Here is a 72089-nt window from a genome sequence, read left to right as displayed (position 1 = left end):
CCAGGAGGCTAAGAAGAAGAAGAAAGGGAAGAAGAAGAAGAAGAAGAAGAAGCAAGATAAGAAAGAAGTCAACCAACCAACCACGGCTGTAAGTGTTAGTTGTGTTGAGGAAAACTCCGACATGCATCGTAAACCCAAATACCCTTGTAGGCTTTGTAAGGGTGACCACTTCCTTGTCAATTGTCCTGGTATTCCAAAGGTCTTGGAAGTATGGTCAGAAAATTCTCATCAACTTTCCATCGATCCATCAACCAGTGATAGTCAGGTTCCTGGGAAAAAAGGTAAAGTTAGGTTTCCTTGTAAGTTATGCAAAGGGAGTCATCAAACTCACATTTGCCCTCACATGGATGAAGCCTCAAAACTGTTGGAAAACCTTACTGTTCCACAGCAAGAATTTCCAACTGGCTACCGTAAACTTTCTCCCAACCTACCGTCAACTGACGGAGTGATTGATCAAATTTCAAGTACGGTCAATCACACTCGTGAAACTCATGTCACTCAGGTTGATGATCCATTAGTTGATCAAGTGGTCGATTCAACTTCACATTCGGTCGATCACACTCTCCCTTTCGAGAGTAAATTTCATACCGCTGATGTTCTTCTTGTTACATCAGATTCTTCTATGCCGGGGGGCATTTCACCTGTTTCTACAGAACCCCCTCCAAGTGCTGAGGTCTTTTCCTTTGATTGGAATAGACTGACAGAACCTCGTCTTCCTTCCTCCATCCCTTTCCAAATCATTGTCAAGGCTGGTGGTAGGGACATACATTGTACTCAGGTAGATGAAGGTGCTTCTGTTAGTATTTTATCCTCAACTGTTTGGAAAGCTTTGGGTTCCCCTCAGCTTGCGCCTATTACGCAAAATCTGAAAGCTTTTAACAGAACCATTAGTGAACCTTTAGGGATCCTTCCTAAGTTTTCTATTACCTTGGAAGGTAAAACTGTCTATATTGATCTTATGGTAGTTCGAGGTCCCTTGGATTTCAATTTACTCCTTGGACGAGACTATGTTTATGCAATGAAAGCTGTCGTATCGACACTCTTTCGCGTGATGTCTTTCACTCACAATGGCAGTATTGTGACTGTAGACCAGCTTTCCTTCCCTAGTCTTGTCTCAACTACCAATAATATGACACCCCTAAATGTTCCTGATTCTAAAGTGGTATCTACCCTGCCACGGGTTAATTATGTGGCAACTGGTCCCATGTTTTCAGTTACCGATGTAAGTGAGTCTCTCACTGGTTGCTCATCTTCCTTTGATTTAGATCCGGTAATTGACATGGAAAACTCTATGGGATTACTTGAACACGATGTTCTTATCCCTTTTGAGTCCCTTGACATGTGTTCCTTCCAGAGAACTATTCTTCCTTTTGATGAAGACCTCTTGGAAGCCATGATCAAGGTCTGTCCATTGACATGTCTTTCTTCCAGTTGGAAGCCATGATCAATGTTCCGAGGATAGTTCCTTTTCCTGTGCCAACCTCGTTAAAAAATGAAACAGGCTGCGTGAGGAAAGTTCCTTTTACTGTGTCAACCTCGTTAAAAAATGAATCAGTGTGTGTGAGGAAAGTTCCTTTTACTGTGTCAACCTCGTTAAAAAATGAATCAGTGTGTACGAGGATAGTTTTTTCCTGTATCAACCTCGTTAAAAAATGAATCAGGTATGAGGAAAGTTCCTTTTACTGTGTCGACCTCGTTAAAAAATGAATCAGTGAGTACGAGGAAAGTTCCTTTTACTGTGTCGACCTCGTTAAAAAATGAATCAGTGTGTACGAGGAAAGTTCCTTTTACTGTGTAGACCTCGTTAAAAAATGAATCAGTGAGTGTGAGGAAAGTTCCTTTTACTGTGTCAACCTCGTTAAAAAATGCATCAGTGTGTAACGAGGATAGTTTTTCCCTGTATCAACCTCGTTAAAAAATGAAACAGGCTAGTATGAGGATAGTTCTTTTACTGAGTCAACCTCATTAAAAAATGAATCAGGTAGATTTTAGGATATGTAGGTCGATTGTAGAAAGTAGAATTTTGAGGATAGTTCCTGTTACTGAGTCAACCTCGTTAAAAAATGAATCAGGTATGAGGATAGTTCTTTTCTTGTGTCAACCTCCTTAAAAATGAAACAACTCCCTTTTCAAGTTAAATATTGAAAGTAAACCTTCATTCCATCCATCTGGTTGAATGCAATGAAGCTTGGGGGGCATGTACCTCGCTTTGCATCATTATCCTGGGGGCATGCGAACTTTTTGAGCATAGTTCCTTGTCTTGTGTCAAGCTCGTTAAAAAATGAAACAAAGAGTCATGAGCATAGTTCCTTATCTTGTGTCAAGCTCATTAAAAAATGAATCAGGGATTTTAGAGCATAGTTCCTTGTCTTGTGTCAAGCTCGTTAAAAAATGAATCAAGGTTTTTAGAGTAAAGTTTTTGTTAGGTAGATTGTAGAGAGTAGTTATGAGCATAGTTCCTTATCTTGTGTCAAGCTCGTTTAAAAAATGAAACAAGGGTTTTGAGGATAGTTCTTTTCTTGTGTCAACCTCACTAAAAAATGAAACAACTCCCACAAGTCTTTCCAAGATCTTGAAAGTAAAGCTTCATTCCATCCACCTCATTGAATGCAATAAAGCTTGGGGGGCATGTACCTTGATTTGCGTCATTATGCTGGGGGCATGCGAACTTATAACAAGCATAGCTTTTCGTTTCAAGCTTGCGTAAACATGAAACCGAATCCGAGCATAGTTCTTTTCCTGTGTCAAGCTCGTTAAAAAATGAAACAAATCCTCCTCTTCTTGAGTCAAGAGTTTGACAAGATCTCGTAGATGTTAAGTTGTATATTTAGGTTAGTTATTTTAGTGATTTTAGTTTTAGGTCGAGTCTTTCAAATGATCTCGTAACTCAACCTTCATTTTATCCAACTGGTTGAATGAAATGAAGCTGGGGGGCATGCGCTCTAGCAGTTATGCTTAGGGGGCATCAAGCACAGTTTTCTCTCTGTTTCAAGCTTGTGAAAAAATGAAACTACTATGAAGCATAGTTTTACTCTGTTTCAAGCTTTTGTAAAAATGAAACCTAGCTCGAGTCAATTTCAGTTATTTTCAAGACTCGTTAAACTCATGAAAATCTCGAGATTATTTTGCTATCTTTCATTCTCGTAAAACAAATGAAAATGCCGAGTTCTTTCTGTCTTTTCCTGCTCGTAAATTAAATTGAAAGTCGGCCATATGAGTACATTTTTATCATTTTTTCGAACTCATTAAAACTTACGAAAAAGTGACACCTCAGAGTCATCTTTTAAGCTCTTTTCTGACTCCTAAAACATGAAAAGATTGCCGAGCATTTCTTTTACACTCGTTAAAACGGAATTAAAAGACGGTCCCCTTATAGCCCTTTTCTGACCATAAAAACAGGAAAAGATTGCCGGATTTTTGTCGTTTCAAATTCGATATTGGAAATAAAACGACGTGTCCTTGATCGCTTTTTACTTTTCAGGTCAAAGACACTAACTATGAAAGTACTCCTTGGTCGCAAGATCAAGCGGTTCTCCCAGGTATTATTTTATACTTTTTCGGGCTTGGGGGACACAAATTTACGAAAAAGTTCAACCTGGAGTCTTCTTAAGTTTTTCAGACTCTCTAAAATTGAAAAACGCCGAGTTTCTGTTTGTGTTTGTGTTTGTTTGTGTTTGTGTTTGTGTTTGTTTGTTTTTTTTTTTTTTTTTCGTTGCGCTTTATGGAACATAATTCTCTAGTGCACTACTTATAGAAACACATCGGGATCTATACATAATTAAAAGCACAAAGACGTTTAATTGAAAGAGACCAAAACCTGAATGTATACCACATTGGTGCTTAGAACAAAAAAATTCCCGGTGCGTTCAACTCAAAGAGAACCTCGATCCTTGAAATGTATACTGCGTTGATGCTTATATGAAAAAAGCATAAGTCTTTCTTTGATGAAGGAACAACTTTGGGGCATGAAAAAGATAATTGCAGTTCTGGTGCTTTCTCTTAAACATGCACACTAGAACGTCTTGTTTACATAAGCACACTAGTGTGTTTGTTATATAGATTGTCTGGTGTTGTTTATTTTAATAGTGCACAAGGAATGGAACTAATATTTTGTAGAACCGGGGGGGTTTTATTTTTATGAAGGCACTGGTGCATTAAGAGTTACAATGCATCGGGGCATTAATTAAAAATAATATTAGTGCTTGAATACTTGAAAACCCAGGTGTTTTCGTTTTCTGAAAAAGCAGCGGCTATGTTGAAAGATGACATCATGGTGCTTTTATTTAAAGTAAAGCATCGATGTGTTTTTATGTTATGGACGCACCGATGTTTGTATGAGAATTTTTTTTTTGAGACATCAACCTGTGATAGTGCAATTATTGTAATTTTAAAAATCTGTTATTCATTGAGAGATCGATATATATTTTATAACAATATTCATATAAATTACTATTTGATTAGTGCATTTGTATATGATGTTTGGATTAATTTGTTATATTATCAAAATTTTCATCTCTTCATTATAATATTTAATCATCCATATAATTAATCAATGGTGTAACATTTCAAAGCAACATTGGATAGCACAATAGAATAAATTAAAATGCATTTTATTATATATCAATAAGAGGCTCTTTGTTATAAAAAATGGGAGTGTTATTGGTAACCCTTTGTCTTTCAATTGGGATACTATGTCCATGTTTACATTAAACAAAGTGTCTGATTTGCACAGATAATTATTTCAAAAAATACAACAGGTTGCATTGATATTCAAATAGATCATCACCCTTCATTGGAACCAATGTTAGCGCTCGAGCTACTTCCATGACTTGGGTTATTTGGAGGATTTTTTGTTGATTACATCAATTGTTTTCATCTTCCTGATCTTGTTTCATCTGCAAACATAAAAATAAAGTGTAATGAGTGTATCTACATTGGTAAGAATAATGAAAATTGGAATAAATAATATACATGAATGTAAATTGAATAAAAATGTACCATAGTAAGAAGTGACTCATAAACTATGCACATGGTTTTAAAACCACATCTCATGCCTTGTTGCAACAATTTATCAGTTGGCATAGTTCCATACTTTATTTCCTGCATGTTTTAAACCCCATTATAAATCATAGATTTAATATAAAGGATTATTTTGTTCTATTAATTATAAAATCAGAGAAGTAAAACAACATAGATATTTACAAATTAAGCAATTAATTTTTGATATGCCAACATATACTCACAACCATTATTTAACCCAATGTCGATCAATTCTTCCGATGGCTCTTCTTTGTATGTTAGCACCTATTTGAGGACATTCATGGACAGTTGTTGTAAAATAACTTAAAATATTAAAAAATGAAATCTTGAGTTGTTACAAGGAAATACTAACAATTACTCACAAACTTTGAAATCAACCATTTTCTTCCTTGCCGTCCTATTTTATGTGCTAAATGAGTTCCATCTTGGTTTCTTTTTTGCAAGAAAATACTTGAAAATTAATATTTAATGCTAAAATATTTTTTTTATATGTACAAAGTCAATCATGATTACATACATTTGAAGCACATTGTTGTTGAGATGGCTCCTCTTGTGATGTAATTATGTCCATTTCTTTGACCATCTCCTTATATACTTTTTTGGACATTCCTACTGGCATGTTTCGTATATCAACGCATTCATCATTTGACATTTTCATAGTCTTCCTGAAAAAGGTAATAACCTATTTTTATAATGATATATAAAAACTAAATATAACAAAATCAATATCATTAAATTAGTGGTTTGTAGTAATATACACATAATTCTAGAAAATCATTTTATACAATTTAGGAATATTACATTTTGAATGATTTTTTTTGTTGTTGTATGTTTTTTTATATTGCAAGCCTGACATGTCTCATTGACTATTGTTCTTGTAGTTTAGATATAATTTCGTTCTTACAATCATTACGTTGATATTTGTATTGTAAGTAGAAAGTATGTCTATATGTTCGTTCCACTAGATCCCTCATATTTCTGTAAAAAGCTTCCCCCCTTTCATTAACCTCCAACACCACTCCAGATGAGCTAAGGACCAATTCATCATCATTTACATGTTGTTTTTTAATTTTCTTTTCTTAGAACGACATTGATATTTCCTACATTGTTTCTCCCTGTAGAAAATTAAACATGTATGAATTAATAGATTGTTTGAAACATGTTATCTAATATTCTTAAGTATATTATTGAACTTTCAAAAAAAAAATCATATTGAATAGTATATTTTCATTCACCTAATTCATCATTCTGCAATTTTTCTATCAAGACTTTACGCTCTTTTGCACTTAGATTAGAAATAATCTTATCGACCTTCTTAATTTTGTGGCTTTTCATGACACGCACTAACTAATGCATAGTAGTTAAACTTACATATAGTCCAAACATATTAATTTTGTAAATAATTTACAAAGAACTTTCTATTGAAAATGGCAACAAGAAATGCTAAAAATAGCACTGCTATAAATAGAAGTTCAGGTACCAGTGTTGGACATAGAAACAAGGAATGAAAAATGGAAGTGCTAAAAATAGCATTGCTATAAATAACATTTTGGGATACCTTCGTATTTTAGTTAGTCCCTCAACTAAAATAGAGAAGTAAAAATTCGAATTTGATCTTAGCAGTTGTTTGTAAAATAATTAATTAATTCATCTTGAGTTAATTAGTTGTAGAAAATCAAACATGAAGTCTATGTGGGGACATGCAACAATTATCCCATTGATTGGGGAATTTATCCATCAGTTAAAGAGATAAGGATGAGTTGTAATTAGTTGGCTCAGTTAACTGAGTCAAGTCCAGTTAGATTAATTCAAACAGTTTGTTGAATTAATTGTGAGTTCAGTTAGTTAATGCATGCATGCATGTAACTGTTGCTCTTCAGATAAATGAATATTCTCTCATAAATAACTCATGCATGTCAGTTCAAACAGAGACCCAGCTGAGATCAGATGATGGGACAGTGCACTATCAGTTGGAGGATTTTTCCTATATAGGAAACTCATCCATGCAGAAGGATCTTATCTCCTTCAGGATTGCGCAGTTAGATCAGAGGTTAGTGAGTGTGTGAAGAGGCGAATTCACATAGATGGAAGCACTGGACCCCAACGAAAACTGCGCAAGGAAATAGGAGGCTTGGAGGGCAGAGGAGAAGGTTGTGAGAGCCTTTATTTGTCTATGAGCAGTATTGTTTGACTGCAGAGAAAGCAAGATAGCTTAAGAGCTGATTCTTTTTATAACTTGAACAAGATTTCCACTTGTATGATAATACATAGATTAGGGTTTTAGGCTGAGGCTTTCCCCGAGTTATTTCTTCTGTATTATGTGTGATGATTTCTCATTCTTAGTTATATGTGTTCTCATTGATCATGCTCAAATTGATTAAGCTTCCGCAAAGTTTATTGTAGAAGTAGATATTGTATTTTTCTTTAGTCTATTGCATAATCTGTTGATATACAGTGGAAATTTCTACATGGTATGAGAGCAAAGGTGATTGAAGCAATGAACAATATACGAAGAAGAAAATTTGAAGTAAAAATAAAATAAAATTGGGCCACGAGTTTTTAGAGAAGATCTGAAAGCTTTTGTGCAAAATTTTCAGAAAAATAGCAGATCTAGATTCCTTACGGAAAAAGACCTAAATTAAAAAAAAGAATCAGCTGAATCAGAGTTCAGAGGAGGGAGATAACATTGATTTAAAATCAACACTTTTTCTAGAAAATTTCGTGACGACGGGAAAGATGAAACAGATTGGTGTGCTAGCCAAGAACCTGTATGCTCTTGAGGTTAAAGATGCATGTGAAGCCTTGAGGAGCAAGGCAAAGGTTAGATACTAGGTGGTTGGGAGGGAGAGTAAATTACCTCTCAACATGCAGCGCCAGAAGAAGTCTCAGACAATTGTGGAGGAGCCACAATTGGTGAAGCAGCTTCAGGAGGTTGTGGAGCAGCCACAATTAGAGAAGCCGAGAGGAGATCGAGTAGAGACATCTACTCATGCAGAGACCTCTGGTAGGGGGAAATTTCTAGCCAAGTGGGAAGAAGGAACACATGCATCCATACCTCCAGGTAGGAGGTGGGGCGATGTGGAGTGACAGTCCCAAGAAGGCTGGAATAGGGGCAGGATCATTGAAGTACCCAACCTCTTTGATTAGACCTTGATATGGGAGCCCCGACGAGTAGTAGCAAGACTGGCTGAGTGGGTAGAGATAGATGCGGATGGAGCCGCAGAGAGAGCTACAATGCAAGAGTCCCAAGACTGTGCAGAGCTAGCAAGCTGCAGCAATGCGAGAGGCATAGGAGGGTTGCACCAGTGCAGGATGGCACAGAGAGGTGTGCAATGGTGCGAGATGAATGGAGTGTTGTAGTAGCTCAGAGGTCAGAGAGGGAGCACTTGTCAGTGGCAGATGGAGCTTCAGCATCAGACGATGTTTCTAGCCAACAGGAAGTTCAGTTGTGAGTTTTTTGTTTCTAAAGTTGCTAGAGTAACAACACTTGGAAGAAGTGTTGCATGCAGAACATTCCAAAGGTTTAGGATCGGGTTCGAGTTGAATGCCTTTCTTGTTGAGAGGGAGTGTTGAAAATGGCAACAAGAAATGCTAAAAATAGAAGTGCTATAAATAGCAGTTCGGGTACCAATGTTGGACATAACAATAAGGAATGAAAAATGGAAGTGCTAAAAATAGCATTGCTATAAATAGCATTTCAGGATACCTTCCTATTTTAGTTAGTCCCTGGACTAAAATAGAGAAGTAAAAATTCGAATTTGATCTTAGCAGTTGTTTGTAAAATAATTAATTAATTCATCTTGAGTTAATTGGTTGTAGAAAATCAAACATGAAGTCTATGTGGGGACATGCAACAGTCCCATTGATTGAGGAATTTATCCATCAGTTAAAGAGATAAGGATGAGTTGTAATTAGTTGGCTCAGTTAACTGAGTCAAGTCCAGTTAGATTAATTCAAATAGTTTGTTGAATTAATTGTGAGTTCAGTTAGTTAATGCATGCATGCATGTAACTGCTGCACTTCAGATAACTGAATATTCTCTCATAAATAACTCATGCATGTCAGTTCATACAGAGACCCAGTTGATATCAGATGATGGGATAGTGTACTATCAGTTGGAGGATTTTTCCTATATAGGAAACTCATCCATGCAGAAGGATCTTATCTCCTTTAGGATTGCGCAGTTAGATCAGAGGTTAGCGAGTGTGTGAAGAGGCCAATTCACACAGATGGCAGCACTGGACCCCAAGGAAAACTGCGCAAGGAAATAGGATGCTTGGAGGGTAGAGGAGAAGGTTGTGAGAGCCTTTGACTGTCTATGAGAAGTATTGTTTGATTGTAAAGAGAGCAGGATAGCTTGAGAGCTGATTATTTTTGTAACTTGAACAAGATTTCCACTTGTACAATAATAAAGAGATTGGGGTTTTAGGCTGAAGCTTTCCCTGAGTTATTTCTTCTGTGTTATGTGTGATGATTTCTCATTCTCAGTTATATGTGTTCTCATTGATCATGCTCAAATTGATTAAGCTTCGGTAAAGTTTATTGTAGAAGTAGATCTTGTATTTTTCTTTAGTCTATTGCATAATTTGTTGATCTATAGTGGGAATTTTTACACTTTCCTTCTCTGATTTTTTTTATGTGTTGTCATTGTGTCGATTAATATTTTTGTTAGTTGCGACCTTCTAAGACATTTGTTATTAATTGTTAAAGACATACATGGCGGAGGCAATATGAAAGATAAACATTATATTTCTTTTCGTATTCACACTGATATAGATTTATAATACATAGAATGGCCCTTGGTTTCATATTCCAAGTGGTCCCTTGGACTCCCTTTGGTTGTTCAACTTCCACACCAACCCTTAGAGGATTAGGTGTCCAACATTCCCTCCCTTAATCCGAAGGGTTACGTATGAATCCAAGAAGAGAGATGTAATACAAAACGTGAAAAAATGCATGGAAGCACTAGGTTGAATGTTGTAGTGGTTCCAGCTAGGGTACTAGACTAGACTCTATATTTAATATCGACCGAGGTGTGTAAGATTAGAGGCGTGGTCTAAAATATATAGACATAAAGAATCTCTGGCCAAGTGATTATGATGTAGGTTACAAGGCTTCTTTACGGAAGACCGGAATATGTAGCCTATCATTCACACACCTAGATTACCCTACTGATATGCTTGATTACAGTGCTTGTTATGAGATGCATCTATCAAATCAAACCGTGAACCTAAGTACTGTGTATGACTGTAACAATGATTTTAACCTCCTTACAGAGATATCACCCAGAAAACCCTTGTTTGGTAAACACACACAGCATGCAAAGATATTTACACTATCAAACTATATAAAGAGAACATAAATGAACTGTGAAACAAAACAGAGTTTATGATAATGTCTCTATAAGTCACACAGGGATCGAATCCCTTACAAGACTCCCTTCCAGATCCTAGTGCTGACCATTCAACATAACCATAAACCATTCATAAGCGCACACCATATACATGCAATGAAAATCAAAGGCTATGGAAATCGAAAGCTATGTAACTGCTATGCAAACCATAGGCTGTGTAAATCGAAAGCTATGTAATCGTAACTGTGATGCAAACCATATGCTATATAAATCGAATCCAATATAAATACTGTGCGAACATGTGATAACCGAAATGTAACAAAACAAATGAACAGTATACCAATCGAAGAACGCAGGGCCCGTCCGCGTCCTAAGGGTACACTAGCTATAACCGATCAGCTATCAAATCAATGCAAGAGGTATACACACGTCGTGACTGTGAATAGGTCTTTGTATTAACTTAAAACTCTGTTCTGAGAAAACGATTCAACGATTAACCCTTCAAACATTAACCTGACTGTATTTACATATGCGTACGCACAGCCATGTCATCGATACAATGAATGTACATTCGGCTGTTGCCGCTTTTATTACATAAGCCTTTTCAAAATGTTTCCATGCTAAGTGTTTCAAAAAGAACAAAAACTAAAATGAAAATGGAACGATGCTGTTGCTGCTTTTATCTGCCAGAGTGCCCTGCTTTGACTTGAGTTGACCGCATACATAGGAGGTTCGATTTGGCTGGGAGATAGGTGTTTGTCCATGCTTGGACATTCTGCTTTTCGCCCATGCCTTTCGTTCTAGCTCATCTGCTACGCCACATGTCAAACGATAAGCTCATTACAGGATGTGGGTACTTCCTGTAACCATGTCATCAAAAACTTCCAATTCTTGAACATAAAACCCCTAAATTAATTTCTATGCAATTTAATAACTATAAAATGATTAATAATCAATATTCAAGGATTTTGAGGGATATATGATGAAAATGTATGGATAAATGATATGTTTTTGGGAAGGAAAAAGGGTCTTGGGATGATACCAACATCTCTCCCCGACTTAAGGACTTAGCATGTCCTCATGCTACCCCAGAAGTACTCCCCTTGAACTCTGTCCCTGCATGGATCTCTGCTGCCTTGAGCAAGGTATCTACATTCTTCTTCACCTGGTGATCTTTCTGTCCCTTGAGCTCCTGCTTTAACTTTTTATATTTTTCTTTAAGAGCCTTCTTCTGATTGTACCACTTAGTGGCCCAGTTGGAAATCTCAGTTTGCTCAGTCTCCAACTCACTGATTCTTTCCTTTAGCTTTTCATTTGTTTTCTGTGTTTCTTTGCTTTGCGCCCTGAGCATTTCATTTTCCCTTTTAATAACTTTTTCCAACATGTTAGCTTCCATGAGCTCTTCCTTCAATTCTTCAATTTGTTTTTCTAATTTCTTCTGTCTTTTGGTGGGTGGTGGTGAACATTTTTCCTGTTTGTTACGGCTCTCTACCTCCATGTCAACTTCTGGTGCTGGTAGTGAATGGTCACCACTCTCAACATCCATTTGTGCAGGTGCATGAGATTCAAACTGGTCTTCTTGCAACTGAGTTTTTGGTGTCCTCCTTGTTCTTCATGAGTAGGTGGTAAAATTTTTGTCTTTCTCAGCCCTCTTGGCATCCTCTTTTTGCATGTTCCTGGTCCTTATGCTGCCCACAGGTAGAGCTGCTCTGCTGGCTTTGGAAACTGGAATTTCCTCATCAATGTCCTTCATAAACCCTGAATCTTCTTGCACTTCCTCTTTTTCCTCTTCATCTCTGATTTGATTGACAGCTAAGAATTCTTTCCATGGCTTCCCTCGCTTCTGCAACTCATGTTCAATGAGGATTTTAATTAGGCAAAAATGGTACAGGCTTTTGTCTTCATTCCCCTTTTGCTTCTGGATAGTTTTGGCCATCTTTGTTAAACTTTGCAGCAGAAAATATGGCACACTGATTACACATTGTTTCTTTAAATGGAGGAGTAGCTTGATGTGGTATAGATAAACAATACTATACCTACCTTCACAGGTTATGAACTTTTGAAGAATGTAAACCATTTCATCCCAAGGATGAACTAACCAGCTTCTTGGAACACCCTTCTTCCAGTTTACTGAGGAAACTCTAGATCTGGACATGAACTGTGTCCATGATTTCTCCTTAAATTGTTTGGTTTTAAAGTACTTCTCTCCTTCAGGACTAATTCCAATTGCCTGAGCTATAGTATCCTCTGAGATTCTGAAGGAGAAGTTGCCTATTAGGGCCTTTTCTCCATTAAAGGTGAAGGCAAATTGCTTGGTGATTTCCTCATTACTCCCATGGAATTTTTCCAGAAAAGGTAACCACTGTGTTTCTCTAAGAATCTCAATGCAATCCTCATGGTATTGTGAGCTGTCGAATATACTGGGTTCGACCCTATTAGTCATGGTGATGGCAGAGGGTTGTGCCTCTAACCCTTCTCTGTCTATACTCTTTAAAATTTAAACACAGAAATGTCGAGTTGGTTACCTGGTATATATCGCTTCCTTCAGTCTTCAATATGGTGCTTGGCCGGTCGATATGACTGTGATGGGAGTTAGAAATAGAATGGTGATGCTTTCCTTTTTCGGCGCTCACTGGTTTCACTGTGTAAACTGACCCCAAACGGTGATACTCTCCTCGGCGCTCCTTGCTTCAGATTTTCACTTTGTAACTCCACCCAAATGATAATAATCTCCTCGCGCTCCTTGCTTCTGATTCTCACCTTGGAAGTTATGGGAATCGAGGGTGGAAAGGATGGTGAAATAACCCTGTACTCACTTCACAATGTAATCATTCATTTAAAAAACAGAGTGCTGTACGCTTGCATGCATGTTACCACAAGAACGCTGAGAGCGTACCCATAGTGCTGGGCTATGATGCTGGGTGGCAAAGTTATGATTCGGCTGTGTGTGGAGTAAAATATATATAGGCCGCTTATTATGATTTGACTGTATGGAGTGAAATATATATATAGGCCGCTTCCACATCTATCTCATCCTTTGTATTTAAAAATACACAGCTCACCACATGCCCTTTTCAATTAGTATTCGGTCATATAGAGAATGTTGGTATGCCTGTAGGGTATATGACAAGGTGGATGTGTTGGTAATGGGTTTTAGGGATATGAATAGGTTAATGTAGGGGAATGATGAGAATTAGTGGGATAAGGGTGATAGATTGATGTATATAGGTGTCCTTGAAATCAATTACAACAGCTTATAGTCACCAAAGTTACATTAAAAACCAATCTAGGAAATTAAATGTTTAAGAACAGAAATACATTACTCCTTTGTTGATCATTTGACATGCTGAGTTGCTAATCCTTTTTTACTGTTCTTTTTGACAGGTCCTCTGAGGGAGATTGAATGCACAAGTCTTTTGAGAAATTTTTTTGAAGATGTAACAGGTCCCTTTGAAAAATTTGAATGTACAGGTCCCTTAGAGAAAACTGAATGTAACAGGTCCTTTGAGAAAACTGAAGATGTTCATGCAGCTCTTTGTATTGTTACAGGTTCACTGAGCTTGCCATTTGCTGAAGTGTTGGTGCCCAAATCCTTGTAAAAGCTTAGTGGAAGTCTGTTGAAGTAGCCTTTGGTGTCAAAAACATTTTTTTTTTTTTTAACAGGTCCCAACTGAATGTTTTAAACAGGTCCCATTACTGCTGGTTGGAATGTCTTAACAGGTGTCAATTACTTTAACAGGTCCCTTCTGAAAATCTTAAACAGGTCCCATGACTGTTGGTGTTGGACTACTGGTGTTGGTAGCATAGATGTCTGAACAGAACAGGTCCCCCTGCAAAATATTTATAACCAGGTCCCTCTGAAATAAAATCATGACAGAACAGCTTATTTGTTAAAGTCTAGAATTACTGCTGGTAACAAGCTGCTGTTGGAAATTTACAGTGAAATATAGAATAAGAAATCTGAAGAATTTACAAGGGAGAGATAAAAGTAACAGAACAGATGCCTCTCTCCCCGACTTAAAGTTTGACTTGTCCTCAAGTCATGATTCAACTGAGAAATGAAACAATGAACAAAAGAAAGAGAATTCATACCCACCAATAAATTGGTTTTCAGGTAGGAATTCGGGGTTAGATTGTGCCAGATATTGGTTTTCACATCTAACCCATTATTATTTTGTAGTTTTTGTTTTATTTATTTTTGTTATTTTTTTTATTTTTGTTTTTTTTTCTTTTTATTTTTCTTTTTGATTTTGAAATTGAAAGGAAATGAAACTAAGGCAGTGATACTGCAGCTGAGGGCTGCAGTATCTCAACCTCTTCTTGCTGAGATAGTGTATGGAGAAAATCTTGCTTGCTGATGGGCTTGTTGTACAGCTTCAAGCGATGACCATTGACTGTGAAGGAATGACCTTCGCCATCAATAGTTTGGAGCTTTACTGAACCATTGTCATAAGCCTGAACAATTTCATAGGGGCCCATCCAATGGGTGGTGAACTTAGCTTTATGATCCTTGAATTTTGAATCAAAAAGCAGAGCCCAGTCACCTTCCTTGAAGTGCTTCTTCTTAACGTGTGAATCATGCCATTGTTTCCTGTGCTTTTGCATGAGGATGGTGGTTTGTTCTGCTTGCTGCCTCATCTCATCCAGCTGGTTCAACTGCTGGATTCTCTCTTTTTGTGCTTGATCCAAATCAATTAGTAAATCTGCAGCTAATTTAAAAGTGTGAATTTGGAATTCAATAGGAAGCATGACATCCTTACCGTACACCAATTGGTATGGTGTAAATCCGGTGGTATCTTTCCAAGTAATCCGGTAAGCCCAGAGTGCCTCTTTGAGCTTTTCTTCCCAGTTTTTCCGGTTCATTGCAACAGTTTTGGTAATGATCCCCTCCAAAGTCTTGTTGGTTGATTCCACCTGCCCATTGGCCTGTGGATGGTAGGGGGTACTTTTCCTATGCTTTATTTGGTACTTGTCTGTGATGTCCTTCATGAGCTTTGAGGTGAATTGAGTACCTTGATCAGTGACAATTTCTCTTGGCACTCCATACCTCACAAAGATCTCCTCAAAAAGGAAATTGACTACTGTGTGTTCGGTTGCTCTTACCAGTGCTTTTGCTTCTGCCCACTTTGTGACGTAATCAGTACATACTAGGATGTACTTCTTACCATTAGAGGCTGGGTTGATAGGTCCTATGAAGTCCAGAGCCCACTTATCAAATGGTTCTAAGTGAACTTGGGGCTGAAGGGGCATCTGATCGGTAGCTGTTGGTCTGCCCATTCTTTGGCAGCTGTCACAACTCTTTACATACTTCTTGGCATCCTTGAAAATGGATGGCCAGTAGTATCCAAGAGTAAGAACTTTGAAGGCTGTCCGCTTCGCTGCAAAATGCCCACCACATGGTTCATCATGGCAATATTTTAAAATGTCAATTACCTCATCATTTCGTACACATCTCCTAATGATCATATCAAAACTAGTGTAAAAGAGATCGCCATTAAGCCATGAATATCTAGCACTTTGTTTGATCAGTCTTTTCCTTTCCTTTGCAGTGAAATGTGGAGGTGTTCTACCTGTAGACAAGTAATTAGCTAAATCAACAAACCAAGGAGTTACTATGGAAATTGCAAATAAGTGCTCATCCGGAAAAAAATCCTCAACAGGAACAATCTCACCTGGATTTTGCAGTCTAGACAGAAAATCTGCCACCTGGTTTTCTTTGCCTGGTCTATCTAACACTGTGATGTTAAATTCCTGTAACAATAGTAACCATCTGGTAACTCCGCCACTAGTTATTGGTTTATTCATGAGATGTCGAATGGCAGAATGATCAGTATGTACAAAGACTTCATAACCAGTTATGTAATGGCGGAATTTATTCACAGCATAAATGATGGCAAGTGTTTCCTTTTCTGTAACTGTATAGTTTAGCTCGGCAGGTGTGAGATTTTTACTAATGAAATAAATTGCATATGTACAAGATTCTTCTTTTTGGCCTAAGGATGCACCTATTGCAGTGTCAGATGCATCGGTAAAAATATGAAATGGTAAACTCCAATTAGGCCCTCTCAGGACTGGTGCGGTAGATAGTTTGTTTTTGAGTTGTTCAAATGCATGTTGGCAGTTCTCAGTCCAATTGAAAAGTACATCTTTGGCTAGAAGTTTAAACAAAGGTAAGGCTATCTTGCTAAAATGTTCAATGAATCTGCGGTAATAACTAGCATACCCAAGAAAACTTCTTACCTCTCTCTGATTCTGTAGAATAGGCAAATCGGCAATAATCTGGATCTTGGCTGGGTCAACCTGGATGCCTTGAAAAGAGATATAATGGCCCAACACTATCCCTTCATTTAACATCATGAAGCACTTTTCGTTGCTGAGGGACAGGTTAGCTTCAATACACCTTTTCAAAACTCTCTCTAGATTTTCTAATGCATGTTCAAAAGAATTGCCATATACTGAAAAATCATCCATATACACTTCAACACAATCATGAATCAAATCAGCAAAAATAGCTAACACAGCTCGCTGAAATGTAGCTGGAGTGTTACAAAGTCCAAATGGCAAAACATTGTAGGCATAGGTGCCCCAAGGACAGGTGAAGGTGGTTTTGTCCTGGTCTTCAGAGGCAATCCGGATCTGGTTGTAGCCACTGAAACCGTCAAGAAAGGAAAATGATGATTTGTCGGCTAGGGTGTCTAAGAATTGATCAATGAATGGCAGTGGGAAGTAGTCTTTGAGCGTTGCTTTGTTCAGCTGTCTGTAATCAACACAGATGCACCACTTGCCATTTTTCTTGGGCACAATAACCAATGGGGATACCCACTGACTGTCAGAAATAGGATATATAAAGTTGACTCTCAAAAGTTTTTGCAACTCCTCTCTGACAATGTCTTGGAGCATGGGGTTCATTCTTCTTTGTGGTTGCCTCACCGGTTTAATGGTGCTATCTGTGTAGATGTGGTGAGTGCATGTGTCGGGGTGAATCCCATGCATGTCAGTGTAATCCCAAGCGAAGGCTTTTTGGTACTTCGTCAAGAGTCTAATCAATTTCTCTTGTTGAGATGAGTCTAGGTGGTTGCCTATGTTCAAAGTTTTCCCTGGACTGATCTCTATGACTTGACTCTGTGTATTGGTGATGGATTGAACTGGAAAGATGTCATGAAATGTAGATTGCAAGGAGTGGATAGTGCATGTTTCTTGAAAGTTTTGAGCCAGAAGTACATCTGCAGCATTATATTGTTCATTTCTCAAATTTTCAGATACATCAGGTTGAGAAAGAAATAGTTCTACCAAATCATTATTGTCTTCGTGGAAATCATAGATCTGGTCAACGCTAAAAACAGATTGTACTTCCTCTTTGTCATTAAATTTATCATCAAGCCACAAGTTATGTGTTACTGCAGGTGATTGTGCCGATGGATAGAGGGTGAGTTGTTTCCTTTCGGTCCCTCTAGAGATAATCATGTTACCTGATCGGCATCCAATAAATGCATCAGCAGTCGCTAACCATGGTCTACCTAGAATGATAGGATGTCCTCCTAGATTGGATTTGGGTTGAAGGACTAGGAAATCCACTGGATACTCCCAAGAGTCCAGTGAGACAATGATATCTTCCAAAATCCCCTCAGGAATGACTTTGGACCTATCAGCTAGTTCAAGAACAATCGTGGTATGTTGCAAATTCATAAGCTGGAGTGTTCTCATGGTTTCAAGGGTCATGACATTGATTGCGGCTCCTAGATCTATCAAGGTGTTTGGAATCCGTATGTTGTTAATGATGGTGGTCACTTTTGGAATGCCCGGATCAACATACTTCTCCATGGCGATGGTATTGGTCATAAGGCCTGCTAAATTTCCTAAAACATGAATGGTCTGAGGATCAATCCTCTTTCTAGCAGGTTTCTTGAGACACATGTCTTTGATGGCTTTGGTGTAGATAGGAATGTCCTTTATAGCTTGCAGCAAAGGGATTTTTATGTAGACATTTTTAAGTTCATCCAAGACATCAAATTGTGGTGGAGGCAGTGGTGGTTTTACTTGGACCAAATGGTCTGGAAAAGGTGGGTGCAGTGATTGCATCTGTTTGTCCTTGGTTTCACTGCTTGGTTTTGTTTGAGTTGTCATTTCATTTTCTTTTTCTAAGTTTTCTTCTTGCTGATCTGTTATTGGAGAATCCTTTTGAAGCACCCTACCAGACCTCAGATTAATGTTTTGCAAAGGCAGTGTGGAGTAGGAGGTTCCTTCCTCTACATTATAGGCTGGCCTCTCTGCTCTATTGTTCAGATTTGGGACAGTTTGAGCAGGTATTTGTGTGGGTCTGGGAGGTTGTGGGTTAGTTGGAAATTGAAGTTGTGGTACATTTATTTGTGGAGGAGCAGGCAGTGTTTGTTGAGCAGGTTGGGGCTGATAAACAACTTGCTGAGGGTGCTGCTGATATGGCTGTGAATGTGATGGATATGGCTGTTGGTACTGCTGATATGACTGTGAGTAAGGTGGGTATGATTGAGGATATGGATGGTAGGATTTGGAATACTGTTGAGACGGTCTCCATTGATTTTGTTGTTGGTTTCCATGCTGCCATGGCATAGGTATATTCCATGAGTTTTGTGCATACATCTGATCATTCATAGGAAATTGCATATTTTGATTAGGAAACATACCTTGGGGTGCTTGCCTTGGCTCGCTTTGCACCCATGTAGTACACGTTTTCCATCTCTGTGCTGGCTGCCATGTTACAGTTCTGCAAAATTTTAACTTTAGGACAGTTAAACATATCATGATGCTCAGTACAGAAAGCACATACTTGGATATTCTCTAGAGGGCAGTCTTTTAATGCATGTTTCTTGCGACACTTGGGGCAGAAAATAGCCATGATATTGTCTTCTTCCTCCTATTTCTTTTTGGCTTTTAAGGTATCAATTTGGTTTCCTAGAGTGCTCAACAAATCTGTTTTGAACTCTTCTAAAAGATTACCAATTTCAGCCCGGGTGACACTAGCAGAGGCAGTTTTTGTGACCCTAGATGACAAGGTTCTCTTTCCCATTTTGGCTTTACTTCTTGAATATTTTTCACACAGTTCAGCTATTTCTTCAAAGGGTAAGGCAGAGATGTCACCTTTGCCCATTAAGTTGAGATCATCCATGTATTCTTCCCGGATACCTTTCAAGAATATTGTGCGGACTAGATCAGGAGGCATTGTTCGGTGTTTAGATTTTTGCAAGTTATAGACAAACCGTTCTAGATATTCTTCTAAGGTTTCATCCTCCTGCTGACTCATTCTAAAGATGTCATCTTTAGAGTCTTTGGATCTGCAATAAGGCTGATATTTCCTCAGAAATATTCTCCTCATGCCATCCCAATCTACTATGGCATGCTCACCTAGCCCCATAAACCATTTCAAGGCTGCTGCCTTTAATGTGGCTGGAAACAATCTGAGTCTATGAGCATCATCCGTATAGCCATAAGTTCGACATACAATGTCAAACTCGAATAAGAATGAGTCCGGATCCTCTGAAGCCATACCATAGAAATTGGGTAGCACGGATGGGGGTATATTTTTCATTTTGATCTCCTCATCCTCCTGTGGTTCTTGTATAGGGAATTTAAAAGTTGATTCCTCCTCCTCTTGATGGGGAACTGATCCAGATCCCTCCTCAGCCATTCTAATTGGTCTCTTGGTGTCTCTTGGTGGAAAAGAGAGAAAGGAAGATTGCTTGGTAATGGTACTACTTTTCCCTTGTGTAGAAGATTTAGGAAAGGGTTGCTGCTGTGATTTATGTGCAAATAGAGTTTCCCTCTCAGCAAGAGTAATGTGCTGTCCTGAATAAAATATTTCTGCCAATGTTTGAATATCCTCCTCAGATGGTGTTGTATTCCCTGGAGAGTCTGCTCCTGATGATGATGGGTTAGTTTTGAGATGGTGGGGGGTTCTTACAAATCTCCCTTGATTGTCCCTAAGTCTAGGCATAAATGAACATGATTTCTAACTGTGTTTTTGTTTGTTTTTGTGTATTGAAATTTTTTTTTCTTTTTGTTTGAATCCTTTATGTACGCCTCCCCAGCAACGGCGCCAAAATGTAGTGGTTCCAGCTAGGGTACTAGACTAGACTCTATATTTAATATCGACCAAGGTGCGTAAGCTTAGAGGTGTGGTCTAAAATATATAGACATAAAGAATCTCTGGCCAAGTGATTATGATGTAGGTTACAAGGCTTCTTTACGGAAGACCGGAATATGTAGCCTATCATTCACACACCTAGATTACCCTACTGATATGCTTGATTACAGTGCTTGTTATGAGATGCATCTATCAAATCAAACCGTGAACCTAAGTACTGTGTATGACTGTAACAATGATTTTAACCTCCTTACAAAGATATCACCCAGAAAACCCTTGTTTGGTAAACACACACAGCATGCAAAGATATTTACACTATCAAACTATATAAAGAGAACATAAATGAACTGTGAAACAAAACAGAGTTTATGATAATGTCTCTATAATTCACACAGGGATCGAATCCCTTACAAGACTCCCTTCCAGATCCTAGTGCTGACCATTCAACATAACCATAAACCATTCATAAGCGCACACCATATACATGCAATGAAAATCAAAGGCTATGGAAATCGAAAGCTATGTAACTGCTATGCAAACCATAGGCTGTGTAAATCGAAAGCTATGTAATCGTAACTGTGATGCAAACCATATGCTATATAAATCGAATCCAATATAAATACTGTGCGAACATGTGATAACCGAAATGTAACAAAACAAATGAACAGTATACCAATCGAAGAACGCAGGGCCCGTCCGCGTCCTAAGGGTACACTGGCTATAACCAATCAGCTATCAAATCAATGCAAGAGGTATACACACGTCGTGACTGTGAATAGGTCTTTGTATTAACTTAAAACTCTGTTATGAGAAAACGATTCAACGATTAACCCTTCAAACATTAACCTGACTGTATTTACATATGCGTACGCACAGCCATGTCATCGATACAATGAATGTACATTCGGCTGTTGCCGCTTTTATTACATAAGCCTTTTCAAAATGTTTCCATGCTAAGTGTTTCAAAAAGAACAAAAACTAAAATGAAAATGGAACGATGTTGTTGCTGCTTTTATCTGCCAGAGTGCCCTGCTTTGACTTGAGTTGACCGCATACATAGGAGGTTCGATTTGGCTGGGAGATAGGTGTTTGTCCATGCTTGGACATTCTGCTTTTCGCCCATGCCTTTCGTTCTAGCTCATCTGCTGCACCACATGTCAAACGATAAGCTCATTACAGGATGTGGGTACTTCCTATAACCATGTCATCAAAAACTTCCAATTCTTGAACATAAAACCCCTAAATTAATTTCTATGCAATTTAATAACTATAAAATGATTAATAATCAATATTCAAGGATTTTGAGGGATATATGATGAAAATGTATGGATAAATGATATGTTTTTGGGAAGGAAAAAGGGTCTTGGGATGATACCAACAAATGTGCTCTCTGAAATGTTGGTATCAAGGGAGGTGGTTTAAGGATGACCACCAACACTGGAATGCTTAGTGCGGTTCCTGAAACTCTTCCAATTCTGGCATGAAGCTGAGGTATTTTTCTAGAGGAAGTGCTCTTGATGTTTTGAAGAGGGAAACCTTCAACCATGAAAGGGAGTTCTCACCCTGCATAAAAGGGAAAACCTCAACCTGAAAAGGGAGGTCTCAACCCGTGATGGTTTAAGGATTACCACCAACTCTTGAATGCTTAATGCAATTCCTAAAACTCTTCCAAAACTTGCAAGAAGTTGAAGTCTTCTGCTAGAGGAAGTGTCACCAATTCTTTGAAGAGGCATCACCAACTGAAAGCATGCTCAAGGGCATCTTTGTCTCTGGCTAAAACTCTGAATCTGGTATGGCAGGTTGTGGCTCAGGCTCACTTGATGTGGCTTTGAAGCTTGTAGATGACCATCGCTTCCCCCTTGTTAGATACAAGGTGAGATGATGGAGAAAAATCAACTGCAAGACTATTCAATACTCTAGAACAATTTATGACATATGACTGAAATATCTTCTTGGTTGTTGATGCCCATTGCCAAGAAGTGATCCATCCAACATGAATCTTTGTTCTTCTAGGAGGCTTGTTTTTGAAGCATTTGTTTGAAGAATGATTGGTTTTATGACAGTGCTTACATGGATGAAGATCAAAACAATGATCTTTCATATGGACAACCTCGTCACAGTGTTGGAATTTCACAATTTGTTTTTGTTGCTGTGGAAGAGGAGCAAAATCTGGAACCATTGAAGGTGAACTGTCATGAAGGAATCTAGAACTCTGAAACTGGATGGGCTTTGAGTAATTTGGAATATGAAAGGAAACGTTCTTGTCATATCCAAGACTAGTTATGTGCTTGTTTTGGACAATCTCTTTCAAAGATCTAATGATGGGCTTGGGGAGTGCAAACTAAAATTTTGCTTCTGCATGCAATTTTGCTCCTTCATTGGGTACTAGATCAACATTATTGATTTGCTGCTGATGGGAGTTTGTCTCAATGTTACTGATTTGACCACTTGCTGGCTGCTGATGGATGTCATGATGCTTATGGTGTTGTAACTCATCTTGCTGAAGTTGAGATTCAATCTGCAAAAAATAAATCTTCTCTTGTGTATGTTGTAAGAAAGTTTGATTGTCAAAAAGAGTTTCCTTGCTAATTTTAATCGTGCTTTCAGTAGATGACATAATTAGAGTTCTTAATAACTCTAATAAATTTCAAATTTGAGTCATTTTTAAACTTCAATAGGTCAACTTAATTCATCAACAATAATCTAAAATAAATAAAACTCAGTTCGCAACCTTCAATGCTTCAAACCAGCATAGAGAGCAACAAAAAGAAAGAACATAAACCATATGGAAACTCTCCAATGCACATCTAAGAGTTAAGAACATTGAAAAGAAAATATCATTGAAACCTAACAAGTTGAATATCAAATGGAATCGACCCCTTCAATCTGATGCTATTGAGCTAGATACTCTTCCCTCTGCTCTTTCCATTCATCTATCACAAGTTCTTCACCAATAACATGAGGAGAAATGTCTTTTGGAGGTTTCTTGCATGCCTAAACCATAGCCTCAACTTCAACCAGTTACTTCCTAACTTTTTCTAGTTCAGGACATTGTGGAAGTCGCAAATGAAAAACCTTAGCAACCTTATGGAAACCTGAATGGCTAAAAAGTCGACCCTCATATCTTAGTTTTAAGTTGAGATGGCTATATATATATATATATATATAATTCCAGCATCCACCTTCTGCGTTTAGCTCCAAACAGTGTTCTATATATATATATATTTGGGTAATCAAATAACATTGTGAGAGACTACTTTCACCGAGAGGTCATTAGCCACGAGGAAGGGGAAAAATCTGTGAAGAATTGGAAAAGGCTATCGAGGATCATGGGAGGAGTTTGAGCGTCAAATGGCATGGATGTAAAAAGTGGTAGGTCAGACCAGTGTAAACCAGGATGGACAACGTGGATAGATAGCATAATGGGAGAGCAGAGGGGAAGTTTGTGGATACCTTAGACTGGAAACCAACCCACACACATATAATACAACCTTCAAATCATTCACCATATAAATGAACAATGAAATAAAATATAATATATATGTTATGAGGAGACATGGGCTTCAAGGCTTCACCAATATTCATCAACAACATTGACCAGTGATAAAACTGCAACAGCGTAGCTGAAATCTCGATTTCAAGCCTAGCGTCTAGTGTGAATTCCCTCTAGATCCCTAGCAGATGTCGAAACCTCCAAATCTCGCACCATCCTAAGCAAGTTAATGAGCACTGTCCCTTAACTTCGACCTTCGAGACTTCACACCTATATTTGTTTGCTTAATGAAGCACTATGCATAACAAAGCGGTAATTCTCCACGCATACAACAAACAGACTCAGTGACTGTGTTCTTTTTTATTGAGTGATGCATTGTGAAATTTGGAGTGGTAATGTACTACTTAGGTCAGGCTCGGTCCAATTTTCATTCATTGAAAAAAAATGACCAACTCACTACAAACGTCAATGAACATACATATCAATTATTGTTGTAGTAGGAGATTCAATAACGAATAGAAAAGACTCGATACATAGGTCGACAATTAAGTTTTGTAGGTCTAACTAGTGCAAAGACTAGATTCCCTGTGCATCACATTTCAATCACATTCAAAAAGGTTCATAAGGCTGCTTAGCACGGTCACACGTAAAACCCATTATTCTACCACCAAGCCTTCATTCAAATTTCTAAAGAGAAGCAACTCAAAAGTCTTCTCTTTTACAGAGCTAGAAGACAAGCAATAAACGCCGAGACTTCACGAGAGTCATGGGCAACACCTCACAAATCCTGACATTCTCAAATCCATTGTTGAGAAAGTGGGTGCGAGAGAAAGCGATAGCGTCCTGGAAATTGGCCCAAGTATCGGAAACTAACCCTAGAGTTTCTGGTCCGCAATCTACAACTCTTCCTTAGTCCTTCAAATAACGCTATGAGAATATGTTATATAAATGTTTGGCAATGGAATACCATTGGCAGAGCCCATATGCTCAATCATATTCTTGATGGTATGAGATTCAAAATGCCATGACATTCAACTATGAACATGAAAATGGAGGTGGAAGGTTCACATAAGCATGGGAGCAGAAGAAGAGCTCTGCAAAGCAGTTGTCGAAGGCGATTACATGAGAGTGAAAGGGCTTATAGAAAACGGAGCCAACATGACATATTTTGATTCAGATGGATTTACACCCCTCATGCACGCTGCTAAACATGGTCATTCTCAGGTCGTTCAATGCTTTCTGGACTCTGGTGGCCCCTGGAATGCCCTTCATCCCTCCAGCCTCTCTGCTGGTGATTTCACCATGGAAGCTGGTCATCAAGACACCTTTAACATACTTCTCAATGCAGGAATGTGGGCAGAGCTAGTTTTAGGAAAAATAAAGAGGCACAAAAACTCTAACACAGAGTATCTTGAACAGATTCAACGGAACCATGAATAAAATGCTCAAGTTCTGAAAAGCAACAGAAAGGGAAGAACTGACATGAGATATGTCACAAAATCAATATGAAACTACCACGCTCATTCCACCAATAGAGAAAATACTGAGGACAACGCTGAGGAGGTTTCAATCTAACACACTGGCAAAGAAATGACCACCGACTTACTATTCGAGTAGGCACAAACACTGAGAGGTAAATAAATGCAATGCAGGAAGGACTAACACTGAAGGAAGAGCATTACTACGTGCAAATGTGAGCAAATATTGCTGCTAGATTTAGCTGAGAAAACATTTATGAAATGAAAAATTGATGGCAGAGCTAACCTGCATAGAAAGGCCATAGAACAAGTGGCTCAAATATGAGCAGGGCAGAATATCACCCACTCAGATACCATGTTAAACACATACATGGCGGAGGCAATATGAAAGATAAACATTAGATTTCTTTTCTTATTCACATTGATACATATTTATAATACATAGGAATGACCCTTGGTTTCATATTCTAAGTGGTCCCTTGGACTCCCTTTGGTTGTTCAACTTCCACACCAACCCTTAGAGGATTAGGTGTCCAAATTTAATATACAACCTATACCATTCAATACAGAAGGCATTAGATATATTTTACAAATAAATCAAATAATTTTCAGAAAAAAATATATCTAGTAATTGGTGTGTTTATCTAAATAAACACGTTGGTGAGTTTATATGATTAAACACATATGGATTTTAATTATTCAATGCTGTCATGGAAAATTAATTTTAAATTAGGACGATGCAATTTGTAAGGCTAAACATATCACACTGATTTAATGGTGCCATTAGGAACATGCACTTTGTTGCGTTATATTAGACCAGGAGCAACGATGAACATACTAGAAAGAATTGAAAGTGTTATAATATATCGATGTGTTGAAATACCCAGGTAGCCTCGGTGCATTATCTTATAGAGGCCACATTGTGCAACTTATATTCATTTTTAAAAAGAAAGGAGAGGGCGGACACTACGATTTGTAAGGCTAAATGTAGTAGAATGATTTAACGGTGCTATTAGGAACAAGTGTTATTACATCGGGAGCAACAACGAGAATACTAGACAAAATCCTGTTATAATATACTAGTATTTTGATCCCTCCATATTTTCTTCCAAAATTTCATGGTCTAGAGAATAGCCTAAGCCTGCGTGCACAACAGCCCAGCCTGAGCCTATGCTGACCTAGCCGCTGCTGCCCCTGCAGATCTCTCTCTCGGCAACCTCCTGCTACTGAGGCCAACTAGATCATGCATCCCTTGGAGGAGGGAGATCCTCTCTTCTAGACTACCAGGGAATGAAGAAAATGCAGAAGCCTTCACATCTCTGATCATTGAGAATGGAGCTCCAAGGAACAGGCCATCAGTCAATAAATTCATAAAGAAACTTGAAAGTATCCCAGAGATATCCCTCCCACTTGCACTCCCACAAAGAGCAACCATTTCTTTCGCAGAACACAGACTTGTTGGACAGTTCACAAGGCTTTGGCCTTCACCAAAATGAGTGCAAAAACTGGTGGAAAGAAACTGGAATGCAACCACCCAGGGGAAGATAGCAATATGATTTTGTGGAAGGGGATATTATACCTTTCTCTTTGAAACAAAGGAAGACAGGGATTTAATTTTTAGAAATGGAACTTACTTCATGGACTCTAGAGGTTTATATCTGAATAGGTGGATGCTAGATTTTGATCCGGAGATGGATGTTCCAAATGCAGTTCCTGTGTGGGTTAGGCTTCTGCATCTTCCTCTTCATTGCTGGGGAGACGAATCAATAAAGGCTATAGGAAACGCAGTTGGAAAATATATTGACAGATGTGAGCCAAAAGACAACATGCACGCTTGTGCAAGAATATGTGTGGAAGTAGATTTTGGAAAGGGCCTCCCAGAGGCAATAAAGATCAAGGTTGATCAATGGATGCATATCCAACAACTGGACTATGAGAAGATACCATTTAAATGCAAGATATGTCATGAATATGGTCATTTTGCAAATAGGTGTCTTAAAAAAAAGAACAAGAAAACGTAGAAGAACAAGAAAATACATGGGAACAAGTGAAAAGGAAAAAACCTACCAACAAGCAGACCATATCAAACATCTCTCAGCCCCAAGAAGTAAACGAAACAACCTCTCAGTCTCCAATGAAGATTATTCCCCCTGATCACACAACCCTGAATCCTTTCGAGCCATTAGAAGACTCCTTCAACCCACCATCTCCCATATCCCCACCCTCTAATTCCAACTCCTTAGCTCTCATATTGTTGGGTCCCTATAATACTAGTGATTACCCCATTACTATTGTAGTTATACCCCTTATTTATATTGTTGTGCCCCTATTACCCCCATATTGTTATTTCTGTGCCCCATAGAATCCCTCTATTGTTATTTTTGTGGCTTTATATTATTATTGTTAGGTCGGCTGGATTATATTGTGACTCCTTAGACTCCTATATATAGAAAGGAGGTTTTGTCATTTGAATCATCCAAGAATTGTTCATTTATGTAATGTAAAGGAGGTTTCCCCCTCGAAGAGGCTGAATTCTAAGGCGTTGATCTATCTTTTCTATCTTTTCTTGAGCTGGTTTCATAACATTTGGTATCAGAGCTTTGGATTCTAGGGTTTCGCTGCTCCAAACAGGTCATCGTGGAATTTTCGCTATAACTTTTTTTCTGTGACGTTTCAGAAGTCACAAAAAAAACCCATTTGAGAAGAAATCTCGCTGAACCTTGGGTCCGAATTTCAGAGCTTTTCGCGTGATATTTTCGGAGATATGATCTGAGGAAGTTGGTCTTTTTGCAGACTCCTGAATTACATTCAAAACAGGTGACCTGGGGAAAATCGTCATAACTTTCTCTCTGGGAATCAGATTGAAATTTCGTAAGAAGGTACAGAAAGAGGACAGACTGTAGTTTCTTGTATATCATTTTCAGAACCAAAGATCGAAAATTGTACACGTGGCACTTCATACAAGTTCGCTCTACTGAAAGTCTATAATCAGGTCACTTGGGAGATTTGCATAACTCTTTCTTGGAGAATCCAATTTGGATCAGACTGGTGGCATTGGAAAGAGGACACAGAGAGCTACTACAGGTCACAAATTCAGAACTAGATGATTGGAAAGTACAGAGATACATCAGAGGCAATATCGAGCTCCTACAAAGTGAAAAAAGGTGTGTAGATTTTTTTAAATTTTTGATTAAGCTTGGTTTGAAAATTTATTTTGAAGGAATTCAAAGGGCATAGTAGAGCATTATTATCGGTAACTGATGCCCCGAGGAAAGAAAATGCAAACACCTAGTAAGGAACCTGAAAGCTCTAGCATGACTCATGAAGAAGAGGAAGAAATGCTACATGATATATCAAAATTACAAGAACAAGTGCAACAAATGTCACACTCACAAAAGTTAATGGATGCTAAGATAAATGGCGTGGAAGCTAAGATAAATGGCATGGAAGCTAAGATGGACAATTTGAAGATAGATTTGAACACAAATTTGAAGACATGCATGGCAGATTTGAAGACAGATTTGACAAATTTTCTACAAGAAATACTTACTAATGGTGAAAAGGTAGTAAAGGAAACTCATGATGAGAACAAAAGAAATGTTAATCATGATTCCATAGACGCTAATGTTGGATCGAAGAATCACCATATTCCAAAAATCGATATGAGGAAGTTTGATGGCAAGGATCCCGCCACATGGATATTACAGATGGAGCAATTCTTCGATCTCAATAATGTGCAAAACACACAAAAGGTACGTATGGCAACTGTATATTTGGAACCAAATCAGTTTGTATGGTATCAATGGCTTTGTTCTCGTAAACAATTTATCACTTGGGCAATTTTTACGGAAGAATTGATAGCACATTATGAGGATACAAAAAGCAACACTTTTTTTAGCCAATTGATAAGTCTCAAACAAAAGGGTTCAATAATGGAGCACATTGAGGAGTTCCAAAAATTGAACATAAGGGTAAAAGATATTCCAGAGGAGCATAGGATTGATGTGTTCATAGGGTCTTTAAAGGATAATATCCAACATGATGTTCGCCTTTGGGAACCTGATTCATTAGAGAAGGCATTCAGGTTAGCAAGAAAAATGGAAAGCAAAATTATGGCAACTAGGAAGCATACCACTCACAACTATAAAGATGGAAGTGTTGTTGCCCCTAGTCTTCCACAACCTACAAGGTTGACACCACAACAATTGGAAGAAAAAAGAGCAAAAGGGCTTTGTTACAATTGTGATAGCAAATACACAAAAGGTCATAAGTGTGCTGAGAAGAAATTATTCTACATAGATTGTGAAGAGGAAGAAGAAAAGGAGCAAGAAAGGTCAAAAGAAGAGGATATATTCCAGGAACAAAGCCTAGATGAAGAACAAATAAATCCGACCATATCTTGTAATGCATTGGCGGGAATTACCACTCCTCAAACCATCAAGATAGAAGGACAAATCAAGAAGAAAAAGGTAATAGTGTTGATTGATTCAGGAAGCACCCACAATTTTATTCATTGTAGGGTAGCAAAAGAATTGAATTGCTTCCTATATCCAGCACCAGAGTGTCAAGTGATGATTGCAAATGGAGGAACAATAAATTTCTCTGGAAAGTGCCATAATATCAAGCTATCCATGGGAGAATATGTATTGACTAGCCCAATGCTTTCCATTCCAATGGGAGGTGCTGATGTTGTACTAGGAGTCCAATGGCTACAATCCTTGGGTACAATAGCTTTTAATTTTCAAGAACTTTTCATGAAATTTTCTGTGGAAGGAAAGGAAGTTGAATTAAGGGGTATTGCAGGGAAACCAGGAAAGATAATCAGCTCTAATGGCATGACAAAGCTTCTAAAAAAGGAGCAAAGAGGTGTAATTGCACAATTATGTTCGCTAGATGTTTCCACATTGGAATCATCTATTTCTCCAGATCTCCAAAAAGTCCTGGACAATCATTCCAAGGTATTTGAGACTCCCAAAGGTCTCCCACCTATGCGTGATCATGATCATGCTATTCATCTGATTCCAGGAAGTGTTCCTCCAAACATCAGGCCGTACAGATATCCCTATGTCCAAAAAAGTGAAATTGAACGTATGGTTGCAGAAATGCTAGAGGCTGGTATAATTCAACCGAGTCAAAGTTCTTTCTCAGCTCCAGTAGTATTGGTGCACAAGAAGGATGGATCATGGCGCATGTGTCCGGATTATAGGGAGCTCAACAAGCTCACTATTAAAGATAAGTTCCCCATTCCTGTCATTGATGAATTACTGGATGAATTGCATGGATCAATTTACTTCACCAAGTTGGATCTTCGTTCGGGATATCATCAAATCAGAATGAAGATTGAAGACATTCCGAAAACGGCATTTAGAACTCATGAGGGTCATTATGAATTTTTGGTCATGCCTTTTGGCCTTACCAATGCACCTTCAACATTTCAAGGTTTGATGAATTCAATTTTCAAACCATTCCTTAGAAAATTTGTGTTAGTATTTTTTGATGATATACTAATCTACAGCAAGTCTTGGAAGGATCATGTTGAACATGTTGACAGGGTGCTACAACTATTGGAGGAGAAACAATTATATGCAAAAAGATCCAAATGTTTCTTTGGAGTCCAGGAGGTGGAATATTTGGGTCATATTGTATCTCATGAAGGAGTTAAGGTAGACCCTAGCAAAATTAAAGCCATTAAGGAATGGAAAATCCCCACATCCATAAAGCATCTGCGAGGATTTCTTGGGTTGACAGGGTATTATCGCAAGTTTGTTAAGAATTATGGGAGAATAGCAGCACCTCTAACAACATTATTGAAGAAAGATTCATTTTCATGGACTCCGGAAGCAACAAAGGCCTTTGAACATCTTAAAGAGGCAATGTGCCAAGCACCGGTCTTAGCTACACCGAACTTCACAAAAACCTTTATTGTGGAATGTGATGCTTCAGGAAATGGAATTGGTGCTGTTCTAATGCAAGATGAAAGACCCATTGCTTTTGAAAGTCGTCCAATCAAGGGAAAGTTTTTAAGCAAAGCTATTTATGAGAAGGAAATGTTGGCAATACTCCATGCACTTAAGAAATGGCGACCCTACCTAATGGGAAGACACTTCAAGGTAAAAACGGATCATGATAGCCTTAAATACTTTTTAGAACAAAGATTATCCTCTGAAGAGCAACAAAAGTGGGTCACAAAGATGTTGGGTTATGACTTTGAAATCATCTACAAAAAAGGGAAGCAAAATGTGGTGGCAGATGCACTCTCAAGAAAGGATGAGGATGTGGAAGCATTGTTGTGTGCCATTTCTATTATCCAACCAGATTGGATAAACGAAGCAAGGGAGGAATGGAAGAATGACGAAGAAGTGTGGGCACTTATTCGAAAGCTACAACAAGATTCCAGTACTTCTGATACATTTAGCTGGCAAAATGATTCGTTATGGTACAAAGATCGCTTATACCTCTGTAAGAATTCCCAGCTAAAACAAAAGATTCTTATGGAATTGCACACTTCTCCCTTAGGAGGGCACTCAGGATTTTTAAAAACTTACCACAGGGTTAAGAAGGAATTTTTTTGGGATGGCCTTAAATCAGATATTCAAAAGTTTGTGGCGGAATGTTTGGTTTGCCAACAAAATAAAGTTGAAACAATTAAGACACCGGGTCTATTACAACCTTTATCCATTCCAAGCCAACGTTGGGAGGAGGTTTCAATGGATTTTATCACAGGTTTACCCAAGTCTGAGGGAAAGAGTGTCATCATGGTGGTAGTTGACAGACTTACCAAGTATGCACACTTTTGTGCATTATCACATCCATTTAAAGCCAGTACAGTTTCTACTGCATTTATGGAAACAGTTCAAAAGCTACATGGAAACCCAAAGATTATTGTAAGTGACAGAGATCCCATTTTCACTGGAAATTTTTGGACAGAATTATTTTCTTGTCTTGGTACTCAGTTAGCTCATAGCTCATCTTATCATCCTCAATCTGATGGGCAAACTGAGATAGTAAACAAATGTTTGGAAGGATATCTTCGTTGCTTTGTATCTGATAAACAGACACAATGGGTCAAATGGTTGCCTCTGGCTGAATGGTGGTATAACACTTCCTTCCATACAGCAACAAAAATGACCCCATTTATGGCACTTTATGGGTATCAACCACCATCCATCACATCATATTTAAGAGAAAATTCTAAGGTTCAGGCAGTGGAACATCACATCGAACATCAACAACAAGTCCTCCAACTCTTAAAGGATAACCTCGTGTTGGCACAAAATAGAATGAAACAACAGGCAGATCAACATCGCAGTGAAAGAAGTTTTGATGTAGGTGATTGGGTATTCCTACGGCTACAACCATATAAGCAAATGTCCCTAAAGCAAGCTAAGAAGGATAATAAATTATCACCAAAGTATTATGGTCCGTACAAGGTGTTGCAAAAGATTGGTACTATGGCATACAAATTGGAGCTTCCTGCAGCTTCTCGATTGCACCCAGTTTTCCATGTTTCATGTTTAAAGAAGGTTATAGGCGACAAGCTCCCAATTCAAACAATATTGCCAGAACTTGACGAGGAAGGAAAAATTATATTGGAACCGGAAGCAGTCACAGAAACAAGAACTCGACAGCTACGAAATCGATCAATTTCAGAGTATCTTATCAAGTGGAAGAACTTATCCGCTGAAGATTCCACATGGGAGGATGAGAATTTTATGCAGAAGTATCCAGAACTACTCAAGCGTTGAGGACAACACTTTTTTGAAGGAGAGGGGCATGTTGGGTCCCTATAATACTAGTGATTACCCCATTACTATTGTAGTTATACCCCTTATTTATATTGTTGTGCCCCTATTACCCCCTTATTGTTATTTCTGTGCCCCATAGAATCCCTCTATTGTTATTTTTGTGGCTTTATATTATTATTGTGACTCCTTAGACTCCTATATATAGAAAGGAGGTTTTGTCATTTGAATCATCCAAGAATTGTTCATTTATGTAATGTAAAGGAGGTTGCCCCCTCGAAGAGGCTGAATTCTAAGGCATTGATCTATCTTTTCTATCCTTTCTTGAGCTGGTTTCATAACACATATCCTCCCCCAACCCTATACCCTCCCCACCCACTCCATCAGTGGATCACGTTCTAACTAGGAATAAAGCCAAAGAAATCCCACAAATCTGGGATCAACAAAAAAATGTGGGAAGGAAATCAAATAAAGAAATCAGAGATGAGGTAGCGGCTAAAGAAATGGAACTAGGAATGCAATAGCCATTGGATTTTTTCCTTGGGAAACAAACAAGCAGTAATGAAAAAACCCAACAAAGAGGAAAGGGAGGACCACACCAACACAACAGTAAATAATGATAGTGGTCTCTTGGAATCGTCACGGCCTTGGCACCTCCTTTAAAGTCAATGCAGCCAGAGACATTTTAGTCAAGGAACAACCAGACATATATATGATCCAAGAGACCAAAATAAACAAGCAAGAAATTCAAAAAATGATCCAAATTTTTTTTTTATGAAGGAACAACGTTAGAAGCGACAGGAGCATCAGGAGGAATCAACACCATTTTAGACAAAAGGAATGGGAACTAATAACCCAAAAAATTAGCAGCCATTGGATTAGAACAGATTTGAGAAACCTCAACACAAAGGAGCAGTATAGCATTATAAATGTGTACTCTCCAAATCACTACAAAGAAAAAGAAAAATGCTGGAAATCAATCAAAGAAGAAATAGCAGAGAGAAAAAGTGGGAAATTAATCCTAGGAGGAGACTTAAATATGATAAGGAACACAGAAGAAAAATTAGGAGGGATCTATCACAATGATCTGTCAAGAGAAGCTCTTGAAGGAATAATAGAAGAACAAAAATTAATAGACATTCCACCAAGTAATGGAAAATACACTTGGAACAACAAGAGAATAGGAAAAAACAACATAAAAGAAAGGTTGGATAGAATCCTAATTCATGAAAGCATAGCAGCAGCATACACTCTTGTGAAAAGTAAAATTGTTCACAACTCAGCTTCAGATCACAAGCCGGTGGTGCTAACCTTGGGTAAGCTGGAAAACCAAGGACCCCTTCCCTTCAGGTATAATTCAATTTGGGACAGCAAGGATGAATTTGGCAAACAAATCAAGAAATAGCTGGAAAAAAAGTGTCACAGGATCACCCCAGTATGTTTGGGAAACTAAGTTAAAGAATCTAAGGCCACACTTAAAAACAAGGGCAAGAGAAAATTCTCTTCGAGACAAAGCAAGGTAAATCGAATTACAACAAAAAATTGAAAATATGTGCATGGAAAAAGAGAACAAGGAAGAAAGCAAGCAAGATCAACTACAAGAAAAGGAAATCTTTCTGGAAATATACAAGCAAAATAGGCAAGAAGAAGAGGAAAGCAAACTGAAATCAAGATGCCTCTGGTTAAAATCAGGAGACAAAAATACAACTTTCTTTCATAATACAATGAAAATAAGGAGGTCAAAAAATCAGATTGAACAGATTCAAGTAAATGGTCAAGAAATAAAAGGAGTTGAAGAAATAAAAAATGCAGCCCATAAGCACTTCGAAGAACTCCTTTCAACGAGTGATCAGTAGGCAGTTAATGAAGAAATTTTGCAACATATTAAAAAAAAGTGATCAGCAAAACAGGGAATTAAACAAAGAAATTACTGAGGAGGAAGTCAGAGAATCTATGTGGAATCTTCATCCCGATAAGGCACCAGGACCAGATGGGTTTACAATGGCCTTTTATAGACAACATTGGGAAACTATCAAAAAAGATCTAATGAGAATGCTCAAAAATGCTTTCCAAAAAAAAAGATTGGAGGAAATACAAAATCCTCCTTCCTAGCCCTCATTCCCAAAGAACCCAATCCTACAACTTTTAATAGATATAGGCCAATCTCCCTCTGCAACTCGTCTTATAAGATACTCACCAAAATTCTAGCAAATAGAATTAAAAAATTTCTTCCGGAAATAATATCAGAAAATCAAGGAGGATTTGTCCCCAAGAGGCAAATCACAGACAATGTGATAATCGTTCAGGAGGCCATTCATAGCAGTATCCAAAGAAAGGAGAGAGGAATGATTGTTAAGTTAGATATGGCTAATGCTTTTGATAGAGTTAATCATAACTTTCTTGCTGCAGTTCTCAAAAAGTTTGGCTTTTCAATAAATTTCATAGAGATTATCCAGGCTTGTATATCAAACCCTTGGATAGCTCCTTTAATCAATGGAAGGCCCAATAAATTTTTCCAAAGCACAAGAGGGTTGAGGCAAGGTTGTCCGCTTTCTCCCTTCCTCTACATCATCATGGCAGAATCGTTGAGTGCTTTGCTGGAAAATCAGAGAAAAGAGAAAAAAAAAACAGGTATCCAGATATCGAGAGGGGTCAAAGATATAAACCACTCTCTTTTTGCAGATGATACCCTTCTTATAGGCGGGGCATCCTGCATAATAGCAAGACGATTCAAAAAAGTATTGGATGAATTTCTCCTAGCTTCAGGAGGAATTTTAAACAACACCAAATGCAGAATTTATTGCTGGAACACCCCAACAAAAATAATGCAGCGTATTTCACAAATATTGGAAATACCTTTACAAATAAATTGGAACCATTTCACTTATCTCGGGCTGCCCTTAGCAAAGGAAGTGGTAAAATCAAAAGTCTGGAACAAGCAAGTGGAAAGAATGAGGGAAAAAATTCAGAACTGGGGAGTGATGTGGCTCAATCTAGCAGGAAGAGTGACACTAATTAAAGCTCTCCTTTCAGCCTTGCCTATTTATCAGTATGCAATAATTATGGCCCTGGCAAGTGCCCACAAGCAAATGGAATTGATAATTAGAAGCTTCCTCTGGCAAGGAGGAAAACAAGATAACAAAAAATTTAGCCTAGTCAGATGGGAGCAAGTTACTCTTCCCTATGAAAAAGGAGGCATAGCAATTCGTCTGCCAGGACTAATGAATGTTGCTCTAGGGACAAAAATAATCTGGAGAATGATAAATGGAAAAGGCCACTGGTGGGAAAAAGTTCTAACAATGAAATACTTAAATTGTCATAGAACAAAGCTGATCACTGATATTATTCCAGACAGGCCATGCACTCAAATCTGGAAATTGGTTAAAAAAATAATCCCTCTTATTAGAGATCAAATCTCCAAAAATCCAGGGAATGGCAAAACAATTTCTATCTGGGAGGATAGAATAATGGGGAAAAATCCTCTAAATTAGCAGCAAAATCTAAGAGGACTTCAGAGATGGATGGAAGAGAAAAGTTTTAACACTCTATACTCCATTTCGGATTGGGATCAGAATAACTGGTTAAGATGGAAAACACTAGCAATCCCAACAAGACTAAAAAGTAAGTGGGAAATGCTAAAAGTTTAATTGGCAGGGGCTGCGCCCATTGATGAGCCCCAAAAATGGATAATTATATGGGCTCATTCAGCCTCCTAATTTGACTTAATCCACCATTCTCATTAGTTTATTGCATGTTTTTTATTATATTTATGCTAATAGAGTGAATTGGGTTAGTCATTATGCCAACAAGTCTAATGGGTGCTTTGTGCAGTTTTTTGGTCAATTTTGAGACAAAATCAAAGGTTTTAATGAGCACTTGGCAGCCAAATTCGTGGAAGAACAAGGGAGAGGATCTTTAAAAAGGTGTCCCCTTCATTTATGGGCCCTTATCTCCAATTCTCCACCATCAGCTCGGAGTTCAAGAGCCACCAAATCGATTATCACAAGGGCAGCCGAGCAAGGGATAGTAAAGTTGCTGTTAACTACAAGTTTTGGCAGCTGAGCTCCTAAAGTTTAGGAGGGCTGTTGGGGTCCCCAATTTGTATAAATAAGAGGGCTTAGGGCCTCATTTGGGTTGGCAGAAGTTAGCTAGTTGGCAGTTCGATTTTAGTAATTTTTTAGTCATTTTTTAGGCAGTAGGTTAGCTCTGCATTTCAACACATTTTCGAGCTTTTCCTTGTGGACAGTTTTTGGAATGTAACTATTCTTTTGATCAATAAAGATGAATCCAGCTTTGCACCAGCTCTAATATCTCTTAGGAGGCTGTAGCTCTTGGGGTTGGGCCCAACCCAAGTGCCCAGTACCTCCTTTGTTTACTTTTATGTGTTTTTGCTGCATTCTTAGAATAAAATCTGCTATTTAGATTTAAATCTTGTTTTGTTATTTAGATTGATTTTGATGATTAAAAAGGATTTTCATGTTCAGATTGATTTGATAGGTTAATAACAAAGAAGATATTCAGAAAAAGGTCATCAAGCACCTCTGATCTCACCTCTCCCTCAGTGGGACCATGAGCTGGGACCAAGGTGTCCTTGCTGCCACCAAAAACACTGTTTTTTCTTCATCATGCAATTATTAGTGTTAGATTCTCATTTGTAGAAGTTGATACCAGTTGTGATTACATGCTCAGGTTCATGATTGCTTAGTTTGCATAGCTACTTCACATGATTTCGTTGCAAATAAACTGCTATTCATTTTCTTTGCTGTTATTTAGGACAGATTAGGTTAAAGTAGCTAGGTCCTTGATTTTCCGAGTCTTTGTTTGTTCAGTTTGAGAAATAACTTGCAGAGCACCTGTGATACCTCCTCATCTACCCTTACCCCATCCATGCAACCTACTTCGTCCTCCAACTTAGATTCTTGCCTCTCATTTGCTACGTTTTCTCCCTTTGCCCTAATTTCTACATTCTTGTGCATCATTGCTCCCTCCATCCTTGAACCAAATCCAATCGCTCCTTAGCCTCATCCACCAAGTCTTGGACCTCCTCACACCCTTATCTCACCTCCATACCCACTTCTTCACCTTTCTTCCTCCATCAACCCTCCAAAACTCCCTTTCAGAACACCCTGTAGAAATTACAGAACATCCTGTAGAAATTACAGAACATCCTGTAGAACCCCTGCAGACTTCCTGTAGAAGCTCACGAAAGCGGTTTCTTGAGATCTGATCACTGTGAAACTCTCTGGAAGGGTGCTAGGGACCCCTTAGGCCCTCTTCTAACCTTCCCAACCTCTTGCAAGCATTTCCTTTCGCCAATCCACCTCTGCACAGTCAAAAATAGTTAAAGCACATGCACAATAATTCTGCCAACTTACTCAAAAATACAAAAAGATGTTTCTTTTCAGATTTCACTTCAGAAGTAGCTTAGTCACATGCATTTTACCTTTCTAAGAGTCAATGGCATTCCTTTCTATAGCTTTCATCGCTTTTCTTGCACCGGTAGGGTTAGTTGGTAAAACTAGGGTTTGCATTTCCTTTCAGCTTTCCGCTCCTTTCTGCAAGTAGATTGGCCTCTGTTGAGTTAGCTTTCATCCATCAAAGTTAAAAGCTTCTTCTAAGAGATCGTAGAAGTTGAATTAAGCTCCTAGAAGACTTGTGCTAGCTGATCAAGTGACAGCGACGGCAAGAGCTAGTACTTGTGCATATAGCACCGTCGCTTCCAAGTTTGTTACAAACTACTGGGTTGATAAAAGTAAAGAAGGGAGTCCCAGGAGTTGCAGCATTATTGCTACAATATTGGGGCCCACCATTTTTTGGTGCCGTTGCCGGGAAAGCATCAGAGTATTGGTGATTGCTGCTTTTCTTCTATTTTCTACTACAACCTTCTGCTAAGTAGGTTATTTCAGCAAGCGTAGAGTAGATTGTTTCATTTCCATTCTACAATTTCATTTCCGCAAAAGTAGATTAGATATTTCCTGCTTTCATAGATTAGCATTTCAATTCTGCAATTTCAATTCTATAAGCGTAGATTAGCATTTCAATTCCGCAATTTCAATTCTGCAACGTAGATTAGCATTTCATTCCTGCAATTTCATTTGAGCAAAATAGATTAGTCCTTTCCTGCTTTCTTTCCAATTCCGCATTTTCATTTCAGCAAGATAGTTAGTTACTATTCAATCTATTTTAGTTTTGTAGGTACAAGCAGAAAAAAACAAAAATCAACCAAAAAGATTTCCTTTCATGCCTTATAGGAGTAGAGATAATTCAGAAAAATGTTTGCACAACACCGCCACTGCTTCACACAACCAACCTTCTCTCTTCTTCGATGGTTGTGATTAAGAAGAACCCCTAGGTGGATAGTAGGACATATTTGAAGAACCTCTAGGGGAGAAGAAGAAGAAAAAATTCCTCTGGAGAAAATGGCTACAAGCAGAAATGTTGGGAGTAGTACCTTATCTAAAAATGAATTTGCAAATCAGATGGAAGATTTCAAGAGCGAGATAAGGCAGTTTCTTGCCATGCAACTGGATACCTTGCAGATCCAAAGGAAGCAAGAGGAAGCAAAGAGGGCTTTGGCCATCTTTTGTCCCAGGTGCACTAGAAATCATCCTAGGAACGAATGTCCATTGCACTCCATAGAAGTGTGTTTTGTCTGTGAAAGAGACCATCCTACGAATCAGTGCCCTTCCTTACCTGGAATTAAAGCTACATATCAGAGGGAAAAAGGAGCCACTAAACCACTCTATTATATGAACCAAAGGAGGCCACATGGACCCATACCTTACCAGCATGGAATGCAAGGGATGTCCCATACCTATTACGACCCCTATCAAGCCACTTTCATGCCTTCTTGGGGCCCCCCTACTCATCCTTCCTGGTCCACACCTCCTCCTTGGTCGTATTCTCCTCAATACCATCCTTCTCTGGTTGCTCATTCATTTCACTCTTATGCTCAGCCACAACCTCAGTGGAATGCACCTCATTAGGGGTGGAGGCCCCAGTACAACTCTCATTCCGCTCATTTGCCTCCACCACCTGCCCAACCACAACCCCATTCACATCCATCTCAAATATACACCCCCACTCAACTACCCACACCACCATTTCCAAACCCGCACATTGGAGTAGATCAACCCAATTACAATGCTGAGGCACAACATGTCCAAACAACTCCTCTTGACCTCAATGATATTCACCATAGCTCAGGAAGATTATTGCAAAACAGAGATAATATTGACAGCATTGAAGGACCACATCCAATAAAAGGAGAGTCAAAAGAGGAGATCAAAGAACCATGGGCTGCACTTGATGAAGAGAAGACATCAGAATTAGAGATCGAGAGAGCTCCCTCATGGTCACCATCAAATCCTCCATGTACTCAAGAGAAAGATCAGAAAAAAGAGGAAGATGAGAAGGTCATGATAGAAGGTGACATGAAGAATGATCCAGATCAGCCAAAGGACCAAGGATATCAGAGCTAGATTGAGATATGGTTCCAGACGGTCACTAAGTTGCAGCAGTACTCTCTTCCTCAGCTATGTTTGATCCCTTCAAAGTCAAATCATTTGGTCTTTGAAATCCGGATAGCTGTCAAAGCATGCATTTCAAGCCTCCACATCATTTTGTCTCTAATCTCGATGTGCACATGGCTCCACTAGAAGTATTCTTATACTTGAAAATGATTTTGTTTTTCAAGTAGGGTAGGGTAGAAAAAAGAGAAAAAAAATGAAAATAAGAAGAAAATTAAAATCTGAGGTGAAAACCTCCTCGGAGGCGCCTTAGATTGGCTCATTGATTGAAAACCTCCATGAGGCGGTCAATGGGTTGGAAAGAAGAAAAAATAAAAAGAGAATAAGATCTTTGGGTGAAAACCTCCCTTGGAGGCGCCCAGGGCAGGAAATTAGGGTGAAAACTTCCATGAGGCGCCCTAGTTGTTTTCAAAAAAAAAGGAAAAAAGAAAAAAAAAGAAAAAAAAGGCCTAATCTCTGTGGAATAATTGCAGGTTGTAGGGAATAGATTGTAGGTAAGGAGGGTTGTGAAAAACAAGGATAGGGGTCCGTACCAGGCTACAAGACATCCCTATAGACATTCCCTCCAGGACCACTCGCCTTTCCAAGGGTTTGATCACATTCAGGTCGAGATTCCACCTTCTACAGGAAGTTCTGTATTTCTACAGGAAACATCCTGTAGAACCTTCGGGCGAGCCAAAATCGATTTTGGAGGGGAATCTGAATGTTGGAATCTATTTGTTAGGCCTGTAGCCACCCCTGTTTCCACCGATCACCATATGGTACCCTGTTCCATCTCTTTACACCTCTGTCACCCACCTGGTTATGTGTTTCTGCACAGTCATACAAGAAACCCTATTTTCCTCAGATTGACAGCAAGAATTTTTAATGACAAGTCAAGAAACAAAGTCTCGCACACCGTACCTGTCCAAGCTCCATCTAGACTCCGCATCAACAAATTCCAAGTCTGCGTTATAGCCCAAGCTCATTTTTCTTACCATGCAAAAAACTGTAGAATGCTTGGAAGCAAAAATACATAGTGTTGAAATTTGTTTTTTCCCTCACGTGAAAACCATGCATCCATTTACAAAACCGTTTTACGGGGAGTTGTATAGGGATGATGGCAACATGCCCAAGCAATTTTAGCCAATTCCGGTGCACGGTTTCCAAGAAATCAGCCTCCATCATCTTCAGCCATTTTTGCATTCTCTCCATATCCGTGCATCCATTTCAAAACCTGTTTCACGGGGAGATGAATATGGGTGATAGTAATCTACCCAAGCAGTTTCAGTGGATTCTGATGTACGACTTCCGAGAAATTGACCTCTGTAATATTCAGCCATTTTCAGTTTTTCTCGGAATCTGTGCATCCATTGATCACAATCTTTCTATGGGAGGTGCATAACGATGATAGAAGAATACTCAGAAAGTTTCAGGTCAATCTGATCTATCATTTGGGAGCTATGGAGAAAACACGTTGTTGTCCTGCAAAAATCCAGCATCAACATCATGAAGGTGCAAATCTGAAGGATGAAAATGACTTCTATAGCTTAGATCCGGCTAGAGGATACCTGCACAAGAAAAATAACCACACATTAGACAAAAAAAAGCTTATAGCATAAAGGATCCAGGCATGCAGCAGCAAAAAGGACCCAGCAACACGTCGAATTACAGGTATGTGTCTAAACTAGTTCCTCTATTTGCATCAATATGATTCGAAATTGCATAAACAAATGAAATGGTGTGATTAAGCTGACAGTGCCTTGTCCAGTTCTCTAGCGCTCTGCCGGAAATCATGTAGCATATGTGTATAGTCAACTCACGTGAAATTTAAAAAACAGGTAGTGTTGGCTGTTTGAACTCCAGTGCAACTGATGTCAAGTGATTAACAAGAAGAGAACATACAGTTCATAATAGCACTGCAGTCTACATGTGGCCACGTACACCTGGCCACCTCACTCCCTCACCACAAATCACGCCGAAATGAAATGATGCTCAGCTAAAACTCTCAGCACTTTTTGTTCAAATGCAGTCACAACTGAAGCACGCGTCCACCACTTCCAGATCAGTTAACCAGTGGTCCTCTGTAAGATTCCTACATGATTTTTCGAGATTTCTGCCATTTTTAAAAAAAAATATCCCACCTATCAGGCTCTACAGGAAGTGCAGTTTTGTTCTACAGGAAGGTTTCTACAGGAAACGCAGAAAACATCCATGCAGAAAGAAAACCTGGGATTTTCAGCGAATTTCAAGATCAAAACGAGGTAGGATCAGGGAAACTTCTTTGTGCATGATTTGTTGGTGCAAAATGGTGAATTGAACACGACATTAAATTGAAAAATGAGAGTAAAAAGTATTCTTGTGCATTGAGAACAGTGGAAGTTTGCCTGCATGATTCACTGAGTTTACCCATTTTTTTCTTCTGCATCCGAAATCTCCACATCAATTAAAAGAAAAAAAAAAAAAAAATTCCCTTGCAAGGAAGACATGCAGTAGTAGAGACCAACCTATGTGTGTGGAAAAACCCGAATTTACATATCTATCAATGTGTTGAAAAAACCAGTGTCCTTATGCTCTGATCTGTAAAAATTTTCTTTCATAAACAGACAAACCAATTCGAGGTGACAGCAGTTTTAACACAAGGGAATTACTGCCATTTGATGTTGTAAAGAGCACATGAAAAATTCCTTCTTGGGTTCAAAAAAGACCGAATTCAGCTATCCTCTATTTCGGTGATTGACTGTGTTTTTTTCCCACTTGAGCATTTTCTTTTTTTGGTTAAAACACAAACTCAACACCATGCCAACTGAAGAAATTGAGAAGAACATTGATGAGGGAGCACAAGACATTCAAGCAGAGGGCAAAACAAAGGAATAACAGAAGGAAAAAGAGGAATTTGACATGACCGCTGAGCATGAGACAAAAAAGGAGACAACAACAAAAATAGAGAGGGCAAAAAAGGAAAAAGGTTGGGAAGAAAAAGGCCAAGAAAGCCCAAATGAAAGTTGTCACAACCAAGGAAACCACACAGAAATTAAAAGGAAAGACACATCCAGCCAAGCAGACCGAAACAGTTGACACCGGACTTTCTACAGGAAGCATGAAAACAAAACAGCAAGAGGAGAAATCACCTAAGATTTTGGCCAGGGAGGCAGCAACTGTGCTTGCCACCATTAGCACACCTCCAAGACCAAAAAGGAAGAGAAAGAGGCAAACCTCCATGTACTTTAAAGCGAGGAGGAGCACACAGATCAAAGTAGGCAGACCCCAGCCACAGTCAAAGGAGCAAATTGTCATTAAGGACACAATAGCTAAACAAAAGGAGGAGTCTCCTTCAAAGATATCCATCACCTATGAATGAGGAAGCCAAAAACCTTCACTTGGAGAGAGAGAATTCAGATGATGGACTCAAAGACAGCTCTACAGGAAGCTGAGACAGTTCTATAGGAAGCTGAGAATTCTCTATAGGAAACTCGGGCTAAGCTAAGAGAGACCGAGAAATTGGAGGAAAAGGCGGCCAAACAATCACAGGAAGAAGGAAAGACAAGGAAACATCTGATGAACAACAAAGAGAGGACAAGCTACAGGCTACGGTTGAGGCGCTAACAAAACTGCTACAAGAAAAGGAGCAGAGGCAGTGGGAAGAAGTAGAGAGAAAATCATGGTTTCATGACCGAGAAGAGGACATCACTTCAGAAGCTTGGCATGACAGGGAGCCCACTAGGGCCATCAAAGATGAAGAGATAGATTAGTTGCTCAGAGGATGAGCAACACTTTCAGTAGGGGGGTGATGATGAGCCCCAAAAATGAATAATTATATGGGCTCATTCAGCCTCCTAATTTGACTTAATCCACCATTCTCATTAGTTTATTGCATGTTCTTGATTATATTTATGCTAATAGAGTGAATTGGGTTAGTCATTATGCCAACAAGTCTAATGGGTGCTTTGTGCAGTTTTTTGGTCAATTTTGAGACAAAATCAAAGGTTTTAATGAGCACTTGGCAGCCAAATTCGTGGAAGAACAAGGGAGAGGATTTGTAGGAAGGTGTCCCCTTCATTTATGGGCCCTTACCTCGAATTCTCCACCATCAGCTCGGAGTTCAAGGGCCACCAAATCGATTATCACAAGGGCAGCCGAGCAAGGGCTAGTAAAGTTGTTGTTAACTACAAGTTTTGGCAGCCGAGCTCCTAAAGTTTAGGAGGGTTGTTGGGGTCCCCAATTTGTATAAATAAGAGGGCTTAGGGCCTCATTTGGGTTGGCAGAAGTTAGCTAGTTGGCAGTTCGATTTTAGTCATTTTTTAGTCATTTTTTAGGCAGTAGGTTAGCTCTGCATTTCAACACATTTTCGAGCTTTTCCTTGTGGACAATTTTTGGAATGTAACTATTATTTTGATCAATAAAGATGAATCCAGCTTTGCACCAGCTCTAATCTCTCTTAGGAGGCTGTAGCTCTTGGGGTTGGGCCCAACCCAAGTGCCCAGTACCTCCTTTGTTTACTTTTATGTGTTTTTGCTGCATTCTTAGAATAAAATCTGCTATTTAGATTTAAATCTTGTTTTGTTATTTAGATTGCTTTTGATGATTAAAAAGGCTTTTCATGTTTAGATTGATTTGATAGGTTAATAACAGAGAAGATCTTCAGAAAAAGGCTATCAAGCACCTCTGATCTCACCTCTCCCTCAGTGGGACCATGAGCTGGGACCAAGGTGTCCTTGCTGCCACCAAAAACACTGTTTTTGCTTCATCATGCAATTATTAGTGTTAGATTCTCATTTGCAGAAGTTGATACCAGTTGTGATTACATGCTCAGGTTCATGATTTCTTAGTTTGCATAGCTACTTCACATGATTTCGTTGCAAATAAACTACTCTTCATTTTCTTTGCTGTTATTTAGGATAGATTAGGTTAAAGTAGCTAGGTCCTTGATTTTCCGAGTCTTTGTTTGTTAAGTTTGAGAAATAACTTGCAGAGCACCTATGATACCTCCTCATCTACTCTTACCCCATACATGCAACCTGATTCGTCCTCCAGCTCAGATTCTTGCCTCTCATTTGCTACGTTTTTTCCCTTTGCCCTAATTTCTACATTCTTGTGCATCATTGCTCCCTTCATCCTTGAACCAAATCCAATTGCTCCTTAGCCTCATCCACCAAGTGTTGGACCTCCTCACACCCCTATCTCATCTCCATACCCACTTCTTCACCTTTATTCCTCCATCAACCCTCCAAAACTCCCTTTCAGAACACCTTGTAGAAATTACAGAGCATCCTGTAGAAATTACAGAACATCCTGTAGAACCCCTGCAGACTTCCTGTATAAGCTCACGAAAGTGGTTTTTTGAGATCCGTTCACTGTGAAACTCTCTGGAAGGGTGCTAGGGACCCCTTAGGCCCTCTTCGAACCTTCCCAACCTCCTGCAAGCGTTTCCTTTCCCCAATCCACCTCTGCACAGTCAAAAAAAGTTAAAGCACATGCACAATAATTCCGCCAACTTACTCAAAAATACAAAAAAGATGTTTCTTTTCAGATTTCACTTCAGAAGTAGCTTAGTCACATGCATTTTACCTTTCTAAGAGTCAATGGCATTCCTTTCTGTAGCTTTCATCACTTTTCTTGCACTGGTAGGGTTAGTCGGTAAAACTAGGGTTTGCATTTCCTTTCAGCTTTCTGCTCCTTTCTGCGAGTAGATTAGCCTCTGTTGAGTTAGATTTCGTCCATCACAGTTAAAAGTTTCTTCTAAGAGTTCATAGAAGTTAGCTTAAGCTCCTAGCGGACTTGTGCCAGTTGATCAAGTGACAGCCGCGGCAAGAGCTAGTACTTGTGCATATAGCACCGTCGCTTCCATGTTTGTTACAAACTACCGGGTTGATAAAAGTAAAGAAGGGAGTCCCAGGAGTTGCAGCATTATTGCTGCAATACTGGGGCCCACCACCCATCAACAAAGAAGAGTAGGACGACTTTGTTTGGGATTCAAATGGAGGGGATTACATAGTGAAATCTGGGTACAACCTCCTCCAAAAACTTCACAGTCAAAATGACTGGAGCCTATGGAAGGTAGCTTGGAAATCAGAGTGTTTGCCCAAAATCAAAGTCTTCACTTGGACCCTCCTCAAAGGTAAAATTCTTACCTCTGAAAATTAAAAAAAAAAAGGAATACAAGGGCCCTCTAAATGTGTCATGTGCCAAAAGGAGGAAGAAACAATCCAACATCTTTTCATAAATTGTATGGTGGCGAGAGAGTGTTGGAAACAGTTAACAAGTCCTTTGGAAATAAACACAAATCCAACAATTCAATTGACAACTCTTCATAAAAATTGGGATAAAAGTTATCCGTACACAAAAAAAAGGCAACAATAAATAGGATATGGAAATGTCTTCCTTCAATCTTGTGCTGGCAAATTTGGTTAGCTCGAAACAAATGCATTTTCAAAGAACAAAAACCAAGTTTAAGCAAGATCCTATCAAAAACTTGGAGCCAAGTTGCAGAGATAATAAGTACAAATGGAATAACAAAAATGGACCAGAACAATCTACAACAAGAAGAAAAAGACTGGTACAGTAAAGCAATGTTAGAAAACAAAATGGAAGCTACAACAAAAAATAAAGAGTCTTTCACAAACAAGAGGTGGAAATTAAGACTGGAGGATAAAGAATTTGCAGAATGGATGAAAGAACAGAAGAGACACATTCTTTTTTTTGATGGAGCTGCAAAAAATAATCAAGGTAAAGCAGGGGCGGACGAAGTTATAATAGATCCAAATGGAAAAAAATTAATAACTTATGAGTGGAGCCTTGGAGAAATGACAAATAACAGGGTTGAAGCATACAACCTTCTTCTAGGTACAAGGCTTTTAAACAAAAATGCAATTAAGGACCCTTTAATAATAGGGGACTCGGCTATCATAATAGCTGCAATGGCAGCCGAAAAGGACTTCAAAAGCACTGCCATCAAAAAAATTTGTCAAAGGATCATAACAAGTTTTAAAAGTCTGGGAAAAATATCTATAAAGCATGTCCTGAGAAACCAAAATAAGGATGTTGATAGCCACGCTAACAATGCAATTGACATACCAGTTGGAATTGTTAAAGAGAATAATGAAGTTTATGAAGAAAGTATACCATGATTCCTTTACCCAGAATGAGGAATGAGAAAGAAGATATAGATTCAAAGTATCTCATAAGGAAAATTATAGAGGGGGAAAAAATAAAAAATGAGGATCAAAACATCAAGTCAAGAAGCAGATCACATGAGGAAAACAAAGAATATTTGTCAGCAGAGGTTCTCAAGTGTAATCCACTTCGCTCAGAGCACATGATCCTCACAATCCCAAAAAAGCTTCATTACATGATGAATCAAGATTGCAGTTGTCCTTCTCTCCTGAGAGAAGACGGTATTTGTCATGTCAATCACAAACACCAGGATCGAAATTGTTATGCAAGTAAAAGTCAGGTCTCCATGGACATCTGTGCAGGCTCCCAGACTATTCGAACTAGGATGGTCACCTATAGTAGCAGGTCTCTCCTCCATTCTGAGACCAATAAATTGGGGGCAACTCTCACAATTCTTCATCACTTGGAAAGCATTGAATTTCATCTCCCAGGCCATCTCGTCACCAGCCCTCACAGTAACTTTGAAGCCATCATAAAAAATCTATTTTCTTCTTGTCGCCATCCTTCTCCTGACCTCTTCATTCATTTCCACAAAAGCATTAGCCATTGGTTGGAGACTTCGCTCTCTCAACAAACTCACGCAAAAATCAGTCTTGGCTGTTTCTGGGACGAGAGCATCTTCATCCTTTGCAAGAAACTTGAAGCAAAGAGAGGAATCATCACAGGTACACACTTTCACTCCTTCCCTTGCTATTTAAATCAGGTTTCCAGAAGTAATACACAACGGCCTCTCTCTATTGTTAGCCCTACTCAAGCATCCATTCAACTTTCCATCCTCCACTGCTTCACTCATCAACACTCCTTCCAGTCTATCATCATAAGAAGCCAGAGCCTATTCACCTCTCTGTGGCATTCACAAATCTCTGCCTCTGTGGAGCCACACTCTCACTATCATTTACAAACTTTGACCTCTCCTCTCCCCTTGGTTAGTACTTCACAATCAATAGACCTGAACTGGAACTTAAAGCATAGACAGAGGCGCAGGAGATCAAGTAAAACTTTGGAGAGCTATCCCACAACTCAAGAACACGACAACAGTAGTAGAGGAAAAAGAAGAAGTCGCCCAAATATCAGGGCTCACACCGAGAATAAAGAAATCACAATCATCACAGAAAAGCAGAGTAATTAAATGGCTTGTAATCCTTTGGAGAAAGCAGAAAAGAATGAAAGTTGCCCAACTTGCAGGGCCAATCGATTCATGATTGGACACTTCAATCAAGCCCTGAAGGACCTTAGAGTTGAGATGAAGACTGTAAATGTCTACAAACAAAGAGACATTGATCTTTAGAGAGATGAAATACAAGAATTAAAGGATAAATGTAAACATTTGGAAGAATTTGTTGAGTACATAAAAACTCTAAATCAAAGTCAACAAGGGGAAACATCCTCCAGGTACAGCAAGAAGCACCGCCCCCAGCAAGAAGAATTCGTTAACCAATTCAAGTGAATGTGCTTAAATTTCTCTTCTTAATGCAGTGCAAATTCAGTTTACTCTTAGGATAGTATGCAAGGCAGTACACCACTTTAGTATTTGAAGTTTACAAAAACAAGCTGCAAATGTAGATGTGGGGACTTCGCTCCCATTTTGTGCACTACAGTTGAAGCAATTTTCCTCTAAATGTATAAGGACCTAGCTTCCTTTCTTTTTTGCAATATATAAAAAAAGTAACCGACCGTGTCAAAAAAAAATATACTGGTATTTTGGGTTATTTAGGTAGTCCTGGTGCGTTATGTTACATAGGGTGCACCACAAAACATAGAGTCGTTTCTCAAAATTGGAGAGGGGACGTGCGATTTGTAAGGCGTAACACACCGTAATGATTTAACGGTGCTATTAAGAACAAGCACATCAATGGGTTATAATACATCGGGAGCAACGATGAACAAACTAGACAAAATTGAAAGTGTTATAATTTACTAGTGTGTTGTATTACTCCTGTAGCACTGGCACGTTATGTTATACATGGTGCATCGCACAACATATAATCGTTTTAAAAAAAATGGAGAGGGCCAATAAGTTTTGGATCCAATTCAATAAGTGATTCCCATATTTTATATGCTAAACGCCCTATATATAGTAAGTACACAAACCGATTAAATCTTGAATGCCTAAATTGAAAACCCTAATTATGAAGTGGTAGAGAAAGTAAAACCTTAATGTGAAATTTTGCAAGAAGAAGCAAGGGTTTAAGTTAAGCATTGAATTTTTTTTTGCTTTTTGCTTTTGTTTTTTGTTGTTGTTGTTGTTTTTTTTTTTTTTTTGTTTTGTTTTGTTTTGTTTTTTGCTTTTGTTTCTGTTTTGTTTTTTTCTCTGAATTTTAATTAAATTTAAATAGGAATAGAGATCATAAAATTTTTTATTATACAAGGTTTTTAATTTATTTATTTTTTTGAATTGTGAATAAATCTAACAAAAAATGTAAAATGTTTTAACAATAAAATTTAAGATTTTGTTATCCAAGGTTTTGAGTGAATCACCATACCTTTCAACTTATGATATTTTGGCGGATCCAAAATATTTTGGAGCTCTGATTGGATATTCTCTTGCAAATAATCTTTCTTTTAATTAAACCCTAACACAAAAATGTAAATTTTTTTATTAGTAAAATAAACAATAAAATTTAAAACTTACTATGCAATTTTTTGAGTGAATCACCGTATCTTTTAGCTTATGATCTTCTTAATAGTTCTACTGCTCGATAGTATTATGCTACTGTTGGACAATGCTCCTGGTATATCTCTCTTGCATATAACTTCCTTAAAATTTTGGGTAAAATAATGAAATGATGAATAAATTTTTACTATTTAAAAGACTTTACGAAATTCGATTTCAAAAAATAAAATGCTGCTCGTTTTTTATTTTTTTTTAAAGCGCACAGATGCAGTTATATAAAAAGTGCACCGACATTTTCGTGGCGCCATATTTTTTCAACGCACAGACATGATTCAATTTTTTTTCATTTTCAAAATCCTGATACAGAGCGATTATTTGTTTAACACATCGATGAGGTATATATTTAAAAGAGCACTAAAATGGTTGAATTAGTTTTTATTTTCTAAATTTGGGAAACAGTTGCGCACAGATGCAGTTATATAAAAAGCGCACCGACATTTTCGTGGCGCCATATTTTTTCAACGCACAGACATGATTCAATTTTTTTCAATTTTCAAAATCCTGATACAGTGCGATTATTTTTTTAACACATCGATGAGGTATATATTTAAAAGAGCACTAAAATGGTTGAATTAGTTTTTATTTTCTAAATTTGGGAAACAATTGCGTACTGGTGTTGTTTTTTATTTAAACATACTAGTGTGTTTTTATGTGAAAGAGCATTGATATGATAACTTTTTTTTTTTTTTTTTTACGGATTGTCGGTAGTCGGTGTGGGTATTATTTAAATGCCCCAATGCTATTATTTTTTAAACAAACCGGTGTGGTTTATGTTGATTAACGCACCGGTAAGGTTTAAAATCTATTTGTTTGTTTGTTTGTTTTTTTTTTTTTTTTCATAAAATGGCGTACTAATCTCAAATTATCATTTAGGATGCATCCACATGAATTACAGTAGTTCATAGTATAAATTTTCTGCTTAAACTCACATTGTTCTTGAAAAATGGTTTCAAAACTATATTGAAATTCAGATTATGGTTATATGGTTCTCGAGATTAATTTTAGATATTCACACAAAAAAAATTCCTGACTTTTCTCAAATACAGGGAAAAAATCTCAATAATATAAAATGGTCAATTCTTCAAATTCTACTTCATTCCATATTGTTAATCAAAGTCCTTCATGTAGTTCTCTCTTTCCATCTCGAGTAAGTTCGGATTTTATTTATATTTTGATTATCTAATTGATTTTTTTTAACCCATGTCAATTTGAATAAAAAATTATGCAAATTATTTGTAGGATCTAGATTCATAATTGAGTTTAGATGCAGAAAATATTACTCCATATGATTTTCAAAAATGTGGCAAGCTCTTATGAGGAGTAGCATATTGCAAGCAGTTGGTAGATGAAAATGGACAACCTTTTCACCCTGCCAATTGGAACATGGCATCATCTAGCTGCAATCATATATCAACGATAGTAATAATTGTTTGGTATACTGAAATTTCAACAAACCAATTGCATTTTCATGCTTACTAATATCATTGATATTGTACTGATGACTATTAATATTTTTTGAAATTAGGATTCTAGTGATGATGAGCGACCCACCTTCCATCTTTTGGTGCACCCCACTACAACATCAAACCGAGAAAAGGCTGCATTAATAGAAAGACTTAGAGAAGAAGCATACAAAGAATGGTTGAATCAACCACTTATTCAATTCCCACTACATCCAGATTCACAAATTAGGAATGACTACAACAATAGTAGTTCTTCATCACAAGTTGGAAATGATGGAAATTAAATGGAGGTTGGTATGGATTATTACTTGCGGGATACGACTGACATGGAGGCAATGTTGTTAGATGCATTCCAAAATGATGAGCTAGGGGATGATGCTCATATCACTGATACCTTATTTGAAACCCTGAAACCTGCTTGCACCACCCCTCTCTTTGGACCTAACAACAAGTAAAAGTATTTTCAGTTGGCGACAACGATGTTGATGTACAACTTGAAAACAAAGTTTTTCATGTCGAATGCATGTTTCTTGACAATATTGAGGTAACTGACTTGCATGATTGATCAAGTTCCTTATATTTTGTCACACAATCAAATTTAAAAATGGTTGATTTTATGAATGTTAAATATAATATCGACATAGTACCATTATATTCCCCACTAATTGTAGGATATTCAAATATAAGGTTCTTCCAAGTGATAATGTCTTGTCAGGTAGTTGTGAAGAAGCAAAGTAATTGTTGAAAATGTTGGGTGTTGAGTACATATCATATCATGCATGTCTAAATGATTATATTCTATATAGAGGAGAATATGGAGACAAAGAGATATGTATGAAATGTGGGCATTACAAGAACCATAATTAAAAAAAGAAGGGTAAATCACATGCTCCTCCTCATAAGATATTGAAGCACATGCCTATAATCCCAAGGATTCAAAGACTCTTTCGTTGCAAAGAATTAGCTATGTTGCAGGGATGACATGCCTCACACATAAGCGATTCAGGAGTTATGTGAATCCCCACAAATTCAATAGCCATGAAGCATATAGAGGATACATGGCTTGAAAAATTCAAGGATGAAGTATGAAGTCTACAAATCAGCATAGCCATGGATGGAACCAACCCATATTCCCTCCAAAACACCAAATATTATGTTTGTCTTGTAGTAGTGATCAATAACAATACCCCCCATGGTTGTCAGTGAAGAATGAACATCTTACATTGGCTATCACAGTCCTTGATAGAAGACAAGTGAAGAATATGGATGTCTACTTACAACCATTGGTAGATGAATTTAAGCAGTGACGGGAATGGATACATGTGTACGATGTATCAAGATCCATCACAACAAAGAGGAGTTTTATGTTGTATGGAATATGTGCTTACACCATACATGATTATCCATGCAGCGGAGTTTTCTCTGGTAAATTATATTCTTATTTATTTGTTTAGTAACAATATTGTTTTGCATATTAATTTAATTTTTTTTCAATTGTTTAGATCTTCATGGTATCTAACGTGTCGTCCTGTATACACTAATTTCGTAGGTCTTGTAACAAAAGGGTATCATGGATATACATGTTGTGGACCTTCTATAAAGGGTAGGTGGTCCAACCACCTATGAAATCTAATGTGTGACTGCTCCAGGATATTACTCCTAGAAGAACACCCTTATAGAAGAGCAACATAAATTTTCAATGGTAAACCAAAGAGAACCCAAAGGCCTGCAATAATGACACTAACTAGATGGCTTAGAGCATATGAGATAGAGAAGGAGAAGGACTTTGCAGAAATTTTTGATTCAAATGGGGAGACTATATTTAACGATCCATATTTCTTTAATACCTATGTTGTGAAATTTCCCATTGGGATAAAAAAAAAATATGCCTTTTATGAGCTCCCATATTGGGAGCATATTCAGTTTTCCCACTTACTAGATCCCATGCATATATTTAAAAATGTTTTGTCTTCTTTATGAATGCACACATCATCAAAATAAAGTGACACGTTACCCATTAGGAGAGATCTTATTTCTTCAAAAACTAAATAGAAACATTGGCTAAGACAAGAAACTAGAGGAGAGGTTGGCCCCTCTTGGTCTTTTAAAGAAGGTGGTGTCCCATGGATTTTAAAGAAAGATGATATTTCTTTGGCAAATGAAATTATAATGAATGTGAGGGTTCCTTCTTTATATGGGTCTTCACTACGACGATGCTTCACTGTGGATGACCATTTATCGGGGTTGAAATTGCATGACTGTTTGAACCTTCTGAGAGTACGCATGTGAAAAACATGATTTTATTTTTATGTAATGGGATATTTTATAATTAATTTTTGTATAATTTACTATTTACTGTGCAATGTTGTTATCGTTTGCTCGTGCATGGGTGTGTGATCCATGACTTCCCCCAAGACCTATGATGCACCATATCTAAATTATCTGCATTCGTACATTTGATCACCTCAAAGGAGATTCATATGGCTAACATTCAATGGTGGCGTCAAGAGATTGTTGAGATTGTTTGTATGTTTGAGAAGGAAATTTCTACTAGTTTCATGGACTTACAGGTTCATCTTCTAATTCACCTAGTAGATGAGGTTGAATTAATTGGGGTTGTTTCTTGTTATTGGATGTTCTTCTTAGAGAGGTACATGAAGAAATTGAAAGGTTTTGTTCAACAAGGGGCAAAAGCCAAGGGGTATATATCGTATGAGTCTTTCTATTATGCCAATGAGTATATCAAGCAGATTGAAAACACACCAGGTGTGGTGATTTGGGACGACGAGAGAGATGTAGGCAAAAGAGAAGGGGAGCTTCTCGAAATGAATGGAAATATGCGCATGATAAAGAGTAAGTGTAGGCTTATCATATTTCAAATTACTACATAATAACTATTCACACTAAAATTCATATTAATGCATATTTTGATCTCTCTCTCTCTCTCTCTCTCACACACACACACACACACACATATATATAGATATATATGTATGTATGTATGTATGTATATATGTATATATACATACATACATATATATATACATATATATGTATGTATGTATATATGTATATATACATACATACATATATATATACATATATATGTATGTATGTATATATACATATATACATACATATACATACATACATACATACATACATACATACATACATACATACATATAGATATATATAGATATATATATATATATATATATATATATATATATATATATTGGTTTGATTTCATCAGTGAATTTTGAAATTGAAGATATCAACAAATTCATTCTTTACAATATGGAAGAGACACAACTGTGGGTCGCATTGTACGAAGATATGAGGAGGAAATGGGATAGTGATAAGAAAGAATTCAAATGGTTGAATGGTAGAAGCATGCCTTATCCTGATCATTTAAAAGAAAATATGCCAATGTCATGCCCTAATAGTTGGGTTGCTAATAAGGTTAGACAGAAATATAGTGCATCTAGTCGTTACCCACAGGTTGAAGAGGATGTGCTAAACATGTAGAAATTCCCACTTGTAGATCAACAAATTATGCAATATACTAAAACACAATACAAGATCTACTTCTACCATAAACTTTGTGGAAGCTTAATCACATATGAGCAGTATCAACCAAGAACATATATAACTGAGAATGAGAAGCAATCACACATAACACAGAAGAAATAACCCGGGGAAAGCCTCAGCCTAAAACCCCAACTCTGTATTATCATACAAGTGGAAATATAGTCCAGATTACAAAAAGAATTAGCTCACCAGCTATCCTGCTCTCTCTGCAATTCCTTTGCTACTCATAGATAGTCAAAGGCCTCTCTCAAACCTTCTCCTCTGCCCTCCAAGCCTCCTATTTCTTTGCGCAATTTTTCTTGGGGTCCAATGAAGCTACATGTGTGAATTGGCCTCTTCACACATTCACTAACCTCTGATCCAACTGCACAATCCTGAAGGAGATAAATCCTCATCCATGGATGAGCTTCCTTTATAGGAAAAATTTCATCCAACTGATAGTACATTTTCCCTTCTTTGGTCTCAACTGGGTCTCTATCTGAACTGACATGCATGAGTTATTCATGAGAGAATATTCAATTATCTGAAGTGCAGCAGTTATATGCAAGCATGCATTAACTAAGTGAACTCACATTAATTTAAACAAACTGGACTTGACTCAGTTAACTGAGCCAACTAATTACATCTCAAATTAGAACTCATCCTTATCTCTTTAACTAATGGATAAATTCCTCAATTAATAGATAAACTATTGCATGTCCTCACATAGACTTCATGTTTGATTTTTCACAACTAATTAACTCATGGTGAATTAATTTATTTATTTTCAAACAGCCGTTAAGTTCAAATTCGAATTTTACTTCCTATTTTAGTCAAGAGACTGACTAAAAATAAGAATCCATTCCGAACTACTAAAAATAGAATGTTATTTTTAGCACTTCCATTTTTCATTCCCCGTTGCTCAATCCAGGACTGGTACCCAAACTGCTATATAGCAGTGCTATTTTTAGCACTTCTATTTTTATCATTTCTTTTTTGCTATTTTCAACAAAACATAGGGATTGGGTGCTGTTGGACACAGATTGTCATTGATGTCAATATGGCAATATTCAAGAGGAGGAGACAGAGCTAGCAGAGGAGCATATGGAGACGAGAGGAGCAGACAGAGACAAAGAAGAGGAGCACACAGAGTTATCGGGAGCCATCAGAGGAGAAAGCCCATATATATATATGCATGCATTTAAACACTATCAGGAGCAGCCAATACACTATCGGAGGCCAAAACTCACATATACATGCCTTTACACAATCGAAGGCGGAAAGTGGACTTAAAACCATATACACGGGAGTGTTGAGTTGTATTGGGTCCGGCACACAATATCGCATCGGGACTTCAGGAGGGAAGTAATACAGTGTTAAGCGACCCCTTTGCGATCACCGATAGCGATTATCGCATCGGGAATTTGGAGCGAAGGTAATACAATGTAAGCGACCCTGTGCGACTTGCGATCGACGATAGCAATTATCGCATCAGACCTGACACTGTGCGACTTGCAATCGCCGATAGCGATATCGCATCGGACCTCCGCCAAGGGCAACCCCCGATTGCAATAAGATAGTGGACCTGACGGGCATATAAACCATGGTTAATACCATATCGCATCTGGTTCATTGGAGCAATGGAGTATCGGCCCATCGGCCATTGGCGATATCATGGGGTTGATGTATAAAGGACCCCTGGAAGCCTTGCGACTGCCAATTGTGATTTCACTACGGACCCGACATAGGTATAGATACGGGTGCAATGATCCTTGAAGTCCGCCCTTTAGCAATTTCCCCTGTTTTTGCTCATATTTCCTGTGTAATTGATATTTGGCCTGCGCGGGGTTTAGAGGCAGAAATGCAATACAATAATACTCTCGATAGTTCAGGAGGCTGAAATAATGTCGATGGCGATTGTGATCAGGACGTGGCTGTCCATTAAATGAAGCGGTCCCTGTGTATGCCTGCTATCATGAGAAAACAAGAGCGTTGTTACAATTTTCTGAATATGTGTCCTCTGCGTATGACTCGGCCCTCGCCATTGATTCAACGTGTCCTGTGAGAATGAATAGACAAAGGAAACCAAAATATGGGAAGCTGAAGAAGCAAGCGAGCACAGAGGAAATGACAACGAGCATTGAGGAAGTCTAAGAGGCAGTGTAAGAGGAAACGAATGGACAGAGGCACGGGAATGCATAAAACAGTAAAAACAGAGGACTATGTAGGTTGTTGTTGTGGTGAAGAACCAGAGGGTGAGGTAGTAGAAGCAGCAGAGGCAAAAGAGGCAGAAAAAGCAGTGGAGCTTAGAGGCAACAGAAGCAGCAGAGGCAGGAGAGTAGGAGTGAGTGAACCTCAGCTGAATAGAGTGCAGCAGCATACTAGTGTATACCAAGATTGGGTTGGAGCCCAAGAGGTTGGACCCTCAGAACTGAACAGGACTGAAGTCATTGGGGTAAGGTGCTCCTAAGTGTAGAACCACTGCAAAACAGAGTTGGTGCTCTGGAGGTTGGAGCCTCACTGAAGTCCAAGTTGGAGCTTGGCAACTATTCACAGTCAGATATATACTTATATTGTATTTATTTCATTGCACTGTCTTGAGTTTTAATAAAAGCATTTATTCCAGCTGTTGGTTTCTGTGTTCTGTGTACACATATACATATCCATTTATGCTTTTGGCAATCACTAGAACAATTAAAAAAAAAATAGTAAGAAATACTGATTCACCCCCCCAGTATTTCCAACATTTGGTATCAGAGCAGGCTTCTTCATACTACCCTAACAGCTTGAAGAAGGATCCGCAGCCATGACGAGAAATCACGAAGCATCAGGAAGACCTCCTTTGTTCGATGGCACTAACTTTGGTTTCTGGAAGAAAAGAATGACCTACTACTTAATGTCCCTTGGACCTGAAGTCTAACATTTTGTTCAAAATGAATACCGAACAACTTCCACTCTTCCAATAGACCCAGATGAGAGGAAAGCCTAAATCGTAAATGCAAAGGCCATGAACTCCATCACTAGTGGAATCACTGATTCCAAGTTTACAAAATCATGCAGTGTACCTCTACCAAAGAAATGTGGGAGAAGCTAGTTGGTTTGTACGATGGAGACTCAAAAGTCAAAAAGGAAAAGCTTCAAACTCACAGAAGACAATTTGAAAGTTTGAGGATGGAATATGAAGAAGATATTGCAGCATACCTCCTTCGAGTAGCTGAAGTGGTAAATTCCCTGAAAGGATTGGACGAAAAAGTTGAAGAAAGTACCATTGTTCAAAAGGTATTAAGGTATCTTCCAGATAGATTTGACTCCAAAATAAGTGCTATAGAAGAAGCAAAGGATCTAGATACCCTCAAAATGGATGAACTCCATGAAATTCTCACTGCCTATGAAATGGGGAAAGGTGGCCCAAGCTCCAAAGATGTAGCATTCAAGGTCTCAAAGTCAAAGAAGGGGAAAGAAAGGAATCACTGTAGTGATGAGTCAGATGTGGAATTCAAATTGGCTCAATTTGTACGAAAGCTGAAGAAAGGATCTAAGCTTAAAGGCAAGTATCCTCTTATTCGTTTTAAATGTGGTAAAATAGGTCATTATGCAGCAAAATGTCCTCATAAACATGACAGTGATGATGAAGGAAATTCTAAAAGAATGGCACACAAAAAGAAAGGGTTCAATAAGAAAAACTTCTTCTCCAAGCAAGATGAGTCTGATGAGGATGAGTTTATGGTCATCAAAAAGAAATCAGATGAGGAAAGTGATCGTGATGAAAGCCAAGAAACATTATTCATGGCACTCACAGATGATGATGACTCAGGGCTGGAAGGAAATGTAGATGAACTGTTAATTAGCGCCATTGAAGAAAATGAGAAACTACGAAACAAAATCATTTCTCTCAAAGTGGAAAACGATGAAATAAGAAGGATAGAAGATCTCTTGGAAGCAAAGCTTAAAGAAAAAGAAGAGACTTGTGAAGAACGTGAGGCCGAAATAGTGTCTTTGAGAAAGGAATTGGAGAAAATTAAAAAGGGCTGTAAAAGCTCTCAAATACTTGAGACTATTCTGAAAAATCAAAAACCTCATCATGACAAGTCTGGAATAGGTTCCAAAGGAGAATCCTTAAGCACTAAGAATAATGCGAAAAGCTATGCCGATGCACTTTCCTGCAATACAAAAGATGAAAAAGTATGTTATCAAAAGTGCATCCCAGATCCCAAGAATGAAGAGAGAACTACTCCAAAGAAGAATGTGGAGTCAAATCATGGACACTACAACAAATAAAAACCTATACTCCACCAAGGGCCCATCGCAAATCCAAAGAACGAGGGAGGAGTAATTTCCAGGAAGGAAATCGACTCAAACCATGGTTGCTTCAACAAGTACAAAACCATCTTTCTTGGACACTGCTTTCACTGTAAAAACTTTGGTCATCAAGCCAGACATTGTATGGCTCGCAAAAGTGAAAAGACAAAGCTAAAGGATTGAATAATCAACTCATATGCCCCCAAAAGGCAGGGACAAATAAAAACCTTCAATTCATTTGATCCCTTGACCAAATTTGATCTGATTTGATCTTTCTTCTACAATAATGGACACTATGAACAAGACTGCCCACTCAAAGGAAGAAAGATGAGTAGCAAGAACTCCAGCATGGACAAATGCGGCCTGGCTCTATATGCTCAAAATAATGGAAACCAGTGGTTTATAGATAGTGGGTGCTCCAGACACATGACAGGAGATAGAAGGAAGTTTGTCTCACTGAGCAAAAAGGAAGGGAATGTGTCCTTTGGAAGCGGATCTGGAAAAATTGCAGGAAAAAGAACAGTTACTCTGATCAATGGAAAAGGAAAAGCTCAAGATGCTCTGCTGGTTGACGGACTCAAACACAACCTCCTGAGTGTCAGTCAAATCTGTGATCAAGGACATAAGGTTGTTTTCAGCACCAAAGATTGTGAAATAAGGAACTCTGCCTTAGGGAAACTTGTGGCAAAAGGGGTGAGAACATTAGACAACATTTACATTTTGAACAAGATTCAAGAAAATAAATGATACTTGAGTAAGACAAATGAGAGTTGGCTATGGCACAAGCGACTTGGACATACAAGCTTCGAAAATTTGATCAATATCAGCAAGATCAAAGCTGTACGAGACATCCCAAGGCTGTTCAAACCAAATCAAGTAGTGTTTGGTCCATGTCAATATGGAAAGTAGACCAGGACCAGCCATAAGACAAAGGAACACTGTACATCGAAGCCCTTGGAGATCATCCATGCTGATGTGTGTGGGCCAACTAGAAATTAAGCACTCCAAGGAGAAAGGTACTTTGTGTTATTTGTTGATGATAATACTAGAATGATGTGGATATATTTCATAAAGTATAAATCTGAAACTTTTGAGTGTTTTAAGAATCTAAAAGCCCTTGTAGAAAATGAAAAAGTTTCAAAAATTAAGTGCCTTAGAACAGACAAAGGAGGAGAATTCACATCAAACGAGTTTAGTGAGTTCTGTAATATTCATGGAATTAAAAGGGAATTCTCGGCTGCCAGAACACCTCAGCAAAATGGGGTAGTTGAAAGAAGAAACCGAACAATCCAAGAAATGGCAAGAACTATGCTATTAGCAACAGACTTACAACCTAAATTCTGGAGAGAAGCAGTAGGGACAACTGTCTATACACTGAATCGAACTCAATTAAGACCAAATTGTGAAAAAACTCCTTATGAGCTATGGAAAGGAAGACCTGCTTCGGTGAAGTACTTCAAGATCTTTGGAAGCAAGTGCTTCATAAAAATAAATTATGGCTCACTCGAAAAGTTTGATTCTCGGGTTGATGAAGGGATATTTCTTGGATACTCTACATGGAGCAAGGCTTACAAGTGCTACAATTATCTACTGAAGGAAATAGTGGAAAGCATTGGTGTAAAGGTTGATGAAGATCTTCCAGAAAAGGAAATTGAAGAACATGAAGATGACTCTCTCATTGAAGAAGAAGAAATAGATGAGGAAGAAGAAGAAGAAGAAGAGGAAAGAGAACCACCTAATACCCCTTCAAAGATGAAGTATGTCTAAAGACATCATCCAGAAGAGCAGATCATTGGCGATAAAGGTGAAGGTGTGCAGACTCGAAGAAGGATAACAATCACACCCAAGAGAAAATCCATTGCCCTCCTATCTATGATAGAACCAGAAACATTTGTAGAAGCAAGTAAGGATCCTCATTGGGTAAAAGCCATGGAAAAAGAAATGTCCCAAATTGAGAAGAACAAGACATGGGAGTTGGTACCTCGTCCAAAGGACAAAAACATAATAGGAACCAAATGGGTGTTCAAAAATAAAATGAATGAGGAAGGACAGGTTATCAGAAACAAGGCAAGACTTGTATGCAAAGGCTATTCATAAATTGAAGGAGTTGACTTTGAAGAGACATTTCACCAATGGCCCGTATGGAAGCTATCAGGATGTTCTTGGCATTTGCTTGCTTAAGCGGATTCAAAATCTATCAAATGGACGTGAAATTAGCATTTCTAAATGGGGAACTCAAGGAGGAAGTCTACATGGAGCAGCTAGAAGGTTTTGATCTAATAGCAGGAACGGACTTAGTCTGCAAATTGAAAAAGGCTTTATATGGGTTGAAACAAGCTCCTAGAGCTTAGTATGCAAGACTGGATAACTATCTACAACAACAAGGCTTCAAAAAGGGAGTGGCTAGAAGCAATCTATACATAAAGACAGATCAAGGTAAAATACTAGTTGCTCTTATTTGTGTCGATGATCTGATTTTTGCTAGTAATAATGATGAAATGAGCCATGAATTTTCTCAAAGCATGTCAAAAGAGTTTGAGATGTCAATGATAGGAGAGCTTTCCCACTTTATTGGACTTCAAGTATCTCAAACCAGAGCAGGATTGTGTATATCTCAAACCAAATATCTAAAAGACATGCTCAAAAAATATGGAATGGAGGACTGTGCACCCGTGAGCACACCTATGACCACAAACTGCAAATTGAGCAAAGATGATGACTCCCCTCTAGTAGATGCAACTCATTACAGGTCAATGATTGGAGCCCTTCTATATTTAATAGCTACATGACCAGACATAATGCAAGCAGTAGGAATGGCGGGAAGATTTCAATCTGCTCCCAAACAATCCCATTTATTAGTTGTAAAAAGAATTCTCAGATATTTGAAGGGAACTTTTGATTTTGGTCTTTGGTATCCAAAGAACTCAACATTGACTGTAACTACATACACTGATGTTGATTGGGCTAGAAGTATATATGATCGGGAAAGTACAAGTGGAAATGCATTCTTCCCAGGAGACTATTTGGTATCCTGGCTTAGCAAAAAATAGTCATCCATATCATTATCCACAGTCGAAGCCGAGTATATTACTGCAGCAGACTGTTGTACTCAGATACTATGGATGAAGGAAGCTCTAAAAGATGTCGACATATGTACAAATCAACCGATTACCATCTATTGTGACAACACAAGTGCCATCAGTCTCAGCAAAAATCCTGTGATGCACTCAAGAACCAAACACATACCAATCAAGTATCATTTCCTCCATGAGCAAGTAGCTGAACAAAACATCGTCCTGAAATATATCAGTACTAAGGAGCAGATAGATGATATTTTCACGAAACCTCTTCCTCAAGAAGCATTCGAACATCTGCGTCAAAAGATGGGGGTTATTTCTTTATCATCACTCAAGTTAATTCATAAAGATGTAGCAGGACAGGGGGATCAGTTTTACAGGGGGAGTCCGTATGCATTCCTTTGCAATTGATGTCAAAGGGGGAGAGCAGAAGAATATTGCCATCAATAACAAAGGGGGGATTGTTGGACACAGATTGTCATTGATGTCAATATGGAAATATTCGAGAGGAGGAGACAGAGCCAGCAGAGGAGCAGATGGAGACGAGAGGAGTAGACAGAGCCAAAGAAGAGGAGCACACAGAGTTATCGGGAGCCATCAGAGGAGAAAACCCATATATATATGCATGCATTTAAACACTATCAGGAGTGGCCAATACACTATCGAAGGCCAAAACTCACATATACATGCCTTTACACAATCGGAGGCGGAAAGCGGACTTGAAACCGTATACACGAGAGTGTTGAGTTGTATCGGGTTCGGCACACAATATCGCATCGGGACTTCGGGAGGGAAGTCATACAGTGTTAAGCGGCCCCTTTGTGATCGCCGATAGCGATTATCGCATCGGGAATTTGGAGCGGAGGTAATACAATGTAAGCGACCCTGTGCGACTTGCGATCGCCGATAGCGATTATCGCATCAGACCTGACCCTGTGCGACTTGCGATCGCCGATAGCGATATTGCATCAGACCTCCGCCAAGGGCAACCCCGATTGAGATAAGATTGCGGACCTGATGGGCATATAAACCATGGTTAATACCGTATCGCATCCGATTCATCGGAGCAGTGGAGTATCGGCCCATCGGCCATCGGCAATATCATGGGGTTGATGTATAAAGGACCCCTGGAAGCCTTATGACTGCTGATTGCGATTTCACTGCGGACCCGATATAGGTATAGATATGGGTGCAATGATCCTTGAAGTCCACCATTTAGCAATTTCCCCTGTTTTTGCTCATATTTCCTGTGTAATTGATATTTGGCCCGCGCGGGGTTTATAGGCAGAAATGCAATACAATAACGCTCCCGATAGTTCAGGAGGCTAAAATAATGTCGATGGCGATTGCGATCAGGACGTGGCTGTTCGTTAAATGAAGCGGTCCCTGTGTATGCCTGCTATCATGAGAAAATAGGAGCATTGTTACAGTTTTCTGAATATGTGTCCTCTGCGTATGACTCAGTCCTCGCCATTGATTCAACGTGTCCTGTGAGCATGAATAGACAAAGGAAACCGAAATATGGGAAGCTGAAGAAGCAAGCGAGCATAGAGGAAATGACAGCGAGCGTTGAGGAAGTCTAAGAGGCAGTGTAAGAGGAAAAGAATGGACAGAGGCACGAGAATGCATAAAACAATAAAAACAGAGGACTATGTAGGCTGTTGTTGTGGTGAAGAACCAGAGGGTGAGGTAGTAGAAGCAGCAGAGGCAAAAGAGGCAGAAAAAGCAGCGGAGGCTGTAGAGGCAGCAGAAGCAGTAGAGGCAGGAGAGTAGGAGTGAGTGAACCTTAGCTGAATAGAGTGCAGTAGCATACTAGTGTATACCAAGATTGGGTTGGAGCCCAAGAGGTTGGAGCCTCAGAACTGAACAGGACTGAAGTCATTGGGGGTAGGTGCTCCTAAGTGCAGAACCACTGCAAAACAAAGTTGGTGCTCTGGAGGTTGGAGCCTCACTGAAGTCCAAGTTGGAGCTTGGCAACTATTCACAATCAGATATATACTTATATTGTATTTATTTCATTGCACTGTCTTGAGTTTTAATAAAAGAATTTATTCCAGCTGCTGGTTTCTGTGTTTTATGTACACATATACATATCTATATATGCTTTTGGTAATCACTAGAACAATTAGAAAAAAATTAGTAAGAAACACTGATTCACCCCCCCTCTTAGTATTTCCAACAGGTGCAACACCTTAGTGATTATAATATCTTTCTATACAATTTTAACTATTATTAGACACATGACACTGTGATTTTTTCACTTTTTTATAGGTACTTTTGTTCCCATCTATGTGGGTATATGGACGTCATTTTCGTATGGAAGATGTCGATGATGTATGAAAGATGCAAGACTGTGGAGTGGAAGTCAAGTTCGACCAATCTAGTCATGCTACCCACCACGATCAAAACCTAATGCAGGGGAAATTAGGTTATATTGGAAAAATATAAGAGATCATTCAAGTTGACTTCTTTTCATTCCAATGTGTTATTTTTAGGTGCAAGTGATGGGACACCTTTGATTGGAATAATGTAAAGGAAGATCGTGATAGTGGGTTGATATCTATAAACTCTAGAAAGATGTGGCATGAAGCTAGGGAGCCTTATGGTTTCTCAAAACACTTCAACTAGGTGTTTTTTTACCCAGATGTGTTAGATAGGGCTTGGTGGTTCATATTAAAACACAACCCTAGATCAAAACATGTTTTTGAGAACAATCGTGTTATCATGCCAAGTGCCGAGGAAGATAATCAAGGTGATGAAAATGGAGAGTGATATGTACTTGTGTTATTTCATCATTTATACTATTGTTGTATGTTTTTTTTCATTATTTTGCTAAGAATTTCCAATTGTTGTTGTTCGCTCTGTTGACATATCTGCTACATAATTGACATATAAAATACATAAGCCTCATACACAAAATACAACTTTTTTATTAAATGAAAAATGTATTTATTAATATGGAAACATAACTTTTAATTTAAAAAAAAACACTATTGGTGTGCCAAAAACATAGTCATGCACCGACTTCGGTGCTCTGTAAAACAAAATCGCACCTACATAGCGCACATATCCCCATGGCCATTGTTGTAAACTAAAAGGAGGTATTATGCATGTATAAAATGTTGATTACATACTTTTATGGACCATATGAGAAACAAATGGGCTTACATGGATGCATGAGAGATTTTAAATTTTTCTTCATGGATAATGGAACAATTTTGACTTTTCTTTTCAATGGTAATTATAAATAAAATTTCAATTAATAAATATTTTACATCTAAGAATTAAAGGATAAATAATTTGATGGTGATTAAAAGGCATTTGTTTGACTTTCAAATAGACTTGGTGATTTGTTTTTATTTCCTATTTAGATTTTTAAAAATAAATATCTATTTTTATGTATTAACTAAACTATTTAAAGTAGACATGTATTTATAAGTTCGGTAATAATAAGTGATAATGCTACATAATAAGGTGTTGTATGTGATATATTATTAAAATCTATCCTACCCAAAATGAAGGTCACGAGCCCAAGCCATATGCATCATGTCATTGAAAGTCATGAGCCTAAGCCATATACATCACATCATCGGTTTGAAGGACATCAACTATACGATACAAAAGTGGCGTGAAAGGCACACCTGCAAGTTTTCACGGTGTTTGGTGTGTGATTGATAAGACCCATGAAACCCTAATCTGATATCTTTTCTCTGTACCACTACCTTCTAATTTCACTCTTATTTTACCATTTAAACCAATAACGTTTAACAAAGTATAAACTTTTCACAATTCCATTTATGAAATCCATGGCGTCATGGCAGTTTGTAGCAGGGACCTCTGAGATCCAGGTAAGATACCTAGAGTGTGTATTATAGGACAATAATTAGGTGTTCTCCCTCTCTCTGGCCTCCCATGGTTGGGCCATATTGTATGGGTCTGCAATTTTCTCTTACTCCTCCTGCTACTCCCTCTACTGACGTCTCTCCTACATGATTGACATATAAAATACATCAGTCTCATACATAAAATACATTTTTTTTATTAAATGAAAAATGTATTTATTAATATGGAAACATAACTTTCAATTAAAAAAAAACATCGGTGCGCCAAAAAATCAGTCATGCACTGTCAAACACAACTGCATCATACACGGTGCACACATACCTATGACGCAACATTGTTGGTTCACAAATTTAAATTTTCATAGAAGTGCATCACACGTATGCATTGGTGCACACATATAAAATTTTCGCACTAGGATGGAACATTCACATTATCTAACGCACTGATATGTAGCTATATTTTTAAATATTATTTAGGCGGTGTGTTGGGTAAATATGATAGCACCAATGTAATCAGAACATACCAAGTGGACCACATTAGTGATGGTGATTAAGAGGAAGTTGTTTGAGTTTCAAAAAGACTTGGTGATGCATTTTTTTGTCCTTGTTTAGATTATGTAAAATATATCTATTTTTCATGTATTTGTAACTAAATTATTTAAAGTATCCATGCCTTTATGAGTGTGAACATGATTTAATATTAGATAGGAGAAATGTGAAAAATATGAATTTTAATGAATATCTTGTAATCATTTAATTTGTATTATTTAACTCATATTTATTATTAAAAAGAGTTAAATTTAAACCAGTGCAATAGCAAATATAGAACTAAAATAGCATCAAAATGTTAGATTTTTATTACTAGAAAAAAATTCACTTGCCTCTTTAAGGGACATCTTCCAATAGAGCAAACCCCCAACTACAAGTAACTTGATCACAAGCCTTATTTTACATTTCTTTATCCTCCTTTTTAGAGAGAGAACTTTTTAATTTAAATTGGTAAGAGTTCCTATAAAGATTAAATTTAAATTGCTTGAAAATCTCATAACTTTAGTAATATATATATATATATATATATATATATATATATATATATATATATATATATATATATATATATATATATATATATTATTTTATTTATTTTTTATTTTATTTTATTTTTTTTATAAAAATTGATTTTTTTAGGTTGTATTAAATCTAAATTAATTGCATAGCTCAGTGTGGGAGAGATGTTGTCACATAACATTACATTTAAAAATAGTAAAATAATAATTGAAATTAACAAATTAAAAATAGTAATAAGAAAATAAATTAATGTCGGCCATAATTACAATACTTCAATTTACAACTTAACCTATATAACTTTATATAAAGATATAATGTAACCAAAGGTAAAATAAAAAATAGCTTTTATTATGAGGAAGAAATGAAATGAGTAGAAAAATATAATTTACTTTTTACTACAAGGAAAAAATATAATTTTTTCACATGGCAAGAAATAGTATTATTAACATTACATTATGTGTAAATCATTCTATGTTTCATTTACATGTGATATTTAAAACAAAAATATATATATATATATATATATAACAAAAAAATATTTTACTCACAACCATAAGTAAGATATTTCAATTTCCATATTAAATAACACAATTTTATTGATATTTTATATTGAGAAAAAATAAAGTAATTTAAATTGAATTTTTTCTTAGATTTTCACTTTAGTGAGAAAGATTGAGATAATTCTTACTCCATTAATAGTTTCTTTCTAATTCAATGTATTAGGGATATTTGTAAAATTTTTAATCTTTAATATGCATTTGATATGTAATATTAATTTAAAAAATATTAATCACAAAAATAATTAAATGTATACATATAAGAAAAAAATATGAGAGGGCATAATTTAACATTTTAATAAGGAGAACACAAATTATAAATAAAATATTTCAATGTCAACTACATATATACTAATATACCAGTTGCCTAGATCCACCAAGTGCATAGAGGGATCAAATATCTTTTCACTCAAAAAGATGTTTGCATCTCAAGAGATTTGATCCCTCTCGGCACTTGGTAGATCCAGAGTTAAGATGGATCTAGGTTGCAGATTGTATAAAAATTATGAACAATAGATTGAATTTTATAAACCAATATTGAATTAGTTAAATTTTATTTTTGAATAATTTATTATTAATAATATTTTATATTAAAAATTGAATGAGCTACACATTTTCGTCTTTTTAAGAACTAACTAAATTATTTTACATTTAATTATTTCATCGTTGTGAGTATTGAAATATTTTAATAATTAAGTTAGATTGAATATCAATGAACTATCTAAGCAATAAGAAAATATTTATGGTAATTTTACAATGATAGTTTCAACCATACTAAACTTTGTAATTTATTAAAATACCTTTGCATTTTTTTTAAAGTAAGTCATTTTACATGCAATTTCATATATAAAAGTTAGCCCCAAGGGTTAGCTCAGTTGGTCAAAATCAGTGCCTCACCATCAGGAGGTCACATGGTCCAATCTCCTCGAAGCCCTTCGGGTCAGGCCTTGCTAGTGGGCTGCGGAGCTAGATTCCCTTCGGGGTCGATCAACCCAGATTTTTCCATGGATGTAGTGCCACCCATTGACCAAGGTGTCCATGAACCACATCAAAAAAAAAAAAAAAATTCATATATAAAAGTTTGATATAAATTCACCAATACATGATCTATAATAAACGTTATTTCATAAAAATAAACATCATGACAATAATCATCTAACAAGCATAAACATCATCTAAGATACACATTCAAATTCACTACCATCATCTAATTATATACACTTTTAGTAGCACATATAAACATCATTAGCTAGCACACAAATCTAATAATCTAATAGGGCATAATCATCGTGATCAAATCTAACAAAATAGAAATATTGTAATCTAACATCATCATCACATACATCCTCAAATTAATATAAATCTTATGTCAAATAATTGCTATCACGTACACATATATTTGCAAGCACATTAGATGAACATATCTCACATGACCTAACAATATACACATCAACACCAAAATATAAATTAAGTACATAAACATAAAAAAACAAAAAATGAACCATATCTATATATATATATATATATATATATATATATATCAAGAAGTCAAATAACATGTTACAATAAATTTTATTCTGATTCATTAAAACAAGAAAATGAAACTAGATTAATTTAAAGAAAATACTAATATTACCTCTATCATCTGGAGGCTCATCCATTGTGAAGAAGATGTTGGGACACCCTCTCCAATCAATCCCCACATACAGATACCTCAACATGAAAAACACATGGTCATCCACACTAGACAATAGCTCTAGTTCCTCATCTGAAATCCTAGTAATAAAATCTAGCATTCCCCTCTCGGGCATCATCTTCCCCCACATGGACATCCAGTCCTTAGTGATCATCTTAGGGGGGCGACGATCAAATGTAGGCCTCGTCTCCAGAAACCTCTCAAAAAATAAACGAAAAATCTTGGAAGAAAAACGGAAGGTATCCCTCCCCTATCTCGACAATGCATGGCATCTGTCTCAAGTCGTGAAAAATTGCCTCAAAAAAATGGTAGACCATCTAATGTAACGTGGCCCCTGAATCAAAGAATAAAAATAATACAAAAGAGGGTAACTAATGTGTTTCCCATCACCACAAGAATGTAAAATTGTGCTGACTAATAATGAGAAGCACCTAGCCTCCTTGTTGGCTTAAGGGGGCCTAACCTAGGTTTAGAGTTGTTCACACCAACCAACAAAACCCTAACAACTGGCCCTTTTGGAAACAACCTGCAAATCGTAGGCTACAGTCTCACCCGAAGCAGTATTAGGGGATGCTAAAACCAGGTTTTTGCATCCAGGGATATGTGATAAGGGGTTCTTAAGCTTTTATAGCTCGGATCTGCCTTCCCACAGATTGATAGTCTTCTATGGTTTGATACAGTAACTCAAGTAAACGGCTTCTAGACCTTTGCAAAGGTCTACGATCAGTCTTTGTGGACCCTAAACAGGAAAACTATCCACTTTCGCGCATTAATCAATAACCATAGATCTTCCTTTGCACATATCTATCCAATTCCTCAGAAAACACAACAGAATTAACCCTTAACTTCGAAAACATAGATAATCACTTAATTCATGCATAAATATTACAAATTCAACATATTCACGTAGAAAATACACATATTTCATGAAAAACACATTAGTAAGCGATAAAACATAACATAAACATAATTCACAATAATTCTCATATGCAAATTATTTCTTTAGAATCAGTCTTTATTAAGCTCCAATGTTCAAATTACAGACTCCTTCACCCCATGCACTCAGCTGCAGGGGTCCGCACACTCAGCTTTGGACTTACCAAGGCCTCTTATGCACTCAGCTGCAGGAGCCTTCCCCGTTCACCTAAGTAAAGGAAGCAGAACACTCCTTCCTTGGCACTTGCCCAAAACAGTCTCTCTCTCTTACTTACTTGCTCTTCGCTACCTCTTATACTTGCTATGACTCAACTATATATAGCTATCTTCAATACAATACCATGGTCTGCGGACCATGGGCAAGTCTCAAAACAACCCATTTACTTACCAAACAAGGGTCTAAACCCCTTTAAATCTATCTATTTTCATGCTCTGCATCCACATTTCGCGGAGACTTTACATCTTATACAAAAACTTATACAAAAATTGGGTTAACTAACCCCAAAACTAACCCTAAGGACCCTATCCCAACAACCCCCACAAAAAATATGATGACTCGCCCTTGAGTCACTTAGTTGACACCTCAATCTTGTTGCGGAGACCACCTAGCTCAACCTACAATACTGCAACTTGAGCAGCGCTCTGCGCCGCAACCTGCTACACTTATTCTACTAACTTCTCTGCTGTCGTGCCTTCCATTGCTAGGTACATTGTCCTTTGTGTTTGCTGTAGCACCTTTAGCTTTTCCTAGAGTGACAGAGTAAACTGACAAGCTTCCTCTAGCCACGGTTGTAATTTGGCCTTTAGAAGGGCCTCTTTCCTTTGCAATTCTTCTGTTTGTGCTTCCAACTGCTTTCCTTCCTGTAACTTCGTGAGGCGTTACACTGGTGCCAAAGTGCACGCAGTCGCTTGGACCTCATCATACTTCTACTATGTCTCTCTCACATCAGTATTAAGCTTCTTCAAATTCAGGTCCTCCTGCATATTTGTCCATAATTCC

General features: G+C 37.8%; 2 protein-coding genes across 2 annotated transcripts; both read left to right on the top strand.

The window, feature by feature from the left end:
- The first annotated feature begins 25077 nt into the window (after positions 1–25077).
- On the top strand, positions 25078–25443 carry LOC149259345 (uncharacterized). The gene has a single exon (XM_089453922.1). It carries the CDS (start codon positions 25078–25080, stop codon positions 25441–25443), a length of 366 nt encoding a protein of 121 aa, XP_089310048.1.
- A 21806-nt stretch (positions 25444–47249) lies between these two features.
- On the top strand, positions 47250–47858 carry LOC149259344 (uncharacterized). The gene has a single exon (XM_089453919.1). The coding sequence runs from the start codon at positions 47250–47252 to the stop codon at positions 47856–47858; it is 609 nt and encodes a 202-aa protein (XP_089310045.1).
- Positions 47859–72089: the final 24231 nt, after the last annotated feature.

This window comes from Pinus tabuliformis, chromosome 6 (genome assembly GCF_031772625.1).
Source record: "Pinus tabuliformis cultivar Carrire ecotype Pingquan chromosome 6, CPIR1, whole genome shotgun sequence".
Lineage (NCBI taxonomy): Eukaryota > Viridiplantae > Streptophyta > Pinopsida > Pinales > Pinaceae > Pinus > Pinus tabuliformis.
The sequence above is the reverse complement of the archived record's forward strand: the minus strand, read 5'-3'. Positions and strand labels throughout refer to the sequence as shown.

Coding starts and splice junctions, on each gene's coding strand:
- LOC149259344 (XM_089453919.1), top strand. CDS start 47,250: ATGGACCAGAACAATCTACAACAAGAAGAAAAAGACTGGTACAGTAAA.
- LOC149259345 (XM_089453922.1), top strand. CDS start 25,078: ATGGGAGCAGAAGAAGAGCTCTGCAAAGCAGTTGTCGAAGGCGATTAC.